Source organism: Micromys minutus (genome assembly GCF_963924665.1).
Source record: "Micromys minutus genome assembly, chromosome: 30".
Taxonomy (NCBI): Eukaryota; Metazoa; Chordata; class Mammalia; order Rodentia; family Muridae; genus Micromys; species Micromys minutus.
This window is the reverse complement of record NC_137965.1, coordinates 32,494,803-32,564,689: the sequence shown is the minus strand read 5'-3', so window position 1 is coordinate 32,564,689 and position 69,887 is coordinate 32,494,803. Positions and strand designations below refer to the sequence as shown.

Genomic DNA, 69,887 nt, shown 5'->3' with positions numbered 1-69,887 from the left:
ACTTCTTTGTCTGGCATGTCTACCCTCTTGTAAGTCCATGCATTAACACATCACATCATACACACCCAATGCCCAGCTAAAGCTAGCCCACTTCCTTACTTTCAACTCCTAATTCTGTTGCAGATTTTTAGTTTGGAGTGGTGGACCTTAAAATACACTCAATAGTGAAAGTGAAAAATCCAGTATGAAGTTCCACAGCTTCCATGTCTAATGGCAACTCTTAACTGTGTGGTTCACTGAGCTGTGTAAACTTGACATGATATATTTCTATTTAAGGTTTTTATAATAAAGCTAATAAGCATTTTAAAAATAACAATAACTCAAGTGTTTTAGTCTGGGTTACTATTGCTGTGATAAAACACCATGACAATGAGGGAACTCAGGACAGGAACCCAAATAGGGTGGGAACCTGGAGGCAGGAGATGACGGGAGGGACCGTGGTGGTGGGAAGGAGGAATGCTGCCTCCTGGCTTGATCCCCATGGCTGCTGCTTTCTTATAGAACCACATCCTAGGGATGGAACCACCAGCATCCTTCAGCATGAGAAAATACCTACTGCCCCATCTTCTGAAGGCATTTTTTCTTTCATTTTCTTCTCTCTCTCTCTCTCTCTCTCTCTCTCTCTCTCTCTCTCTCTCTCTCTCTCTCTGTCTTTCCTTCCTTCTTTCTTTCTTTTCTTTCTTTCATTCTACTTTTTGTTATTTTTAATTTTTTTTACTCACTTTGCATCTGGATCACAGCCCTCCTTCTAATTCTCCTCCCAGTCCTTTACAAATTCTTTCTCCCATTGGCCCCTCCCCTTTCTCTTCAGAGAAGGGAAAACCCACCTCACCCTGGGGCATCTAGTCGCAGAGTGCATCCTCTGAGGCCCAGCCTTGCAGTCTAGGTAGGCAGAAGGGGATCCAATGGCAGAAACAAAGACCGAGAGAGCTGCAACTCCACTTGTTAGGAGACCCACATGAAGACCAAGCTGTACATTTGCTACAAATATGTAGGGGTCTAGGTCCAGCTCCTGCATGCTCCCTGGTTGGTGGCCCAATCTCTGTGAGCCACCATGGTCCCAGGTTGGTCGATTCTATGGGTCTTGTTGTGGTGTCCTTGACCCCCTCTGACTTCCTGAATTCTGTCCCCCACTCTTCCACAAGACTCACCAAGCTCCACCTGCTGTTTGGCTGTGGGTCTCTATCTGTCTTCACCCATGGCTGGATGGAGGAAGCCTTTCAGGCGTCACACCTACAAACCTGACAGTTCTCTGTTCCGGTCTGCATGTACAGCTGAGTATCATGAATTGTGTCAGGGACTGGTTCTTTCACATTAGATTTGCCTCAAATTAGAATGGCCATTGGTTGGCTGCTCTTTCAGTCACTGCTCCCTCCTTATCCTTGTGCATCTTGTAGTTGAGACAAATTTTGGGTTGAAAAATTTAATGGCTCCTCCCTCCTCTGAAAGTCCTGCCCGGCTTCAGGAAGTGTCTACCTCAGTTTCTATATCCCCCTCTGGCAGGAATCTGAGGCATTTAACTTAATTGAAGTTCCCTCCTCTCAGATAACTTTTGCTCATGGCTAGAGAACATAAAACCAGCCAGCTACGAAGTGAATCCATGTCCCATGATGCTTTTTTTCTTCCCGGTTTTCTTCTTTTACTCCCCTTTCTTTTCGACTTAGTCTCATGTAGCCCAGATTGGCCTTGAACTGACTATATATCTAAGAATGACCTTGGATTTCTGCTCCCCCTGCCTCTACCCCCATGTGCTAGCATTACTGTGTTCAGCAACACGTCTGATTTATACAGTAGTAGGTGTTGAACCCAAGGCCTAGCACTCTGCCCACTGGACTTCCTCCCAGCCATGTAAGTGTGGGGGTTTTGTACGTGAGTGTTGATGTGGGTATGTAACTGCCTTGCCCTGAATGGTCAGAAAGGGACTTCGGTTCTTTGAGCCTGGAGTTACAGATGGCTGCAAGTCACCATGTGGTGCTGGGAATTGAACCCAAATCCTGTGTAGGAGCAGAAAGAAAGAAAAAGAAAGAAAGAAAGGAAGGAAGGAAGGAAGGAAGAAAGGAAGGAAGGAAGGAAGGGAAAGAAAAGAAGGAAGGAAGAGAAAAAAAGAAAAAGCTTTAAACCATTGAGCCAATTCTCCTGCTTTGTATAATTTTTATTAAGATATAATTATGTCACTTTCCCCTTGCTTTCTTTGCTCCATCTAAGGCCATTCTCTCCAACTGAGAGATTTTTAGTTTTATTCCCTCCCTCTGTGTATGCTGGTGCCCTGAAGGTCAGAAGTGTTGGATCCCTGGGAGCTGGAGTTAAAGGCAAGTGTAAAACACTCGATATGGGTGCTGGAAACGGAACTCGGGTCTACTAGAGGAAGCAGCCGGCCTTTTCAACTGCTGGGCTATCTCTCTAGGTCCTATTTAGTTTGACATTAACTTTCTATGTATACATGGGTATGAACATGCCATGGCATGCATGTATAAGTCAGAAGATGTGGGAGCCTGTTCTCACCTTAAACCTTTCGGGTCCTGAGGACAGAACTCAGACCCTCAGGCATGGCAGAAAGCACCATCTCACTGATCCTTAATCTCTTTTGACAAGAACTCCAGTTGTGTTAGAGCCCACAATTGTGACCTCATTTTTCGCCAGTCAGACCCCAACTACATCTGAGATACTGGGGTCTGCCGCTTCAGTGGGAATTTCACATGGTAAAGACACATCAGCTAAAACACATTTTACTTGATGTGAATTATCTCTGAGCTCTGATAGCTTGATGTGAATTCTCCCAGTGCTTGGATAAATTACTCAATGTGATTGGACCCAGAGTCACTTAGCTGTTAGCCTCTGTCTTAGGGCATCTATTCCTGCATAAGCATCATGACCAAGAAGTAAGTTAGGGAGGAGAGGGTTTATTCAGCTTACACTTCCACATTGTTTTTCATCACCAATGGAAGTCAGAACTGGAACTCAAGCGGGTCAGGAAGCAGGAGCTGATGCAGAGGCCATGGAGGGATGTCACTCACTGGCTTGCTTCCCCTGGCTTACTCAGCCTGCTTTCTTATAGAACCCAGGTCTACCAGCCCAGGGATGGCACCACCCACAATGGGCTGGGCCCTCCCCCCTTGATCACTAGTTGAGAAAATGCCTTACAGCTGGATCTCATGGAGGCATTTCTTCAAGGGAGGCTCCTTTCTCTGTGATAACTCCAGCTTGTGTCAAATTGACATAAAACCAGCCAGTACAGCCTCCAAACTAAAATAGTCTTTCTGTAGGGAGGTAGGAAGCTCATGAAATGTACAAGAAACTTACAAGAAAGACCCAAACCCACCCTCACCCCAGAGGTTCTAGTAGAAACAAACCATTGATGGGGTTGAGGAAGCTGGTCAGTGGAACTGTCTGCAAAATATCATGGATCTCTGACATTGCAGGATTTATGGGACATTCATGCTGGAATCAGCTTGCACGGACACAGCTGCCCAAGTCTCAGTGCTCCAGTGAGTGCCCCCTTAGCCACACTCCTGTAAGTAGCTCCGGCACATGTATTACTTCAGCACGTGTATGTGGATGGAACCTTTCCTCCCCTGTGTCAGTGCTCTCTATCCTGGATGACCAGAAAGACTCCTGTGTGAAGGCTGAGCTGCCTGCCTGCTAATCTTTGTGAGCTGGAGGTGAGCAGGGATGTCAGAGAAAGAAAGGACATGAGCCGCAGCTCTGTTAAAGATTCTACAAAGCTAAAGGACTGAACTTGGAGAGTATAGATTAAAATGCTTCAAACCGGGGCTGGAGAGATGGCTCAGCGGTTAAGATCACTGACTGTTCTTCCAGAAGGTCCTGAGTTCAATTCCCAGCAACCACATGGGGGCTCACAACCATCTGTAATGGGATCTGATGCCCTCTTCTGGTGTGTTTGAAGACAGCTATAGTGTACTCATATACAATAAATAAATAAATCTTTTTTAAAAAAATGCTTCAAACCAGAACCCTGGAGCCCGATTATCTCAGGCTATTTTTGTTCCCTTTGAAAGCAATCCACTGGCCACCCCTGTGTCTGACCTAACATCCTGTGACTACTAAAACCTTCAAATGTTTTCGTCAGAAATGAAGTATCTGACATCCAGCTGGTGTCAGAACTAGGATCCGAGGCGGAGGAAATACATTATTAAGGGTTTCATGAAGCAATATGGGAAACAAGAGCTGCTTATTAAAAGATTCTAGGAAAGAAACACTCTTAGAATGCATTCTCAGTGCACCACCAACTTCCACCAACCTAAAAGCTAAGAATGGCCCCAGATAGCAATAGAAAATCTGCAGCAGAGTCTTCTTGCAAGGATAAGTATTGGCTCAGGACCCCCAAGTTCTCAGCACAAGGGAGACTGGTTTACTTGCCTCAGAGGGACTGGTCGGGGAGAAGAAGAGACAAAGACAGGAGATAGAGATTGAGGGAGAAGAGAGGAAATAAAGCAGAGGGTACAGGAGTATTTCTCCTGAAGTGAGACAAAGAACTGCCTCTGGATAGAGAGAAGACAGACAGGGCACATGGGAAAATGTCATTTTATAAAGGTACAAGGGGAAACCACATGTTAAGATGCAGTGTTTAATTTTAATTGGGCATGCTAATTAGGTGAGCCAAAGGGGACTTTTGATTACTAGACTTCAATACTTTATTAGCTGAACCTTGGTAGTCAGCCTCAGGAGGAGGAAGTGGCCACATAAGAGAATAGGGGGCTAGCTTTAGGAATGAGTGTAATTGTTGTTAAAATATGGCATCCCAGGTTTCGGCACCAGTGTTAGAAAAAAGATGAAGAAAGTGGATGGAATATGGCCCATAGAGGTGCAGTGAGGCCTGGGAGCAAGGGAGATGCCTCTGGGGGGCCCATTTTGGGTATCCCTTCCCCCGAGGGACCAGCCACATGATGCGATGCAGTATAGTATAGAATAGTTTGTTTAGGTCATGGGGGGAGTTAAGAGGGTAGTAGAGGCAGAGAGAGGGGGGGGGGAATAAAAAAAATAGAGGAGCAGAGGCCAGCCATGAGTACGTGGAGAGAGAGTGGGGAAGGGAGGGGGGAGAGGAGAGGTAAGGGTGAGAAGGCAAGGGGGAGAAGAGTGAGAGAGGAAGAAAGAGGGAGGGAGGGGAGGGGCAAGCAGCCCCTTTTATAGTGTCAGGTAACTGAGGAGTGGGGTTTACAGAATCCCAACAGTAATGACTTTGAGCAAGGCAGAGGGAATGGGGGAAGGGTACAGCCTATGAGAGCCATGCTCCCACACTCAAGTTAGCCAGAGTCCCTTCATTTCCCCCATTTTGCCATAATCCACTTAATTTTGGCCCACAGCAATGTGTTTGGCAAATATTTTATTTATAACTGTTTTTCTCTAAGTAATAAAATCTAATGGAACTATTTCCACAGTAGAGCCTGGCTTTGAGGGCACTGAATCTGTGTTTCTAGACCATGCCTATCTGATGTATTTTATAAAATCAAGAATATGTTTTATAGAATGCTGTATGGTGTGGTGGGAGGAGGCACTTCAGTGGGCCTATGCTGAGGCACCCCCCATCTCCACCCCCCCAACTCCCCAACCCATGCCACTGAGGTACCAGCCTTATGATGGGTCTATAGTTTATTTGGGAGCATGGGAAGGGGAGTTGAGAGGGAGTATAGGCAGAGAAAGAGAGGGGACAGAAAAGGACAGAGAGAGAGAAAGAGAGGGAGGAGGGAGGGAAGGAGAGAGGAGGAGGAGGAAAAAGGGGCCAGCCAGCAATACGTGGAGAGGGGGGAGGGGAGAGAGGAAGAAAGGGGTGAAAGAGAGAAAGATAGAGGAAGAAGGGCAGAGAGGCCAAACAGTCCCTTTTATAGCAAGCCAGGCCTACCTGGCTATTGCTAGGTAACTGCTGGGCGGGGCATAGAAGGAAAGCCAACACTATTCATTTTGGGTTCCATAATGACCTGTCATTTATTCCCTCTGGGGAAAGGAGTGTGTTTGGAGGCAAGGGTTCTGGCTTTGCCTTGCTGTCAACAGTAGCTGGCACTAAGAACAGCACCCATTCTCGAAAGACGATCAAAAGCGAAGATGGCTTTCCAAGTGTTCCACCAGACAAAGATTCCAGCTGCTTTCCTGGCAAGATGTGGGGGAGAACAGCCAAAGTGAGCCAGCACCCCATCTTCCTTGTCTTGATGTCAGAAATTGGAGCAGTGGAGAAAGGGAGAGGATAAGGGGCAGAACAGGACAGTCTGTGCTCTGCCCCCCTCCTTTGTCCTGTGAGGGTCTCATTCAGCCTTCCACTGGGTTAAGAGATGCAACTCTGAGCTAATTCATAGTTAGCCATTTTCATAATAAGTTAGGCTTGATGTTAAGGACCCTGAAATTCCAACCATCGGACAACCCCAAAATAATAAAATACAGAAGGCATTCCTCAAATTTTGGCCCAGGGGTGTAAGGGGGGAGGAGAAAGAAGAGGCAGAGGAGAGAGAGGGGGAGGAGGAGAAGGAGAAAGGAAGGAAGGAAGGATAAAAATGGGCCTCAGCTGAGCAGAAAGCCACATACATTTAACTATAGCACTTGGGAGCCAGAGGCAAATAGATCTCTGTGAGTTTGAGAATAGCCTGGTCTACATAGCAAGGTCCGAGCTAGCCAGGACTACAGAAGGAGACCCTGTCTCAAAAACATGTGTGTGGTGGGGGATGGAGAAGTAGCTCAACATTTAAAAGCACTGGCTGCTCTTCCAGAGGCCCTGGGTTCAGCTCCCAGCACACACACAGTGTTTAACAACCGTCTGTACCTCCAGTTCCAGGGGTTCTCGTCTGGCTTCTGAGGGCACTGTGCACATATGTGATACACAGACATACAGAAAGCCAAAACAATCATACACATTTAAAATAAATAAAACCAAAGGATGGCTCAGACACAGAGAGAGAGCATGGGGGTAGAGAAAGGTAAGGCAGTGCTTGCTTACACAGGGAGCCCCCAACTTCATTTTGAAGATGTTTGCAACATTTATTTATTTATTTATTTATTTATTTATTTATTTATTTATCTCGTAATTAGTATTTATGTGGGGGGGGCAATTAAAGTCAGCTTTCTCCTTCCACCATGTGGGTGCCAGGAATCAAAGGCAGGTCATGAGAGTTGGTAGCAATCACCTTTTTTTTTTTAATTCTTTGTATAGTTTTTAAAATTAATATTAATCATTCCATTCCATCTCAAATGATATCCCCTTTCCCAGTTACCCCTTCACAACCTCCATCCCACATCTGCCCTCTCCCCACTCCCCTTTGCCTCTATGAGGGTGCTCCCCTACCCACCCTCTCCCACCCCACCGCACCAGCTTCCCCTACATTGGCAATCACCTTATTAGCTGAGCCCTTACACTAGTGCAAGACCTCAGATTGAAAACTCTTCTACTGTGTTTGTTTTTTAATTTAGGCTGTTTTTTAAAGATTATTGTAATTTTAGATTAATATCAGATTATTGACATTACTATTAGCATCATTCAGATGCTGAGGCAAGTTATCAACTGCAGAGTTCCTAAAGTCTTTCCCGGATTCTCTGTTATCATCTCACGCTCCTAAGATACCTGATCACGGCTAATGGGCAACAAGGTCACATTGTCCTTGACTGTATTCAGTATACTCAGATTCCCTTGGCTTTGACTTGATGTCACTTCTGTCCCAAGATCCTGTTACATTTGTCACTCCTATCTCCTTAGTCTCCTCTTGGCCTTGGCAGTTTCACAGGCCTTCATTGTTTTGGTAACCTTGACAACTTTGAGAGCACTGGGGAAGGATTTTGTAAAATGTTCCTCATTTGGGGTGCACTCTAGTGTGTGTGTGTGTGTGTGTGTGTGTGTGTGTGTGTGGTGCCTGTGTGTACACATGCATGCATGAATGTATGTATGCATGTTTGTATATGTGAGAATTCCTGTGCATCAAGGTGCACATACATGTAGAGGTCAGAGGTTGGTAACAATTGTCTTCCTATACCTCTCTTCTGTTTTTTCACCTAGGTAGAGTATCTCGGTAAATGCAGGGCTTAAAAAGTTTGCTAGCCACCTAGTGGCAGGAATTCCCCTGTCTCTGCCTCCCAAGACCTGAAATTAAAGATCAGCCACCTAGCTTCTGCAGCTCACACAGATTGTTTCATCTGAGCTAAGTGTCCCTCAACAGTGCCACCCAGCTGGGAGCCAAGTATTCCAAAGTCCATGATCACGGGAGACATTTATCATTCAGCTAACCACAGACACGGAGTCATCATCCTAATAACTGGTGACACTGGCCTTGGTCACTGGCTGAGAACGCATTCAAGTTTCTCAACTTTGAAGTGATTTCTTTATCTTTCCTTTCCAGGAATGTTTATTTTGGAAGGGAGTCGAAGTGTTCAGCCCGTTCTCTGGGACCAGCTTCCCACCATGCTTCGCTGCCCAGCTGGTTTGGGGTGGAGGCTTATTACCGTGTTTGCTCAGCTTGCCAGGGGTCACATCATTTTTCCAGAAGGGACTCTCTCCTAGCAGGTATAAAATGCCGATAGCTCAATTAGTGGGCATTATGTGCTAACCTTTTCTCTTCTATGCTGATACGTTAGCTGGAGCTTGAGCGAGTTTTGTTCATAATGTCACATCTCCATAAATTCATAAGTTTATGTCTGAAAACTGTTTACTTAAAGTTTTCCACCACTTCTGGCTCTTACCATGTCTGCCTCTTCTGAGCAGATCCCTGAGCCTCAGAGGGACAGGTGTCATATGAACATCCAGTTTAGGGCTGAGAACTGCAGAGTATTTTGTTCTCTGTACAGTGGCCGGTTGAGGGTTTCTATGTTAAATACTATCTCCTGGGAGGAGAAGCTTCTCTAATTAGAGCTGAGAGATTATCTGATCTATGGGTACAGTGTTTTATATTATGTTCATTGGCAGAATATTACTGGTCCTCCCCTGAGGCCTATGACAGATTCTTGGCCCTTTAGTAGTTCTAGGAATGGATTCTCTGCCATCCTCTGTGGATAGACATTCAGACTGTTTCTAGCCCTAGATCATTACAGCCGCTATGGACGTTCTTTCGTAGGTTTTATTGTGGATGAATGTCTTCTTTTTTCTTGAATAAATAAGTAGCTAAGAGTAGACTTGCCAGATTACAGTAGGAGTTCTGCAGAGAAACAGCACAAATGGAAGGATGGAAGGATGGGTGGACAGACGGACAGTCAGACAGACAGATAGACTGGGGCTAGAGAAATGGCTCAGTGGTTAAGAGCACTGCTTGCTCTTCCAGAGGTCCTGGGTTCAAATCCCAGCAACCACATGGTGGCTCACAACCATCTGTAATGGGATCTGACGCCCTCTTCTGGTGTGTCTGAAGACAGCTACAGTGCACTTATATATAATAAATACATACATCTAAAAAAAAAAAAGATAGACTGACCCTACTACTGGTACCAAGTTCTCTATTGGTTAACTTTTTATTTGAGCTTACTGTTGGAATTATCATCTCAACTCTTGCATCTGCTTGCATGCCTAGACCCTGGGAGAGATACACGCCCCCTTTGTTATGCTATTTGGCCCAGTCACTAGCCACTCCACACCTGGCCTTCCTGTTCCCAGTGGCTAAAAGATAATTACAGACTTCCACCCTAGGGGGTGACTCTTACACCCAGCAGCTGGGGAATTTACACACCTCCCCTGTAACTACCTGAGGGTGTAATACTGAGACCCTGTCTATGTGAGGGTGATTGCTGGCTGTTCTGAGAGACGGCAGTTCAAGATGGAGTAAACTTTCTGCTAACACGAATAATGGACTTGTCTTTCTTTCAAACCCTTAGGCCTTGGCCCGGGTCAGAGTAGCTGTTAGTGGTACAGGCACCACAAATGGAGGCCCACATCACCTCCCACAGCTTATGATTCTAAAAGGAGAAGCTGTAATGGGGGGGGGGTGTTATGGCAGCAGGAGACTGGGGCTGAAAGCTGAGATTACATTTCAATTGCAAGCATGACACAGAAAACAACCTGAAACTGTCACGAGGCTAAAATTCTCTACTTACTTCTCAGACAAGGCACCTCCTTCTCAAGGTTCCATAGCCTCTGCTACTAAACTTGGGATCAAATGTTCAAGTCCATGAGACTGGGGTAAAGGGAGCATTCAATGCACCACAGGCAGACAGACAGACAGACAGACACATATATGCATGCATGCATACACCATATATACATACACATAGATGGACACATAGATACAAATACAGATTGAATTAAATTTATGATGGGAATTGGCTCAAACAATTGTGGAAACTAAAAAGGCCCAGATAAGCAAGAGGTCGGCTTGAGTCTGAAGGCCAGAGTCAGTGTTCAAGTATCCTATACCAGAAGAAGAGAGTATTACAGGTATGGAATGGAGTGTGAACTTACCCTTTTCTTGCCCTCAGTAGATGGGAAGGGGCAAGAATCTTGTATCTGTGAGATGAATTGAAATCTAATCTCTAACAACTGCTCTAAGACATACTCAATGTGAATAAAGAAATAAGGTTGTACCAATAATCCATGTATCCCCCAACCCAGTCACATTAGCAACTCTGCCATCTGGACTCACAGTGGGGAACTCGGCTGTGATGTCTAAGCCGGATGTCAGGCACTTGAGTATATGCTTGAAGGTCATACACACTCACGAAGAGCCATTTTCCAAGTGTCTGCTGTATCCAGAAGCAATCATTTCTTCTCAGTACATACTCAAATAGAATGCTTATTTTAATTGTTATTAGTATTTATTCATTGCACACTGTACTCTGCCTCATAATATTATATATATGTATATATATATGTATATGTATGATCTAGCTCCACATATGACAGAAAACATGCATTATTTGCCCCTATAAATCTGGCTTATTTTATACTTAACATGAGGATCTCCAGTTCCATCTAATTTCTTGCAAATAATAATTCATTCTTCTCTACTGCTGCACACAATTCTATTGTGTGTATACATAACACCTTTTTAATCCCTTCATCTGCTGATGGATAACCTCACTGATTCTGTAACTTGACAATTGTGCATAGTGCGCAGTAAATACAGATATGTGAGCATCTCAGGGATAGCTTCACTTAAATATTTCCCTTTTCCTAAAGCCATGCACTTTATTTCTTCTTTGCCTTACTAACTATGTGAACATGGGTAGCATAAGAGGCTGTGTTGCTTACTTTTAGGATACAAAGAAAGTACCTGGAACAGAACAGAGACCTGTATTGTGTATGAGGCATATAGGACAATGAATCATAGCTGATTCCATTTAATGAAGACCCACTGTGTGCTAGGAATAGGAAGCAGAACATGGTGATATTTCCAGGAACCTCCACCTATCCAGCTAACCAACAGGGATCCTATGGTCTAAGTAGAGTCTCTTAGCTGCGACCTGCTCCCACCTTCTGTCAGGAAGAGCTGGGTTGGAGGGCTGCCTAGAGAAGGTACATCACTACTTCCTGAGCTTCTCTCACATCTCTCTGGCTCAGCATCACCATGCCCCACCCACTTCTTCTGCTTGCCCCTTGCACGCCAGTGAGGCAGTGGATAGACCAGAGCTTGCAGACCAGCCAACTCCAACCCACGGGCAGGTTTTATTTGGCCCACACAGTCATTTTTTTTATTTGAATTCATTTTAACATTTAAAAGCTGAGGGATTTTGCTTTAAAAATATCCAGATTTCAGTCTTCGTTTGAAAATTTGGAACATCTGGTAAGGCTGGGTTCCTCTTCCCATATGGCAACATTGGCTGGCACTAAATGGCACCAACCATGTGTCCAGAACCAGCCTCTCTACACCCTGCTTGAATTAATGCCTGTGGGACCTGAGGTTATTTGAGAATAGTGTCCCCAGCCGGGGACTGTGGAAACAAACAAGGACCATATCTCCATTTCCAGATGAAAGAAAAAGGACCTAACGCCAGATGCAGGTCAAACCAACAGAACTGTATCAGACAGTACCTCACAGTCCTGATGCAATAGGACAGGCTTCTTGAGTTTAATCAATACAGACTGAAGCAGTTCCTCAAAGAGGCTGCCTCCTGGGACCAAACCACACATGCAAGAGGCAGAGAGATGGAGACAAATGGAGTGAAGGGGCAGAGAGGCAGTCAATTCAAATTCTCCCTCCCTCCCTCCCTTCCTCCCTCCTTCCCTCCCCCCTCTGTGTGTGCGTGTGTGTGTGAATCTGTAACAGACTACGATTTCTCATTGCAGCTTTGATCCCATGCGTTGAGATGCCACCACTACACATAAAACATTTACCCTCTCAGTACAGATAGGAAAATAACCATCACCACCACCATCACCATTAGTATCGTCATCATCACAATTCTGCCATCCCCATGACTACCATCAGTACCACCAGGACCATCACAGTCATCACCAACACAACACCATTACTTCTCTTGCTAGCTAGCCCTTTTCTACCATCCTTGACCAAAATGCAGGGATTGGAGAGGGTGGTCAACTTTACTCCTTTCCATCCAATGCCCTTCCCCAGCTAGCCAGAAACACGACTGGGCATTCCAGGGGCAAAGATTAGCCTGCCTCCACACCAAAAGGGACACCGGTCACACAGTGAAGGTTTGAGTAATGATTTCATGGTGGCCAAGTTCCCTCCAGGGTCTGGATACCGGTTTCCCATCATCTGTCTGTGTGACTTCAGCAGCTTCCATGAGACCCAACACAAGTATTTCGGCTAGAAGATAGATTGTAAACTACAGTGAGTGGCCAGAGGTGGGGGTCATTATATAGACTGAAGCAGTTCGGAGGCGGTCTCAAACATGTGGGATGCCACCATACACAGATGGATGGCTTTCTATGTAGATAACTAGGGTCCTATTCAAAGTGGACCTTATATGAACAATCCTCACAGCGTGTGTAGGTCTTTCTGGAAGGGTCTGCCTAAACAGAAAGTCTAGAAACTGTGTCCATATACAGGTTACGACAAAATGTGTCACAGGGGAGAAGACTTTTACCTAAGCAGAGGCTGTCTTTACAACAGAAAAGTGAAGTATTTTTCACTGGCGCGCCTAGCTAAATGCTCAAATACTAATGACCTTTACAGCAAGGTGAAGGTTTTACATAAGGATAAAGAGCTTGTGTGCCTCAAAAAGAAATCCCAGTGGCCTACGGACAGGGACAAGGCAGGCTAGTCCATTTTGTTCTCAGCAAGCACAGCCCCTGGATACCCCTGACTTGAGCAAAGACCCTGTACCTGCTCAGGCAGCAGGTGGGAGCCCAGGAGAGGGCGGAGCAACGGGGCCCACCACTCACGCCGCATTGCCTCCGGTGGCCGCCAGAGGCAGCACTGAGGCGCTGCCTCGCCTCCCCCTCCCCAATCTCCACCCCCCGCCCTCCGGGCTCCTGCTCCCGGGAGCCCCGCAAACCCCGCTCCGCCCGCGCCCCGCACAGCACCGAGGCTCCCAGCCCGGTCCGCCCCGCTGCCCCTCCTCGGGGCCATGGGGGCACCCCCGGGCTACCGACCCTCTGCCTGGGTGCATCTCCTCCATCAGCTGCCCCGCGCCGACTTCCAGCTCCGCCCGGTGCCCAGCGGCTTTGCTCCCCGAGACCAAGAGTACCAGCAGGTGGGATGGCAAACCTGGGCCAGGTCCCCTGGGAACAGGAGGCTGGGTCAGAGTTCCGGCGTCTTAGGGAATGGGGACTCGGCCTGCATTTGTGAGTACAAGTCCAAGATTAGAGGTAGAGAGCTCATACCTTGAGGTTCCCCTAGGACGTGCGCTGGGGGTGCAGACCCTTCTCTTCCGAGATAAGGATATCTGGGATCCTAGACTTCCAAGAGTCCTGAATGGGAGGAGATGGGGCCCCAGCATTTGAGTTTCAAAGACTTGCCTAGAAAGCCAGTCTCTAAGGTCATCTAAGGAAAGGTCTGATCTTGAGGTCCCAGGTGAAAAGGACCCCACCCCCACAGGATCTCAACTTGTAAATATGTCCCGGATTTTAAGGGGGGGGGGGCGGCTGAGAGAGGGAAGGCAGGGGAGGCAGCTGAGGTCTGAGACGGATTGGTATCCTCAAATAGAGAATAGAGACCAGGGCTGGGGAAATCAGATGAGGTGAGATGAGGATTCAAGGTGCCTTCAGCCTGTCCCAGGAGGGAAGGGGTTGTTAGGGTACCAGAGAGGATTAGGATAGAGACGTGGTTAGGTTCCAGGCTAAGGAAGACAACAGGCCTGGGTCCCAGGAGGGTAAGGCTGGTGGTGGACCCTCACAGACTCTGGGGTCCCTTGGGAAAGACGCCCAGCTGCAGCTCGTGGGGGGGGGGGGACGGAGGTGCTGTCCCCTGACCCAGTTTAATTCAAGTCCTTGACTTTGAGATTAATGAGGAGGAAAGCTTGGCTGAGCTGGGGGCCTGGTGCGGGGCTGGGAGTTGGCCTTCCCCTCCCCTCAAATCTGAACCTCTGAAGCTGACCAGGGTGGCTTCTGGGAAAGGGGCACAGGGTTGGGAGAGGTTCGAGAGAGGAGTGATGTTCCCAGAAAAGCAGCAAGGGGGCTCGTGTGCTGGTGTGCTTGCTATTTGGGTCACGGCTGGCACAGTCTGAGCCGCTCCTCCCTGCCTACTCCACCCGCCCCCTCTCCCCTCCAAAGAGGACCATCCCCTCGCCCACAGCCACTTACACAATCATAGCCTCCAGCCGGCCGTCTACCCACTCCCAGCCAGAATCACGGGGCCTATGGCTCTGGAGAGTTCCTCAGCCACGAGGGATCTCCCCTGGGCCCCCAGTACCACCACAGTTGCTCGGAACCGTTCACTCAGCCTGATACTTATCAATTAGAGTCACAGCTGACGCACACAGAGTAGCATCCCTGGGACATTATTCTTCATGGAAATGGCCACTGTGAGCACAGAAAGACACACTATGAGCGACTCTGGGATAGGACCTGCAGAAGTGTAATGATTAGTCACATATATACAACACACATATATATACCATCACACACACACATGGGCATTATGCACACCTACCCCACCTCAGACAAGTACAAGCACTCTCTCTCTCCCTCTCTCTCTCTCTCTCCCTCTCTCTCTCTCTCTCTCTCTCTCCCCCCCCTCTCTCTCTCCCTCTCTCTCTCTCTCTCTCCCTCTCTCTCTCTCCCTCTCTCTCCCCCCCCTCTCTCTCCCTCTCTCTCTCTCTCTCCCTCTCTCTCTCCCTCTCTCTCTCCCCCTCTCTCTCTCCCCCCGTCTCTCCCTCCCCCCCTCACACACGCACACACACACACACACACACACACACAGTCTACATAACACAACTCACTGAGTTCAGCTGTGTAGAGAAGACATTAGTGCCCATCAGTGTTCTGTTGTGCATGTAGCATGATCTACACAGCTCCTTGCACTTGCTCTCCGAGTGTCCTCACCTGGAGGAGGGCACACTCACACACAGCCGATGTGGAGGACAGGCAGCCCTGCCATGGTTTAGTCCGTGGGACTGCTCACCACCACTACCCTGCTATGTAACTCTAGAGAAACCGTGTGTAGTCCTGGGCCTTTGGAAAGGCATGAGACACAGGTCTCTTGAAAGACCCTACCATATGCAGTCCACTCCTATATGGTACATGGCCTCATTCTCTAATTCAGGCCGGCTGGAGTTTATGTGTTGGTCTAGCCTGAACTTGTGGTCTCAGCTGCCAGAACGCTGGACTCCAGGCACACACTAGCACACCTGGATCGGAGTCACCCTGCTCTGCAGGGTGTTTCCAGCTACCAACATCCTTTCTGCTTTCCTTTCCTTTCCCCCATCCTTTGGGTCTCACTACACACTCTGATCTGTCTGGTTTATATAGTTCTTTATATGCCCTCTCTTTGTCTCTTCATCTCTGTCTGTCTGTCTGTCTGACTTAATCCTGTTGTTTGTGTGTCTTATCTGTACAGCTCTCTCTTCTTTCCTTGGCTGCCTCTTTCTGTCTGCATCTTTGCTCCTTCAGACTTCCCTATCACCGTTCCTGAGCACCCCCCACACACAGCTGTCACAGCACCCCTGTTTCCATTCCCAGCCCTGGAGTGACAGACTCAGTTGCAGTGGGTGTGTGAGCTCAGCAGGAGGAGGGAGAGACGGTAAAAGGAGGTTACCTCACCTGTTCTCCTAAAGTACAAAAATGGGAGCCTTCCTGCCCCTTATTCCCATGTAATTCAGAGAAAACATCAGCAAGGCCCTGGAATCTGTTTCATTTCAATTACCTGGCTGCAGTGAGAAGGGAACACAGACTCAGAGAAAGGGGAGACCCTTTTGAGGGCATACAGTACTGAGTAGGGCTAGGACCCACAGTTTGGTTTCTGCCTCCAGCAACTTAGCCCCAAGATATGACGTGGCCTCAGCTGTTAGTTAATATGAGAGGAAATAGGTATCTCATCTTTCTCCTCAACCTGAGTACCATCAGAGGCTGGGTGTGGCCCCCATGCGCTGAGGAGGAACTTCTGGTCTGGGATGTGAAAGTGTCCTCTGAGGCTTCTCAACACCTTTTCCTCAGGCCCTGCTGCTGGTGGCAGCCTTGGCTGGGCTGGGTTTGGGCCTGAGCCTCATCTTCATCGCTGTCTACCTCATCCGCTTCTGCTGCTGCAGGCCTCCAGAACCCCCTGGGGCCAAGAGTCCCCCACCCGGAGGAGGCTGCGTGACCTGGGGCTGCATCGCTGCCCTTCTCGTGGGCTGGTAATGGGGCCCCAGGGGGGGGTAGGGGTGGGGACAGAGTTTCCTATACTTGCTGTAAGTCTTCTTAAAGATACCTTGTGGGTACGAGCCCAGAGTTAGGATGCCTGCCAGCCCTGTGAGTGGAGGGATAGAGAGGCCTAAGGAGGATGAAGCAGCCTGCTGGGAGTAGAACTGAGAGTGCTTTTCTCATTGGCCAGCGCTGCTACCTGGGGAGAGAGATACTCTCCATCTGTAACCCATACCCTAGTTACACTGAGAAAGAGTGCACAGTGTGTGGGTCCTGGATGTCCCCTCTGAGTGTTATTACTAAATCACACTCATCAACTCATTAATTCAAGAACTGAGCTGAGTCTGTACCAGGCACTTTGTGATTCCAGAGTTCCAGTTAGGAAAACACCTCACAGGATCACCACCAGGAGCTGGGTCTGAGTCCCTGTGGTGAGAGCCACATCTGAATGAGGGAGCCTCGGGGAGAACTCGACTTTCATGCCGATATGGTTTCAGGGCAAGTGGAAAGTCAGACTCATGGTATAAGCCTCCAGGATTCTCCATAGGAAATCCCCAGAACCTTCACTGAAGCAAGATTGCTGGCTCTGAGTCCAGCCCCTACCAGTCACGGTTAGGGGGACCTCATAGATAGCCAGTGGGAGTCCTTTAGGAATATGGTGTCCCCTGCTGGGGATATGGCCTGGAGTACTCACCCCACTCTGGGCTCTGGGCCACTATTCCTCATTGTAGGAAGAAGAGGGTGTGTGTTTGGGAGTATATGGGGGTTGGGCGCCCTATATCCAAGATTTTTCTCATCAGGCTCTCCAGAATAGGGGTGGATGGGGGATGCTGACAAAGGCCCAGTGGGGGAGAGACACAGCCCCAGCCCCCTCACCGCCTGGGAACAAGAGGAGCTTTGTAGGGTTCTGAACAATGGGGCTGGGGCAGTAGGCTCCCATCCAAGGGATGGGGTGGGGCCTGTGTGGCTTGCCTCCCTCCAATGTGAAGTGCAGACTAAGGGAGGAAAGTGGGTCCCCATATTCAGGCACTACAATGGAAGTCTGTGTTGGCTGGGCAGAGACAGGGGCCCAGCTCTTGGCCTGGCCTCCAGCCCTCCCTCCCACGTTCTCTCACTCAAGTCTCTTCCAGCTGGCCAGATGCCTAGATCCCTGGGCATCATAGGGGAAGGCTTAGTGCTCTGGGAACAATGTCTTTTACAAAAGAATAGCGTCTAGGGCATTGAGGAGAAATGAGCAAGGAACACCTGGGCTGAGGAGACAGCTGTTGGCCTAATGATTCCTAAGACAGGGCTGTAAATGCTGAACGTCTTTGCAAGGGATGTGGGAGTTGGCTGTGAGCTGATCATATTTAGGAACTGATCACCTTTACTCCAGGGCTAGCTGGCAAAAACTAGGGCTCCACTCTGGGAAGGTGTGAGTTAAATCTGGGAGCTCCTTCTTTTCCATCACTCCACCCACCATTAGCATCACAACAGCGTCTCTCCAGCAGGGGAAGGGAGGTCTGCAGGTTACCTTGGCAACTGGTGGAGGCCAACCCTGAGCTGTTCTTTTTCCCACGGAGGATGAACCAATAGGGTGTATAGAGATCGGATAGGCAAATGAAGAAGCAGGGAGGACAGGAAGTGCGTGGAGGCATGGTGCCACCCTCCTGGGTCTAAGACTGGTTGGTATTTCTTCCTTTTTCCTTCAGTGCAGGCATTGGCATTGGTTTCTATGGTAACAGCGAGACCAGCGATGGGGTATCCCAGCTCAGCTCAGCTCTGCTGCACGCCAACCACACACTCAGCACCATTGACGACTTGGTGAGGGATCCTGCTGACCAGACTGCAGACTCATGCCCCAGTTGGTCTTCACATGGGGATGTGGTCCCCCACTGCAGGACAAAAGCAGCCAAATCAAAGCACATTTCAGACCAAAAACTTAATCCCCAGATGCAGAGCTGCAAACTCAGACCTGCAGTTATATGTCCTGCCCCAACCCTGCAAACTGGAGCTGGATCTAGAAGATTCAGAGTGAGCCTGAAGACTCACATCCAGCCCCAGGCCTGCACTTCAATTTAGAGTCCAAGCACTAAGGAAGCCAGCCCCTGCCTCAGGCTAGATCCAAAGCCACAGACCCTATCTTTGGCCCAAATTCAAGTTCAGGGACTCCCTTAAGTTCAGTACCTACTAATCAGATTTCAGTCCCCAATCTCAAAAAGGCAGATGCAGGCTTCAGACCTAAGATTCCCCCAAACCTAATTTCAGTTGACCTAATTTCAATGCTGGGGTTAGAGTCTTTACCTTGGACTCAAGCACCCTACCCAAATAGAGTTCCTGACAAGTCTTGGGATCCTCACCTTGACTCACCTTCTCCTCAGTCTCCAGACCTCAGGCACCTGACACTTCTCAATCCTGCTCCTCTGCCCCCAACCCCCCTTCCTGCACCCCCCCCCCCACCTTATTCCTTCATCCACAACCCTAGGCTTTGGGAAACTATGATGACTATGTCATTCCCCCAGGTGCTGGAAACGGTAGAGAGGCTGGGCGAGGCTGTGAAGACAGAGCTGACCACCCTGGAGGAAGTGCTGTCCGAACGTGTGGAGCTAGTGGCTGCCACCCGGGGAGCCCGAAGGCAGGCTGAGGCTGCAGCTCAGTACCTGCAAGGCCTGGCCTTCTGGCAAGGAGTGTCCCTGAGCCCAGTCCAGGTGGCTGAAGATGTGACTTTTGTGGAGGAGTACAGGTAGGAAAAGGATTTTCCTGTTTAAACTCCATCCTGGGGAATGTGGAATAATGTCTGAAGACTGATGGAAAGAGAAGCTACTGGCTCCTGGTGGAGGAGACAGGATGCTGGTCATCATCCTGTAAGCAGCCCCAGCCCCACTGTGGAGAATTAGCCAGTTGTGAATGTAAAACAAGGCTGATATACTCAGCTGTGACAACACGTGCCAAGTGACTGAGGGCCCACCCTCATAGTTACATACCATAAATGGCCGACCACCTCTCTCATCCATTCACTCACTCAGCCATTCCATGAACGATCCATTCAGCAGGTACATCACCATTCCACACAGTTGCTCCTGAACTAGCCCTAGTAGCAATCCTACATCCTAGATTATTCCCGAGGCAACTGTGTTCATCATGCAAGTGCTTAATTTAACATCTGGTGGCTGGGGACATCAGCTTCAGGAGGCCACTCTGAATTTGTAGGTCCTTAAACCTTGTCTTCCCATCCCTGGCTCTCGTTTCCCCACCTTAAAGTGAGTTCTGCTGTGCATGGCGCAGAAATGGATTGTGGGGAATTAGTTAACGTTGAGTGTCTGAAACAAAGCGCACACAGTGAGACAGGAGATAGTGCCAGTAAAACACAGATAAACCAAGCAGTGGGGATAGCACAGGGAATCCACAAAGGAGGGCTCTTCTCAGCTAGGAGAACAACTTAAAACAGGCCTGTAATTTTAACTGCTCCGGAGACTCAGTCAAAGTATTGAAAACTCAAGGCCCATTTGGGCTACAGAGTTCAAGGCCAGTATGAATAATATTGTCTCTAAATAAAAAGTAAAAAGGCTGAGGATGTGATAATAGAAGAATATTTGCCAAGAATCTGCTAATAAGGGATTGAGAGTATGATTTAGTGGTAAGACATTTGCCTAGAATCCCCCAGTGAAGGGTTGGGGGTGTGGCTCAGTTGTAGAGCCCCTGCCTAGAATCCCCCAGTGGGGGTTGGGGGTATGGCTTACTTACCTAGAATCCACTACAGAAGAGCTGGGAATTTGACTCAGGCACAGAGTTGCCCACCTAGCCTGTCTGAGGCTCTTTGTTCATAGTATCATCAAAAGAGGTGAGGGAGGGCTGGCTGGAGAGATGGTTCAGTGGTTAAGAGCACTTACTGTGCTTTGCTTGTAGAGAACCTAGGTTTAGTTCCCAGCACTCATAGGGTGGCTCACAACTATCTGTAACTCCAGTTCCATGAGATCCAAGATTTTCTTCTCACCTCTGCAGACACCAGGCATACATGTAGTAAAACACTTGTACATATAAAATAAAAATATTTAAAAAAACAAACACATTTTCTGTAAGGTGGATAATGAGTGCTTTGGAGCAAATTAAATAGTAAAGGCTTGTCTGGAGACAGGCAGGCAGTATGTGTCAGCGCGTCTAGAAGGGACACACTAAAGGGTAGTATTTGAGGGCACAGAACAAGCTGTGCAGCCTCTGAGTCAGTCATCAATCTCAGCAGCCAATGTAACCAGGCTTCACCTATTCACAGGTATTTCATTCCTGCTTGCTTTGAGCTGATAGCCCTGACTCTCCTCTTCCCAAGCAGGAGGCCATGCTTCTTGGTCCAAGCACAGTGGGGAATGAAACAATCCCGGCTGAGGATACATGGTGGGGCATCAAGTCAGTGGGAGGCAGGCAGATTTTGTGTGATGGTTACTAGGATGCTAGGAACTTAGGGAGGTAGTGGCGGCTGTGAGCATGATCATAGGAAGATGCTCTGTAAAAGTGTCTGACATTAAACAGGTCCTCAACGGTCACGAAGGTGAGTCTGGTGGTGTGGTCAGGGACAAAAACTCAGGGTGCAAACCACAGTTCCATGGGAAATGCTGAGGATGACACTATTACTGAGCATTTGCAGTGTGCCAAGCGCTGAGCTGGGGCCTGCCACGCGTCCTCCACTGCAGTATGTTAGTTACTTAACTAAGTATTATGTAGCATCCAAAGCCCCCTGGATAGTGATTTGTCCAACTTTAACTGCACCCACAAGCCCATTCATTCACCTGGCAACAGATTTTGAGGTTCATCCTATTATGCCCCTTCATGGTAGGGAAACTGAGACAAGCAGGTTACATGGCTAATTGGGTAGTTGAGACCTTTGCACCATACGTCTGAAATATTGTGAGGTCGCAGATGACTGACACCCAACAGAGCTGGGTTGGGAATCCTATTCAGAGGCTGACTGCGCCCACAACCACAGAACTTGTATGTGGATTGGTCAGCGTAGGCACCAGGTGCTTCAATTTTACAGCTAAGCTGTGTATTTCACTAGGTGGCAGGGAGGTTTCAGGACCAGATTGGGTTGGGGTGAATCTGGTGTGCCAATAGCCTCCTGGGGCTCACTGTCTTGGTCCTTCTTCCTACAGGTGGCTGGCCTATGTCCTCCTGCTGCTCTTGGTGCTTCTGGTTTGTCTCTTCACCCTCCTGGGCCTGGCTAAGCAGAGCAAGTGGCTGGTGGTTGTGTGAGTGGAGTGAATTGCACAGGGGAGGGAAACAGGCCGGTTTCCAGCAAGCAACATGCTAAAGTCAGGAGAAAGACAAAGATTGCATTTGCCATAAAGGGGGCGGGGGGACTGATCTCTGACACGCCACACATGATATTATTTCTTTTGGTCACTGCAACAAACCCATGGAGGAAGGGCCACCAGGTCCCCTGTATGGCAGGTGAGGGACCTGAGGTTGTTTGCAGGCACATAGGACCTATGCTCTTACCGCACAGGTCTCTGTGTGCCAGACGCAGCCCTTAGGACTTTGTGGAACTCTCACACCAAGCCTTGCAGGGCGGTAGGCACTGTTCTCTGTGGAAGGTGGTGGACCACACAGCCAGTCCTGTGATAGGGCTTGAATTCAGCCTGCTCATCACTGGAAGGACTCATGTACCTTCTGCTTTGGTGACCACTTTGGATTCCCTTTGACAAAGATGTCTAGCTGCTGTATCACAGCCTGGAGACTGAGAAAAACACACTGTGCTGAGCGAGGACATGAACTGGTCTTTCAGGTTACAACAGCTGTGAACCTCTCCTACCACCCTGTGACCCAGAATTATTCCACCTGTCACAGCCCTGGATTTCAGAAATTAACTCTGGAGCAATCCCCACACTTTACAGCTTGGACATGGAGAGTGGAGAAGACTAGCTAAATAAAATGGGCTGTGGATGGGCCTGGAAGCTGCCTCAGAACCTACTAGACCCTGTGCAGTTAAATTCCACGAAACTCAGCCCAAGGGTGGACAGCTGCTTCCTAGGGTCCAGGAAGAGCTGGGATAGTGGCTACTGACCTGGCAGCCAAGACCTTCCCTTTTCCTTTTCCAACTGAACAGATGTTGTATTTGACGTCAGTCACGGGTCTCACCCCACCCTTTACTCCTGCCTCTGACTCTAATCCTTTAGGCTGCAGAGATTGGTGGGTACTGGGGCGGGCTGTGATTGGATATAGAAAGAGGCAATGCTAATTGAATTCAACCACCTCCCCCTCTAGGATGACCGCCATGAGTCTCCTGGTGCTTGTCCTGAGCTGGGGTTCTATGGGCTTAGAGGCTGCCACAGCTGTGGTGAGTATGGGGCTCTGGATTTAGGGGTTCTGATCCTGGGGTGGTTGTGACCTGATTAATGCCATAAATCCTAAGGTGTAGGGGATCGTGGTCACGGTTCTGAGGTCTCAGCCTTACTTGCTAGATCCTGAGAGAACAGAAGCTGGTGCCTAGACTCCTCAGTCTGAGCAAAGCTGAAGTCTGGACCTCTGGGTCTCGGGGGAGGAGGGTTGGGTCTGGTCCTCTGAGTTCTGTGGGCATATGAAATTGGACATTCTGATCTCTTCCTGCTTCCTTCATCAGGGCCTCAGTGACTTCTGCTCCAACCCAGACACCTATGTGCTGAACCTGACCCAGGAGGAGACTGGGCTGAGCTCAGGTGATTCCCATAAATCCCTGCCGTCTTCAGCTCTCCCTCCTATTTCTCAGGGCCCAGTCCACTGTAAGGGAGAGAGCAGCAGCAACTACCAATCCTGGCAGGATGGAGAAAGGGTGGGATCAAATGCCTGTGGGTATGACTAGAGAAGGGGAAGTGGGCCCTGGGCCTCAGTGATAGGACGGTGGACTGTGGGGCAACAGGCAGCATAATTAGGTCGGTTGAATATGCTTCCAGATATGGCTGAAGCAGAAGGGATGAGCTTATGGGGTGTGATATTGCTCACCCACGATTCCAGCAATTAGGAGGTTGCATTGTGAGTTCAAGGGCAGCCTGGCTTATCTAGACCTAGTCACACCTTGTTCTGAAACAAAAACGAAAAATAGATCTGAGGATGTCCCTCCATTGGTAAGGTGCTTGTCAAAGCTGTAAGTTTGATCCCCAGCAACACATAAAGCTTGCCTTGTGCCCAGCACCTAGGAAGTAGAGGAAGAAAGATCAGAAGCATCGAGGGTCATCTGTAGCTACAAAGAGAGTTCAAAGCAAACCTGGGCTACATGGACTGTCTCAAAACAACATGAGCAAACTGACTGAACCAGGAGAGGAGGAGGGGTGGAAAAGAAAAGGGAGTGCGTAAGGGAAGAAAGGAGGGGAAAGCAAAGGGGAGGGAGGGAAAGAGGAGGGGAGAAAGAAGAAGGGGAAAGGGAGGGATGGAGGAGAGGAAGAAAGGGGAGAGAGAAGGGAAGGAGGGGAAGAGAGGGAGGAAAAGGAAAGAATGGGCAAGTGGTTAGCAGGTCTCTGAGGCTCCAAGAAAGTTCCAAACTGGGTGTGGAATGTCCCCTGGGCTTTGGCCCTCCAGATTTGGCCAGGAAGAGCCTGGGCCCAGGCTTATAGCCTGCTCCTTTCTCTCCCTCCACTTCAGACATCCTCAACTATTACTTCCTGTGCAGCCAGGCGGTCTCCAATCCCTTCCAACAGGTTAGGACTGGGGGCAAAGACATGGGTGTTGAGCAATGGCTCGTGCAGCCTCAGGGGCATGTGTTGGGATGATAGCAGCTTCCATGGGAGGTGGAGGGTGCTGAGGCCCAGAGTTGTGTAGTCTAGTGGACATGCATGGTGGACACCTTGACCTGAGTTATCCTTTCCTTTCTCTCTGCAGAGGCTGACTCTGTCCCAGCGTGCTCTAGCCAGCATCCACTCTCAACTGCAGGGCCTGGAGCGGGAAGCGATCCCTCAGTTTCCTGCTGCACAGGTTAGCTCAATGGATTGCACCACCTGGAGAGGAGAAGACTGGGTCAGATAGACTTGTGGAGTTGCCCTTCTCCAAGTAGGCGGGACTTCATGTTGTGTGCAAACCTATGGAAAGAGGGGAGGTAATAGAGCTGAGCTGGTCTCTGGGACACAGCATACAAGAAGGGGTTGCAGCAAGAAAAATTCACAAAAATGGAGGTGAGAGGCTGAACCTATATAAAGAGGAAGAGGCTGGTCCCTTTGGGAGGTAGGGTCCTTGGGTTGAGAACTGGGCTTTCTTTGCTGGGTAGCATAAAGAGGGTAATCGTGTCTCCTCCCTCCCACTGCAGAAGCCCTTGTTATCCTTGGAGGAGACGCTGAATGTGACAGAAAGAAGCTTCCACCAGTTGGTGGCGCTGCTACACTGCCGCAGTCTGCACAAGGTATGCTCTGGGTGCTAGCTAATCTCTCCCCTTAGCTTTCTCCCCTCCCTCCCTCCCTCTGGCTCCTTCCCCTCCTCTCCTCCTCCTCTTTCTTACTCTCTTTCCCCCTCCCTCACTCCCACCCCCACCCCGCGTTGCTCTGAGTTCTTCATCTTCCACCCTCTCCCCTCCTCCTTGACCGCTGTTCAGCCTCTGAAGCCCTGGAGTGGGAGCCCAGGCCCTGGCTTCCTGGATTGAACACCAGGCCAGATATCTCTTGATGTGAAAGGGGAAAGAAAAGGCAGCGGCAGAGACCGGGCAGCCTGTGAGCCTACCATGGTCTCAGGAGCAAGGCAGCATCTCTGACTGTTGTGAAGGAACTGCGGAGTGCTGTAACATCAGGACTCACCTGATTACTTTCCGTGGTTACAGTCTCCCATGGTTCTGTCTGTGAACACAGGCTCTGCCATGATCCTGGCTCTACAAGATTCACTGGTCACTGATCCTTCCATAACAAGATCAGTTTTTCTTCCATAATTCTGGGGGATTATACTCAGATTCCCCTGTCTATTATATTTATACCATTGATATATACCAGTGGGGTGGGGAGGGGGAGACCTCATGTAGCCCAGGCTTGTTTCAAATGAGCTGCATAGCAGAGGATAACTCTCAGTTATGATCTCTTTTTGCCCATACCTCCCTCCTGGGTGCTGAAATTACAGGTATGTGGCAATTTATGAGGTGCTGAAGATGGAACCAAATGCTTCCTGCATCTCAGACAAGCATTCTACTAACCGAGTGCTACATTTCCGGCACCCAGACTCTATAAAAAGTGCATTTAATCTTGAGCTAGAGTTGCATTAAGTGGCCCAGGTAGGCCTTGGACTCTTTATCAGATGAGGGTCTCAGCCTCCCTATTAGCTGGAATGACAACCATTTCCAGACCCAGCAGAAAATATTACATTGTTTTGCAAACCCAGAGGCAGGGAGAAGGTAGCTGAGTGGTTTGCCCAGAAGGTGAGGACCTCATGGAAAGGCACTGAGCTGCTTCTGAAACAGTTTTACTCATCTACCACCAAGGGCTCACTGTAGCTCATATCTGAAGGACACAGGCTTCTTCACTACCTTCTGGGCAGCTGGTCTGCCTTAGAATTAGGGTACAGACTCAGCAAACAGACTTCCCCACAACAGGATCCAAGCAACACCTAGGAGATCCTTGTCCCAAACCACTATTTGCTAGGTATCCAAAGTCTGAAATTAATGAGGCATCCTACCCCAGATGGATCAGTGTATAACACAGTACCAAGGAGGAAACCAAGGAGCAGGGAATGGGGGGTCCTTTTCTATTGTACCCCCTGTCCTGCTTTATGACATACAGATGCTGGTCTCCAATTCTGTTTCCAAAGAGTCTGCACCCAACATTGATAAACCACATGACCTTGGGCATTGTTCCCATGTAGGCCTTACTTTCCTCACATGTTAAACTTAGGGACAGGAAAAACAACAACAAAATTAGGGACAGAACAGAGGATGTTGCTCCATCAATTAAATACTTGACGCACAATCATGAGGGCCTGAGTTCAGTCCCCAAGAAACCATGTAAAAAGCAGAGGATGGTGCTGGTCTACAATCCTAGCACTGAGGAGACAAGGGACAGGTGGCTATCTGGGGTCTGCTGGCCTGCCAGCCTATCCCAGTTAGTGAGTACCAAGTCCCAGCGAGAAATCCTGTTTTAAAACCAAACAAAATCTTGCTGGCTGTGGTGGTATGTAGCTTTAAGCACTTGGCAGGCAGCAGCAGACATATGTCCAAGTTTGAGGCTAGCCTTTTCTGTAGAGCAAATTCTATGCCAATCAGTGCTACAAAGAGAAACTCTTGTAACAAAACAAAACAGAACTGTGTTTGACCTTTGACTTTCCCCTACAGGACATGAAAGGCATAAAAACACCTCTTCCTCAAAAGCATACAAACATACACACAGATAAAATGGGGACAAGAGACCCTAGGCTAAGGAAGGATGAGCTGGGTATGGTAGGGTCTCATCACAGCCCTTCCAGAGGCTTGTGCAGAAGCAGGTAGATCTCTGTGACTTTGAGGCCAGCCTGTCATCTAAGGATGCAGTCTGTCTAAAACGAAGGTGAGGGGAGGTGTCCCTGGAACCTAAGGGACTTGGCAATCACCTACTCTGGGCTTTAGCTTCTCCCCACCACGGCCCAAAGCAGCATCACATGGGGTTGCAAGGATGTGAGGGCACAGTATGTGGGCCTGATGCAAACATAACCAGTTATTGTCCTGGTGGGCTTTTCACTCCTCCTGACTTAATAGTAGGAACTCCTTCATTTATCCCATTGCTTGAACCAGGAAGTCAGGACTGAGGCTAGGGACCTTCTAGCTCCCCATCTTCACTCCCCACTGCATCTGCTGCTCATAGAGACAACACTGCATCAGGCCGTCCTCACCTCGTGCATGCCCATCTTGCTCATTCCATCAGTCCAGAACAGCTGGTGATCCTTTCAAACACAATCGGATCAGAGTCTTCATCTAAAAACCTCTCATGAGTGCCCCTCCCATGGATTAAAGCCAGCGCTCGTGGCACTGACCTAGTAGTGGCCTGTGTACACAGCATCAGCCTTGGTGTTTCTACCACGTGTCTCTGACAAGCCCTGACCATCTATCTGCCTGTCTCCTACTGTCCTTCTAGCATGGCTTCTCTGCTGGGCAATGTCTTCCTGTCCTATCAGTTTACTCACCTCCAAAGTGACTGAAGGTTGGCAGTGCTGATCCTTGAAGGATGTTGGCATTTAGGTTACAGAGGCTCTACTGGCCTCCATGATGGTGGTCACAGTAGCTGGTCCTTTCTGCACGTCTACCATATGGGTGTCCAAACCTAAGTGCTATGTAAGCCAGCAATCTGTGGGACCCAGGGGTCATCTAATGATGTGTGGGGATGTGACTGTCACAAGTGCAGGAACAGATGCTGCTGGCATCCTCATCTGTCAATAGCACGTGGGTAGAGCAAGGATAGGCAGGGTTGCTGCTGGTGGGAATGACAGTGTAGAGGCTTGCCCACCCAAGATACTGGGAGAGCAGTTCTCTAGGTGCTGAGTGGGAATGCTAGGCCACTTTGCATGTGGGAGGGGGGAACTGATTAAAATGGGAGTGGGTTGTAGGGCTGCAGCTCAGCAAAGGCACAAGCTGAATATCTAGATGAATTTCCATGTTCAGACAGCTCTCTGACAAAGGACTACACTTGGGCAGAGAGTCTGGGTGACAGTGAGGTAAACGGGCGGTTGGACCTGTGTATGAACTGCACGTGTTCACACATACGTGTACACACGTGTGCCTCCTCACCCTGTCTCAGGACTATGGCTCAGCACTCCGAGGCCTATGCGAAGACGCCCTGGAGGGCCTGCTGTTCCTGATGCTCTTTTCTCTCCTGTCTGCGGGGGCCCTGGCCACCACTCTTTGCAGCCTGCCCCGTGCCTGGGTTCTCTTCCCACCCAGGTCAGCAGGGGAGAAAGGGCACCCAGGGAGGGGACAGGAGGCAGTGCCCAGGGCCACGGGTGGGGATGAGGCAGCCTCCTGATTGGTTTCTATCTGCTTCTCTGCCACTCCCCACATCACCCTTCAGTGATGACTATGATGACACAGATGATGACGACCCTTTCAACCCTCAGGTACAGACCCTGGTCTGAAGGGAAAAGGACTGGGGCCAGGGGTCCTGGGTCTAAGGGATGGGAAATGAGTGTTGTATTCCTAGGTCTGAGAAGAGGAAAAATGAAACCAGACCTCTGGGTCTGAGGGAGGGACAGGACCTGAGATCCTGTGGGAAGAGGGATGAGTCTTGGACATGAGGGAGGTAGTCTGAGGTCTGGGATCCTGGGCCTGAGGGAAGAAGGGCGGGCCCCACAGTACACAACAGATTCTGTGTGTCTTTTCCACCCATTATCCTGCCAGGAATCCAAGCGCTTTGTTCAGTGGCAGTCTTCCATCTGAGCTGCCCTTCCACTCTGGAGCCTGCCTCCCTTCTCTGGTAAGCTTCAATACTTTCATGTGCAGTTGGGCCTTGGCTCTCCTTATAGTGGGAATAGCTCTCTTAGCTGGGTGGGTGTCCATGGGAGTGTCTCCTGCCAATGTTAGCTCTTCATCTCTCCCTCTCTCTAGCCCCTTTCCTGGCTGCTGGAGAAGGCCCCACTAACCTGACTGACTGGGTTCTGAGCACTAACACTGCTGGCTATGGACACCTCTCACAGAATGGCATCCTGCTTTGCCCTAACATTCCCACATCCCTATGTCTCCTTAGCACAGGGGGCTGCTAAGGTGGTACAACAGGGACCAGGGCTGGCTGGGAAGGGGCTGACCCACCTCTGGAGGGACAAAGCTGGGAGGCAGGTGCAGGCATGTCCATGTCCTGCCGTATCCTAGCGATCTCATCTTATGACACTAACTTGGAAGAAGGCTGATTTGAAATAAAAGGGAAGACTTTATTTTACAAGTAGCTAGGTCCTTCTTATCACCCTTGTCCCCACTCCTGGGAGAAGGAAATCCTGACTGGGCCAGGGAGACTTCTCTGGTCCAGGCTCAGCACTGCTTTACTTCTCAATGTCACATGTGAATCCTGACAAGGGGGAAGAAGCAGATTCCAGAAGAGAAGAAGCCTAGCACTAAATTTAAACATTCGTTCATCCACAGGAACAAAGTCAACCTTCCAGTTACGTGGAATGTCCAAAGCCGGATGGGTTTAGGAACTTGCTTCCTAGAAGCTCACACCCAGAACAAGACGTCAGAAAACCAACGCTTGTATCAGGATAGGGACAGAAGGCTTCAGAGGGAAAGTAGAATATTTGCTCTCAGTGCCACCGGCGTGATGGAAAGGGGGAGGGTTTAAGGGAAGATATTCTAATCCAGACAAGAAAAGATGAGGTAGTCATCAAGCTATCAAGTAAAAACAAACATGGCAGAGTCAAAAGGGAAATTTATTGTCAAAAAGAAAATTAGCATACATGGCAAAGAAAAGCCATTGTTAATAGATAAGCATAATTCAAAAAGCTTCTATTATCTAACAAAAAAAAGCAACTCAATTTAATAAGTAACTGAGATGAACATCCAAGGAAACAAAAAACCCAAGACAAATGGATAAAGCTGTTTTTTTTTTTTTTTTTTTGAGACAGGGTTTCTTTGTGTAACAGCACTGGCTGTCCTGGAACTCTTTGTAGACAAGGCTGACTTTGAACTCACAGAGAACAGCCAGTCTCTGCCTCCCTAGTGCTGAGATTAAAGGCACGTATCACCCACCCTGCAAAGTTGTTCAAATTCTAATGGCTAGCAAACACTATCTGCTCCTTTCCACTTTCTAGTACCTACTTGCTGTGGACTTTTAAGTGGGTGCTGGCTGGTGCTGGTCTGGAGGACCAGGGGAGAGATTCTTTCAAAATGCTGTTCAGAGGCTGTGAATCTCCAGCTATGTGAAAATAATTATAATAATAGTGAAAACCTGCTCACATGTGAGAGGATAAAAACCACATCTCTCAACCTGGCAATCCTTAAGGAGGATTACCTTAAGGCACAAGCTTCCAGAAAAAGATGAACAGGCAACCTTGGCTCAGTTACACCCTGGAGACAAAAGTCCACAACAGGAAGAGCAGTAATCTACATAGAACTCTCAGAGAGAGCAGCAGCTCTGTAGAGGAAGGTGGTATAACAGGACCCCCAAGCTGGCAGTGCCTAGTACAGAAGCACCAGGGGGAATCCCTGGCTCTCTTGCCCAGTGCTGGGTTGGATGCCTGAGTCTTAGACCTGGCACCACTGCGTTAACGTAGGCAAGTTATCTGACTCGTTGAACCTGTTGTGTGGTGTAGCAAATGGTATCATAAATCCAGAAATGTTCTGGGTTGCACTCTGGCGCACATTAGTGAGAAAAGTGCCCACTTCTAAAGTCTGTGGTTTACTTGAGTATTAAAGCAACTGTCAATTTCTTACTTTTAACAAATAAACCATGGTGAATACGAGGTGTGGAATCTAGCAATAGGGGAAACTGGGCATAATGTGTCCAATTCCTGTATTACCTTTGTAATTTTTATTTCTGTAAAATTAAATTTTATTCTAAAATAAAAGTTCGTTATAAAAAGAGATGGGAAGAAACCTACCAAGCGAATACTAGCAAATGATACAAACTTATCCAAGTGCTATTTAATTACCAAAAGTTGCTAGTACAAGGTGAGACCCGAAACTGGACAATTCAATCCCTCTTACAGTAAACAGTGAGTTTTAAGTGGCATCTCACACCTTAAATCTCATAGGAGGGAGGCGGATTTCTGAGTTCCAGGCTATCCCGATCTTAACAGATAGCTATGCTCGCTGCCTCTCCTGTACATCTTACCAACCCAAAACCCTACAGGATACCTTTCCAGCGTCACAATCCAGTGGCTACTCCCATTCCTCAAGCGACGCGTTTCCCGCTTCCTTTGATTCGCACTCGCTATATCCCACGCCAGGCGCGCCATTCCAATTTCATTCGCTAAACAAGCCTTCCAAGGGAGGGTCTATCTATCCCACTTCCCTCCACCCAATTTTTTTATCGTCATAGCGCAGTGCGCAGCCTCACAATTCTGTCCCTATGCTTTACATTTGAGGACCTATTGACTACTGTAGACCGAGTCAAAACTAGGTTGCTGTGTACACCCACAAGAGTGTACACAGCAAGAGTATAGGAAGGCTCGCGGCGCTTGTCCCCAAGGGGCCACCGTCTAAAACCAGCTTCCGGCTTGACGACAACGCCCGCACGCGATTGCGTACATAGGACGTGTGGAGGACGGTCCAAACCCTGCAGTGATATCCATTGGCTGCGCGCGACACGGGGCGGGGACAGACGTCGGGGAACGTCATCACGCTGCAGTCAAGACGTTCAAGCCCGAGCTAGAGCCAGCCAGTGACTGAGCGCTGTCTTGGTGGTATTTTTATCTGCCTTAGGCCGCCGGTAACGAATCCCGGGAGCGAACGGTCTTAGTGAGTGTGGGTAGTGGCGGGAGGCCTGGCGGGTGGGCACAGGGACTCTTTCGGGCCCTGCGTTCCGCGAGTCCCGGCCTGTTTGGTGAAGCCAACCGACGCCGCGCCCTGCGTCTGTAAAGGGTGTGGCCGCCGGAGCGGCGCTGCGCATGCGCGCTGGGTGAGTGGGAGGGGGAGGGGCGGAGGGGGACGCTTCACTGCGCGTGCGCTTTCGCTCTGCCAGACCCTGGGAACGCTACGGACCCTAGTGCCCTAGACGCTCCCCTGCGGCCCCTTTGACTCGCCGTTACGCTGGCCTCCCTGTTGCCTGGGGCAACCTAGAGAGGCCACTCTCGCCGCCTGGTGCGCAGGCGCCGCCGGCCGGTGGCTGGCCGCGGGGCACAAGGGAGGTCGCTTGGGTTCTGGGCGCCCTCAGCCTCCACCTAGCGTCGTGGACCCCATGCCTGCGGGACAGTCAGGTGCTCCTGAGCTTACTTACAGTCCATGTTATCCTCGTCCCCCTAGGCCTCACTCCTAATACCAATTAGTAACCCGAGGCTGGCTCTCCTATTTGCTTCCCTCGTTAGGACCCCTTGACTCCACCCAACGATTTGTTGTTTTGTTTTTTTAAGGCCTTTGAGACCTGTCAGTGCCCCTTAGGCTTTCTGTAAGATTTCAGGTTGTCCAATAGGTTTCTTTGCTGTAAATCCTACTGTTGTTTGGATTGCTCTAGCCTTGTTTCCAAAGTGATCATGTTTCTTAGGTACTGTACACCTAACCTCTAATAGTTCCTTAAGAATGTTGTGGGCCTCATACGGCACCGTCAAAGCTTTATCTGCAGGCACATTACTTAAGTAATTGCCACCTGTTTTCTTCCTAACCAACTTCTCGTAGGAACACCCCATACAAGTCTCTTCTCTGTTCTCTGGAGACTGTAATTGATTGAGTCTGGTAGGTGCTGACAGCCAGTGACTTCACATAGGGGGGAGTTTCCTGCACCTTCTGCTGCTGCTCAGTGGGACATCCATAGATTACCTTTTTCTTTGAAAAAGTCGCTCTCACAGCCTCAGTTTCCTTACTCCTCAGTATGTCTCCAGAGGCTTCCTTCTTGCCAAATGTCTTTGTAGCTTGTACTTTAGTCACTGGTAGTTACTCACTGGAGAGCCTTCCTCTTGCTGTATCAATATACTTGGGGATTCTCTTTCCTGTCCAGGACTGAGATCTCTGCATCCACCACTTGAGCCAAGTTTCCCTCACATCCACACTCGCTCGTCCATGGTGCAAGTTTCCCTCACATCCACACTCGCTCGTCCATGGTGCAAGTTTTAGCTTCTTTGTTTTTATTTTCGTATCCTATAGTTTAGTCTTGGAGCCCTCTGAGGGAGGTGTTTCTTTTTATTCCACACTAGCAACTTATTTTCTCTGATTCTTTTGGCTGTTGGTTTTTGAGACAGGATTTCAACATATAGCCCAGATGAGTGTTGAACTCCCAGAGGATTCTGAGATTGCAGTCATGAGTCACCACACTTGGGTTCTTTTCCATTTTTTACCAGTGTTCCCTTCTATGAGGTACCCTCCCTTTCTGGCCAAGCTTCTTTTGGGTCTTCCTAACTCACCTCTTTTCTTACAGACAGTGAAAAAGCAGTCTGGCTCCCGAGGTCTACACCCTACACCCCAAGGTCCAGATGGCGGCCAATGTGGGTGATCAGCGCACTGCTGACTGGTTAGTAGGGCTAGGGGAAAACAGCACATTGTGGAAGGCAAGAGGAGCAAGACACAATGGAACCTTGCACAGCTTGGGGGAGGAAATGCGCATTCTGTGGGGCTAGGGTGGAGGGGCACTCTTCCCCCTTAAGCTTTCCTTTTCTGTGGGTGTGAGTATGTGCCACCCATGCTCATCAAAGTCAGGAGAGACTTCAGATTCCTTGGAGCTGGAGTTATAGGTGGCTGTGGGCCATCTGACATGGCTGCTGGGAACATCTGCAAGACTACTCAATGCTCTTAACCACCAAGCCACCACTCCAGCCCCCTCTTACCATGTGTCTAACCATCCCTTTTTCTTTCTTATTTATTTTTTTTTTAATTTTTTCATTGCTGGTCATACTATAATTTACTGGTTTGTAGAAACCTTGAGTTCTCCTATCGGCCTAGGTCATGTGTACAGTTGTGTACACGCTGGTCAGCCTTCTGTCTGCTTGGCTGTGTGCCACCTTCAGCTTGGGCTGTGGTGAGTCGGGAGTTTAGCTCTAGGATTCACACCTCGGATTTACTTTTCCGAACTTTGTGTACAGTGGGAGAACATAACTGCTTCATTTTACAGGTCTTCTCAGTACAGCATGGTAAATGCCAGCAGAGAAAATGGCATGGAGACTCCTATGCATGAGAACCCAGAGTGGGAGAAGGCCCGCCAGGCCCTGGCCAGCATCAGCAAAGCAGGGGCTGCCAGCAGTTCCAAAGCCAGCAGCAGTGGGCCTGTGGCCAGTGCACAAGTGAGAATAGCATGCAGAATTTGGGGACTACTGTGCTGGGGTGGGGCTGTTGCAGAGAAAAGGATGGGAAGGATGCTGGGAGGATAGGGTGCCTTAGGGAATCTGTAAATGTGTTTTCCTGTTAAGTAAGTCTGATGAATTGAAAAAGTTAACTTCCCTGGACCAACCAGGGCCTGACTGATCTTAAGGAGCATCTTCCCCATCTTTAAGATGTCTAGTCTTACTGTACGGAGTCTGCTCCCTTCCTGCAGTTACTCTGCAGTGAAGGCTTGCCCTGTTGGGACTCTCGTGCCCATGGGTCCCTGTGGCTGGTACTAACAAACACTTGTGTTTCTCCAGTATGTCTCTCAGGCAGAAGCCTCGGCTTTGCAGCAGCAGCAGCAGCAGCAGTACTACCAGTGGTACCAGCAGTACAGCTATGCCTATCCCTACAGCTACTACTACCCCATGGTGAGGGTCTGGCTGCAGGGTGGGGCTGTCTGGGGGGCGAACGGTTAGTTGCAGTGAAGACAGACAGCAGGTCCTGACAAAACCACCAGATCTCTGCTCAGATGTCACAAGGTCTGGCATGTCCATTCAGGTCCATTCCACTGCTGATGCTGATATTCCCGCTGCCTCCAGCCCCCAGGACATTAGCATGGCCCGGTCCCCTATGCTTTGCTCTGCTGCAGCTCTCTGTCCTTGCTGTCCTTGAGAGAGTACCCATTGTCTTTTAAGGCATCTTCCTGCTTTTCCTTTTCTCTGCCTTGTTCTCTTTCATGGTTTTACTGCAGGACATTACCCATTCATACCTGTAGTGTGTAGACTTTATTTAAGTCTGGGTTTTTGCTTTTTTCTTTGTGAGTCAGGGTTCTCTGTAGCCCAGGTTGACTGCAGCCTTCTATTCTGCCTCAGCTGCCCAGATGTACACCACCACAACTAGCTTTTCTTGTTTACTTGGGTTTTTGTTTGTTTTCTTGTTTTGGGTTTTTGTTTTGTTTTGTTTTAAGACACTGTCTTACTGTGTAGTTCCGGTTGGGCTGGAACTCTCTTGGTAGATCAGGCTTACTAAAACTCCACCTGCTTCTGCCCTACACCCAAGTCTTGTGATTGGAGGGTGGGGGGCTTATCATTTAAGAGTGTTGGTACTTACTACTACTCACTATGTATTAACAAGAACTCTGGGTGTGAGTATAAGTGTAATGAAGAGATTTTTGGGTTTGGTTATTATTACTTTTTTTTTTTTTTTTGGAAAATACATGATTAGTGCATTTGTGTGGCAGAGAAAAATAAGGGCCTGGAGTCTATATATAACCTCTTGAATTGTAGATAGTTCCAAGGCCAGCCAAAGGCATGGTGAGTGGCCTCCACTAACTGGCTCCCCCTGTGCCTTGGCAGAGCATGTACCAGAGCTACGGCTCCCCCTCCCAGTATGGGATGGCCAGCTCCTACGGCTCAGCTACAGCCCAGCAGCCGTCGGCTCCCCAGCACCAAGGGACTCTGAACCAGGTAATGCTATGCCTAGCTGCTCCTGGTCAGCTGGGAGAGAGCCTGGGTTTTGAGAGGACATGCAACTAATGGTCTGCACAGTTTCAAAGCTGCCCTCCCCCTCCTTGTTCTTTCTTGCCAAGCAGCTCCTAATCTGAAAGCTTAGCTTTTAGCTTTTAAAAGTAGGATGGACTGGGCAAGGCGAAGGGGCTGAAGTATGGATAGTGGGAGTGGTTTGTAGTTTGGCAATCTGTCCTCTCTCTTCCTCCAGCATGTGCACTCATACCTGCATTCAGGAGCAAGTCCTCCCCCCCACCCCACACACATAGCAGATGGTACATACTCACCTGTACCACCTACCCAAAATGCTGCCTTTCCATTTGGGGCAGCCTAGAGCACGGGAAGTACATTGACTTTGTTTTGAGTCCTTGCTTTGCCTCTGCGACCTCTTGAGTCATGTGATTACCACACCCTCACCTTGGTGGCCCTTCAGAGGCAGAGGGTGCAGTCTTGTCATAGGGATTGGCAGTTGTGTTGTCACGTGTGTTGATGTGCTCAGATGTGCCAGCAGCGCAGGAGCGTCAGGCCCCAGTGTTGGCATTGCTGGAAGCAGTTCCTTGACAGCTGGACTGTAGAAAGTTGTTCAGTTCCTAAGGCTTAATCTCATCAGTTGTGAAATGAATTGCTAGTGAAAATAGATACCCCAGAGTCACTGAGCCCACACAGTGGCAGCCCACAAAAGATTGGAGCACTGAGTGTGAAAGAAGACTGTGAAGATTGAATACCATGCAGTTCAGCACCAGGATGATGCCTGCTGCTTTCAGCCTCTGCTTCTTCCTGCAGCCTCCTGTCCCTGGCATGGAAGAGAGTATGGCCTACCAGGCTTCCCCTCAGCAGCTACCTGCAGCCCAGCCCCCTCAGCCCTCAAACCCACAACATGGGACACATAGTCTAAGCAACGGCCCTCAGCCTGGAACAGCCCCAACTACTCAGCACAGTCAGGCAGGGGCTCCTACAGGGCAGGCCTATGGGCCACACAGCTACAGCGAGCCTGCCAAACCCAAGAAGGGTCAGCAGTTGTGGACCCGCATGAAACGTAAGTTAGTAGATCTGTGGGGGAGTAGGAGGATTGGAACTTGGCTGTGAGCCACATAGGGTGGCTGGTCCTTTGTCAGTTTTGTTTGATGGGCCCTAGCCAAGGGGAAGACTTCTAGAATGGGTATGCTCATGTTAGGAACTTGTTCCACAGCTTCGCCTTTTTGAATGTCTGGGGAAGGGCCTAACTCCTGTCTCTGCTATTCTCCCACAGCAGCCCCTGGGACTGGAGGTCTAAAATTTAACATCCAGAAGCGGCCCTTTGCAGTCACCAATCAGAGCTTCAACTCCAATTCAGAGGGTCAACACAGCAGCTTTGGCCCCCAGCCCAATTCTGAGAAAGCTCAGAACCATAGGTGATTGTTATCTTTGACCCTCTTTAGGGGATGTAAAAATAAAAATGTACAGGACTGCCTTCTTAGATCAGGAAAAGTTTGTTGATATGTGGCTCCTCCCACCTGAGTGCCCTCATCTGTCCCTCTTCCCACAGTGGGCCTTCTGGCCGGGGAAACCTGTCTGGGAAGCCGGATGATTGGCCTCAGGATATGAAGGAATATGTGGAGCGGTGCTTTACTGCCTGCGAGTCAGAAGAGGACAAGGACCGAACAGAGAAACTGCTCAAGGAGGTGCTACAGGCCCGGCTCCAAGATGGCTCTGCCTACACCATTGACTGGAGCCGAGAGCCTCTGCCTGGGTCAGTCTGGGTGACACTCTGAAACGGTATGGGCTGGGGACATGAATATCAAAACTAGCAGCTTCAGAGACAAATGATTCCGAAAGCTGACGCCTATATCTCATGTCCTCATGGGGTATGTAGGAGGTCTAGGAGTGATTTTAGGATGTGGGAAGGGATTGCTAGGGAGGTATGGGTGGCTTGGTGGCTAAGAGCATCCCCTGGACACAGACAATCTTGGGCTTGGTCCCTTTCCTGCACCACAGTGGCTGAGTTGCCCGGGTAAGTGGCTCTTCTTTCTGAGGTTTTGTGGCCCTGGGCCATGGGGTGGGGTCTGCAGAATTGCGGGTTGGTAGCTGGTTGGTAATGCCCTGCCCTGCTATATCCTCAGGCTGACCAGGGAGCCTGTGCCTGAGAGCCCCAAGAAGAAGCGGTGGGAGGCCCCTAGCAGCCTTCACCCTTCCAGGGGGGCAGGCTCGGTGACCAGGGGCGGGGGTGCCCAATCCCAGCGAGGGACACCTGGGGCTGGGGGTGCTGGCCGAGCTCGGGGTAGCAGCTTCACCAAGTTTGGCAACCGAAACGTCTTCATGAAGGATAACAGCTCTTCCTCCAGCACGGATTCGCGCTCCCGCTCCTCATCTAGGTCTCCTACCCGACACTTCCGGAGAAGGTGTGTAGGCTTAGGCTGGAAGGCAGCTGGGAGGGAGCTGTTTGGAGCCTGACCCTTGTGCTTCAGGCCTGACTTTTCCTCTTTCTTGTGCAGTGACTCCCACTCAGACTCTGACAGCTCCTACTCAGGGAATGAGTGCCACCCCGTAGGCCGCAGGAATCCTCCTCCCAAAGGTCGGGGTGGTCGAGGGGCCCACATGGATCGAGGTCGAGGCAGGGCGCAGCGTGGAAAGAGGTGAGGTGCTTTGGGTGGGATTTGTTCCTAGACGTAGATAGGTGGTATTGGGTCTCACAGGTGGTGGGGTAGATGGCCTTCGGAGTGGCTGAAGACATTGGCTTTCTTTTTTACCCTTTCTCCCAGACATGACCTAGCTCCCACCAAACGCAGCCGCAAGAAGATGGCAGCGCTGGAGTGTGAGGACCCAGAGCGTGAGCTTAAGAAGCAAAAGAGGGCAGCCCGCTTCCAACATGGGCACTCACGTCGCCTGCGCCTTGAACCTTTGGTGCTACAGATGAGTAACCTGGAAAGCAGTGGAGCTGACCCTGACTGGCAGGAGCTGCAGATTGTGGGCACCTGTCCTGACATCACAAAGCACTATCTGCGGCTCACCTGCGCCCCAGACCCATCAACTGTGAGGCCTGTCGCTGTAAGTCCCAAGCAGAATGTGTCTGTCCCAAGGGTGTATTGGCATTAGGATGGGAGCTAACATAGGGAGGGGTCCCTGGGACACATCAGGTGTAAGAGGTCCTAGCTTTCGGGCCCTTCACATCTGGGGCAGAGCCTGGCCACAGTCTGCCTTATCACCAGCAAAGTTAAAGACTTATGTGTGGGACCCTAGAGCCAGGTAGCCTTGGAAAGGTGACTGGTGTACATCAGGGTGGCACTCACATCTGATGTGTATTCGCTCGATTTTGTTTGTTTATAGCAGTGGTCAGTCACTGATGCTGACTTTGTGCAGCTCTGGTTGAGTGGGGACACAGTGGTTTTGGCCTGTCAGCTGTCTCTCCACTCAGCTTTTGATTTTATTTCCTTCAGGTTTTGAAGAAGTCTCTATGCATGGTCAAATCCCACTGGAAGGAGAAGCAGGACTATGCCTTTGCCTGTGAGCAGATGAAGTCCATTCGGCAGGACCTGACAGTAAGACAAATGCTGAGAGAATTCTGATTTCAGCCATCTTGCCCTGTTCTGCTCTGCCTGATGCTGTTCTTCTCTTCTCTACTGCTCAGGTGCAAGGCATCCGGACCGAGTTCACTGTGGAGGTGTATGAGACCCATGCCCGCATTGCCTTGGAAAAGGTAGGGAGCTTGGTAGCTTCTCCCCATCTTTTCTTGAAATCACTTGTACTTGCCTATACCTCATACCCCTCCCTCCGTGCCCAACCATTAGGGTGACCATGAAGAATTCAACCAGTGCCAGACACAGCTTAAGTCACTGTATGCGGAGAATTTAGCAGGCAACGTAGGTGAATTTACTGCATACCGAATCCTCTACTACATCTTTACCAAGAACTCTGGAGGTAAGATGCCCATCCCCAAGATGGAGGGTGCCATGCCCAAGGTGGCACCCTGCCACCTGACCTCCAGTTATCTCCTGTGCAGACATCACAACGGAACTGGCATACCTCACGAGGGAGATGAAGGCAGACCCCTGCGTGTCCCACGCATTGGCACTGAGGGCAGCCTGGGCCCTGGGCAACTACCACCGCTTCTTCAGGCTCTACTGCCGCGCACCTTGCATGTCTGGCTACCTTGTGGACAAGTTTGCAGACCGGGAGCGCAAGGCCGCCCTCAAGGCCATGATCAAAACGTATGTGGCACTGCACTCTGCTGCCTTCTGTACTGTGGCTCTGCCACATCCCCTCCACATCCTGGTCAGCCTTCAGCTCCTCTGCTGGAGTCCCCTCCCAATCCCCTGTTGACACCCCTGGCCTCATTGCTTTCGTCCTTTGCCACCTTCAGTTCCAGGTTTTTTCCCACTGTTCTGACCTCACTGCTCCTGGTATCATGTCCTTTCCCTGCGCTCCTTTTCTCTTCACATCAGTTTGGAACCTGGTTTATCTTCCCCTCTCCAGAGCCTTTGCCTGCAGCTAGGTGCTGCTTTCCTGACCTTAGAAAGGGTGGCTTGGCTCCTGTGGCTAGCAGTCTCTTGAGATGAGACCTTGTGCCCATTCTATTTTTGACTATCACAAGTTTTGAACTGGGGACCTGTGGCACCAAGGGCAAGGCCCTTGGGCATCAGACTGCATGAGGCCTGCCCGAAATGAGGAAGAGATTCCCAACTTCACCACAACCACCTCCCCAGTTATTTATATGCTGTGTACGCTGCTGCCATCTAGTGGGTAGAAATGAGGGATGTTGTGCAACAAAAGTCCCCACAGCAGTGTGTGCCAGTCTTGCTAAGGTTGAAAAACCCTGGTCAGGAGTCTGAAGGGGCCTTGAATGCCAGGCTAGGCAGTGTTTTGTCATTAGTCGTTAGTTCCACTACAGTGAGATTTGCAACCTATGGTCAAGAAACTTGTTTTAGAATTTTGTAAGTCAGTCAAACTCAAGGGAGGAGGGTCTGTGACTCCAGAGTTGATTAGCTGGCAGCTTTCAAGCTCTAGCTTGTGTTGACCTCGTTCTCATAGCACCTTTCCTATGAACTTAGCACAGCAGACAAGTGCCTCAGATAGCAGACGCCTGTTCCTGCTGTAGCCTAAGGCAGGCTGGCCTGTCCCGGGGCCATATGATGCCTGGGTTCCAAATACTTGGTGAAGCGTTCTAAGTGGTTAAAGGGTTTTGGTGGTCTTCAGGGGAGGGTTCCCCAGAATTAGGACGTGTACAGTATTAGGGCACCTTAGTAGCAACCAGAAGGCACTACTGAGTGTAACACTCTGTGCAGACGAACATCCTGGGGGACGGGGATGCCACTGTCCCTACCCTCTGAGCCCATGTACCACTTACTCTGTCTGGCTCCAGCTCCTCAGTCAGCAGAGGAGCCAAGCTGGGCCCTTTCCCTCCTGCCCCCTTCTTCCTGAACAGGTAAGTGTGGGCGAGGGGGGGCACAGCTGGGCACTGGGGCTACCAACCCCATCCCTTGCCCCCCTAAGCCCCTGAAAATGGGGAGGTTGGGAGGGGCTGCAGAAGCCAGCAGGTTCCTTGCTGAGGAAAATGCAAGCCCAGATGTGGAGCACCGCTCTCTGCTCTTGGGCCCTCCTTTGTCTGTTGGCCTCATCATTTTCTCCTCTTGTCTCCATAGCTTCCGCCCTGCGCTGCCAGTCTCCTACCTGCAGGCCGAGCTGGCCTTCGAGGGCGAGGCCGCCTGCCGGGCCTTCCTAGAGCCCTTGGGCCTGTCCTACACGGGCCCGGACAACTCCAGCGTGGACTGCCGCCTCAGCCTGGCGCAGCTGCCAGCCTTCTGAGCACTCATCGAGCATGGGCGGGGGCAGGGCTGTGGCCCAGCACCGCCTTTTCAAATTTTGTTTTTGAGCCATGGACATGGGTTGTAAAAATTTGTGGGGAGTAGGCTCCAGGAAGAGCCAGCATCCCTACCCCCGTTTCCCACCGGGGACCTGTACAGAGATTTTTCTACGTTTTTATTTTTTGTCTCAGAGGGGATAATTGGGAGTATATAGTGGAGCAGGGTGGGGTGGGGGCTACAGGTTCTGTGTCCACCTCTCACCTCCACTAATGCTGTCTCAGTGTTTTCTCTCTCTCTCTCTCGAGCTCGTACTCCAGCACCTGACTCTGCGTGCTGGCCCATCCCATGCTGGGGGGCCAGCAGAAAGAAGACAGGCTGTCCAGCCCGCACCGCCTGCAGCGGGGCACCAGCCAGCCACACCCATTGCCTCGTTTGCCTCTTCATAGACTCTTGCTGCCCAGCCATTGGGGCCTCAGTGTTTGGGGTGAGGGAAGCCACTTAAAGACTATGCCCCACCTTCAGCTCCTCACCCCAGAAATGCCAGCCAGCACCACCAACACAACCAGACCAGCGCCACACCGCACTGAGGACTCCAAGGCCTTCGCGGGACCATGCCGGCCGGGCTGCCTCGTCTTACTCAAGTTGTATTAAGTTGTCTCCGTGTCCCTTCCTCCCTCTGCCCCAATGTTTCTTCTGATTTTTTTTTCTTTCCCTCCCTCCTCTTCCTCTTCCCTTCCCACTCCCTGGTTCAACACAGGTAAAATGGTTACCCTCCCTTCTTTCCTCCCCTCTGCCTTCATGGATCACCAGCTCACGTCATGTTTCCTTCTCTTTTTCTCTGTGTGTGTGTTTATTTAAGTTACTTTTCTTCCTTCTCCCCTTTTCTTTTTACCCTCCCCCTTCTGCCATGTAACTGGAGGATGTGCTATGAGGTTGCAAACAGCTGGACTGTCAGGCTGCTTTTTTTCCAGATACCTCCCTGCCTCCCCTCCCTACCTCTTCCCTCCCCTTCCTTCATTCTCCTTGAGCATTGAGTACAGTACATTTTGGAAGCTTGAAACCAAAATTAAAGAGAGAGAGCGAGAACCTGTTTCTGCTTGGCCTGTTTCTTCTGAAATATGAAACCTTGGTCACTTCAAGGGAATTTCAGCCAGGGGCAGGTAGCTCTGCCCTGCTCTGCCCACGCGGCACAGCCAGAGTTGCCCTAGGGGCTGCCTTCCTAGCTCTTGGTTCAGGATGTACTCGGGTTTAGGGAGGCAGACCTGGGTCCCATGCGGTACCTTAGCCAGGGTGAGGTGTGGTTGTAGTTGTGGCAGCTGCACCACTCTAAGCCCTTCGGCCTCTAGCCTCTGACTCAGTGTTTGGGCCATGCCTGCCAGTGTGGGGAAGGGTGTGGCACAGAGCACGTGATGGCCCAGAAGAACCAGGTCCCGGAATTGTAACTGGGAGGGTGCGTGAAGCCCTGGTTTCAGGATGGCTCTCCGAAGAGCTCTAGCTGCTGCAGTCTCCTCCCCAGGGCCTGTCAGCCTTAGCAAGGCCACTGTCAGGTGCAGGGCCTGTGGTGGTACCAGAAACTCAGCACAATAAGGGGCAATCTGGACCAGATGCTCTTGGGCCTTGACCACCTCAGCTCTAAGCCCAGGCTCAGTCACCATTAGAGCCACAAAATGTGTAGGCCGGGGCTGACGAGGGGCCCTTCTGTCATCAGGCCAAGTACCTGGATCCCACACACCTTCCATCTCTTCAGTAGAAAGCCCTGGAGTTTCTATGGCCTGCACCTGCCACTGTGGAAGCACTGTGGCTCTGGGCTCAACTGAGTTCAAAATCTCCTTTACTCCTGAGAAGCACATGCTTGGGTCTGGTGCTTCTAACTCAGTGGTCCCATTCAGGGAGGTCTCTCTGGTTGGCCCATCCACCTCGGGTGTCTCCAGGCTGGAATCAAGCCCAGTTATGGTCTCTTTGATTGCCCCACCCTCTTCGGGTGTCCTTAGGCCGGAATCGAGCCCGGTTGTCGGGTTTTCACCTCTTTCCTCAGGAGCACCCTGGGTGTCCGGATCCTCAAAACCCACCCCTGTTTTCTCTGTGTCAGGAACTTCTGGCGGGACCTCTCTCCAATGTTCGTCCTGGCCGTCCAGCGCATCGAGGATGGTGGGTCTTCGTCCAGCTACAGAACCGGAGCCAAAAATAAGGTCAGTACGCGAGGCACGGTCCCACACCAGGCGGCCGCGGAAGCGGAAGTAGCGTATGCGGTGCTGCGGCACTGCCAACACTCCGGGTCCGAGCGCGGCCAGCGGCTCGTCCCAGCAGAAAGCGCAGAATGGCTCTTCCTGCACGCCCAGGAAGCGGTCGGTGTAGCCCACCGAAAAGTCGGCGGGGTCCAGGCGCGGGTCCCAGCGGATGCGCTGGATGACGTCAGCAGCTGTACGCAGAGCCGGCTTCTTAGACCCGGCCTCGGGCTGCGCAACCTCAGGGGACGGCGTCGTGGCCCCAGGATGTGGCTGACGGCAGCGCGCACCGAAGCGACAGCGGCCCTCTAGGAAGAAGCGGCAGGCCGCGGGGGCCTCAGAAGAATCGGCTGAGGCCTCCATGGTATCCTGTGCACTAAGCAGTCTCAGCCCGCAGCGTTGATCACCTACTGTGATGCCAGGAGCCCCGCCCGCCTCAGATGGAAGGAGGCCAAAGGACTAGACCGGGGATCAGAATGTAACCCGGCACCAAACTCGCCCAGCATCCGCGTTTCCGGCTGGTAAACCGCTGGGAACACGGTCCTGCCACGCCTAAAATGATTTACATATGTCCCGCCCCTCAACCAGCCAATTTACCACAGGAACTCAAGGGAGCCATGTCCCATTCCATCCCAACTACTTTATCTGCGCTCCTCCCTTTTTCCCTTTTGGGACTTTAACGAGACAGTTTCGCAAATATTATACATGTGCCCCACCGCTGTCAGGGCCTCAAGAAAACCTAGGGGAGTAAGACTTCTCCGCATCGGATTTACACAAATTCCGCGTACTGGGTGCAGGTAGAATTTAGAAAACCCTTCCCGCCGCTTCCAAATACTTTGCATCTGCCCAGCCCCTCGAGCCCTCTAAGGAGCCTGGCAGGGCAGCATCGGATTTACTTGTACACTATCTTTCGAGGAGAGGAGGCCGCAGTCCTGGTCCCGCTTCCAACCGTCCTTAAAGTTTGTAGCCAGCTCCGTACCATTGATTAACTTACACAGCTAATATCTCATAACGAGTAAAAAGACCTGTATCTTGGTCCTGACTGTATCAAGTTACTTATAAATGTCCGCTCCTATCTTTCCTGGGAGCCTCACCTCTTTAACTTGGCCCCACCCCAGCTGTAAGTTTTACAGACGCTCCGCCCCTCGTTGGTCTTATCCTGGACTCACCAAGGTTCAAAGGTTTTATCTGTTCCTGGTCGTGGGGGGTGAGTTTTACTCCTGTCCCTAGCCTAAGGGTTGATACGACCCACCCCTTTGGAAACTTTAAAAGACCTTACTCTGCCTCTGGTCCGGTTAATTTAAATTACTCTCACCCCTCTAGGAACCAGAGACTAATTCTAGATGTTCCTCCCCTCTGGAAACCTTAGAGAATCTTGTTTCACCCTCAGTCCTGATAAAGGCTCGGGCAGCTCCGCACCCTGGGATGTTAAATACCTTGGACATCTGTGAGCCCAGGCTAAATTTTGTGCCCAGATTTGTAACGCAACAGCCACCCGCAGGGCGACACACAGTAGGTGGGACCCGAAGCCCTTCCCACAGGAACCACACCCCTCGTGGCTCCAAAAGGTCGCCAACCACTTCCCTTTGCAGCCGCTCCCTGTAAAAGGAGTGGCACCGCCCAGAGTGCATCTGGAGGGAAGTGGACGGCCAGGCGACTGTGATTCTTTAGGCCAATTATTCCCATAGCAGCTGCCACGGGTTTATCCAAGGAGGCAATGAGGACGGGTCAATATTTGAGGAATGATTAGGGCTGTGGGAGAGGTCAGGTATGAGACTCCGCCTTTGGGGAGGGGCATTACATGAATACTCCTTCTAACTCTTAAAGGAGCATCACGGAGGACAGACTTGACTTTTAATTGATGGCACCCCACCACTGTCCTGCTTCTGCACCCCTTCCCGCGTAAAGTGAATAGACAGTCCAGGGCACAAACTTCGGCCATTTATGTGTACAAAAATGGAGTGCTGGGAGGGAGGGGTTGCAGGAATCAGGACACTACAGACCGATGACGTCGTCCAGTTGGAGGTCAGCATTGGAGCAGCAGCGGGCCCTGGGGTGCGGCATTCTAGGTTGGGCATCCCCATCGGGCTTGGTGGCCGCTGTCTCGCCGCGCTCCGCGTCCATGACACCTAACACCGCGTCCAGCATTGAGGGGCCCAGATCCAGGTGGAAGGACAGTAGTGGGTCCGCAGGTGAAGGCACTCGGAGACCAGGCACAGGGTGCTGTGGGACTGCAGGTGGAGGGCTAGAGTGTGGGGCCACAACCGGTGGGGCTCCGGGTTCTGGAGGCGGACCACCCCCGTGGCGACTTAGAAATGAGGTGTCCCCGAAGGCGTCTCCACCACGTCCTACGTGCAATGTGTGCCTGAAATCTCCAAGGGGTGCAGAGATGGAGAGTGCTCCGCGCTCCAGTCGCTTCTTGGGCTGTGAAGGGCCCAGCTGCTTCAACACCGGCATCTGTGGGGACATAGGCATATCAGAACTGCCTCATCTGGGAGTCCCAACTCTGTGCCTATCCAGCACAGTCAGCCACAGAATGCTCTCATAAAGCAGGACTGTGGTGGCACTGTTACCAAATAGTGTTATTTTAACACATTAATAACACTATTACCAAACTGTGGTCGCCTCAGTTACCAAAGCAGACTGAGAGGTTCCCAAGGTTACTACTGCTGAACTCAGGGACATACTTAGGTTTTCCTGAGTCTAACATGTTTATAACTGTACCTGTTCTTTGCTTCTTTGTGGATTGTTTTCTTTTCCCTCCGCCCGTTAGTGCCCTCCCCCATCCCATTTCATCCCTAACACTAATTATTTTTCTTTTGTTCCTTCTTCTTTTCTTTGACCACGGGTACTAGCACACCCAACCAACCTCCCTAAACAACAACTACAAACCACCTCTCTCAGGGTGTAACCCCTGAAAAGTTTCCAGAATTTCATGTGTCACAAAATCGCAAAAAATATCTTCAGCTGGCAAAACCACACTTCTGCTAGAGCTGGAGGCAAACACAGGCAGCTGCTGCAGACTATCTGAAGCAGCCCCACATCCCTACGCCTGCAATTAAAATGAGTGCACATTCTTATATTTCTGTTCTTTTTAAACAAAACTTCCAAAACTCTTACTACACATGACAATTATGCTATCTGGGTCACCCCAACAAAAGAATATTGGGGCATCCCTAGAAGGTAGGTACTAAAAAAAATTACTTTTGGAGTGCTTTCCATGAAGGCTAATAAAAACATAAGCAGTTGGCATTAGGTATGAAGAATGGATGATCACTAATGCCCATTCTGGAAGACAGAGGAATCTCTGTCCACTTATTACCCCAGGCCTGTGTCTAAGGCCAATCACACACATTCAAGCGCCCCCCCCCCACCCCCCGTACACATTGTGGACCAAGAAAGTTATCTACAGAGCATGTACAAAATTCACTGACTTAGACCACATGAAGATTCTCACCTGGGAGGTTTAGAGTGGTCCAGGGACACTGTATATCTACACAGAATTTTATAGTTAAAATGATCTTCTTTGAGGGAAACTATGACCTAGTATAACATTTCATGTTTTGTAAAACACTAATAATAAACCAAATGCCTTATATGTTAAAAGTTGGCAGTAATAGGGGAAGGAAGAAAGGGCTCAAAGGTTTTAGTGTTTGCTGCTCTTCCAAGGGAGGGAATTAAAATAGACTATGACTAGACAGTACATTTCATGTTTTGTAAAAACACTAATAATAAAGCAAATGCCTTATATGTTAATATAAGGTTAATAGTGTTTGCTGCTCTTCCAGGGAAGCTCTGATCTCAGTACCCAAGCTCCACAGTTTACAACTTCCTACAACTACACCTCCAAGAAGACTGATGCTCTCCGCTTGCTTCTGCAGGTACTGTACACACACACAGACACGTGCAAATATACACATTCCCACTACCCACATGGTGGTTCACAAGTACCCATTACCATCAATTCCAGGGGATCTGATGCCTTCTTCTGACCTCCATGGGCACCAAGCTTGCATGTGGTGTGCTCGCACACACGCGCGCGCACACACACACACACACACACACACACACACATACACACACAGGGGCAGGATGGGAGAAAGAGACAAACAGGAACATGTCCAAACACACAGGGAAAACATAGATAAAAAGAACAGATTTAATGAAAAGATCAGCAAGAATATCATATGTTTGCAGCTGCCAGCTAGTGAATTGTAAGCCAGGTGCGCAGTTGTTAGATTACTGCACCACACCTGACTGGGTGGAAAATAGAAACACAGCTTTGGCCAATATCCTAAAACTTGTTCTTTTTCCATGGAAATTTTGGGAGGGACTTTTACAACCTTGCACTTTTAACACTTACCAATACCATAATGAAATCCCTTGTTTCCATTTCAATCAAAGCCCCACCCTTTTCCAGTTCAGTGAATCTCCACAAACTAATCTTTTCGTTTTCCTTATCTGCACAACAGATAGAATGGCACTTCTGGCTCCTGGCAGAGCACACAGAAACAGCAACTTAGAGAAAAGCCTACTTTTAATATTAAGTATTGCCAACTGGCAGTGCTAGTGTTGGGAGAAGAAAAGGCTGGGTCACCCAAACAATAACTGTGGAACAAAGATTAGGCTTGGTAAACCTGTATGAGAAAGGCAGAGCGGCCAACATTGTTCCTTCGTATGTGAGCACACTGTAGCTGTCTTCAGACACACCATTAGAGGGCATCAGATCCCATTACAGATGGTTGTGAGCCACCATGTGGTTGCTGGGAATTGAACTCAGGACCTCTGGAAGAACATTTAGTATTCTTAACCACTGAGCCATCTCTTAAGCCATTCCCCCATCCCCTTCTTTACCTTCATAGCTCTGTTCCCATTTGTCTGTCTTGCCTTCTTCCCCAGACCCTCACTCCCCTCTCTCCCCTAAATAAACCCCCTTTATACTAGATCAGTTACATGGCATAATTAAACAGGGATACCTTGGCATGGGGCCACTAGGAGACCCTTTGCCACATTATATATAAGAGATGTGGGAATCGAACCCAGGTCCTCTGGAAGAACAGCCAGTGCTGCTTCTGTGTGAGTCATAACTCCAACACTTTCATGTCCCTTTCCCAGAACTTTTTGATTTTCATTACAGGACAAGACCTTACTAAGTTGTCCAAGCTATCCTTGAACTTACTTTGTAGCCTAGGCCTTGAACTTTGTTGTCCTCCTGCCTCAGCATCACGGGTGGCTGAGATTACAGGCCCACCACTAGTCCTGGTGTTTACTATTGTTGGTTTTATTTTGGAGATAGCATCTGACAGGCAGCTTACAGCAGTCCTCCGGCCTCAGCCTTTCCCAGTGCTGACTTACAAATGTGCACCATCTTGTCCATCTCTCAAAGCCACTCTTGGTATAGCAGTCCCACTCTACCCTTAACCTAGGTGAGCAGACATATTTTTACTGTAACTTGGCACACAATCACCAGTCCCTTCTTCCACCATAATGTAAACAAAAGTTCTTAACAATTTAGCAGATGCTCAGATTTTTCCTTTTTTTAAAATGCTGTATTTGACTCACTAGTATATACTGAGCCACAGTTAACCATAAAAATTCTCTCTAGGAGCCACTGACACCCTTCCTCTCAGTACTGTGCAGTGAAAAGGAAAAACAGGTACAATTCAGAAAATCGGACGCTCAGATCTGGACAGCACAGCTGCTGTGTGGCTTTGGATAAGCATGTTGCCCTTCTGATCTTGTTTTCTCATTTGTCAAGTGGGATATTACTAGATTATTCCATCTTAGCAAAGCACTCAGTAGATGTTCAATAAGTAAATGCTATCTGGAATTCTACCTCCTTTTTGTTGGAGTGCTGAGAATAAAACCTAGAGCTAGCTAATGGCATTGGTGTTATGTAAGCACTCTTCCACTGAGCCATGCCCCTAGTACCTGATTGGTTAATTCCAGGCAGGCACTCTAGCACCTGGCCACATCCTTGGCCCCTTTATTGGGGAATTCTAAGCAATCACCCTGCCATTTAAGCTATACCATTAACCTTTAAAACACTAAAGTTTTAGTGGGGCGTGGTGGTACATACCTTTAATCCCAACACTTGGGAGGCAGAGGCAGGCAGAAAACTGAGTTTGAGGCTAACCTTGTCTACGCAGTAAATTCTAAATCAGCCAGGACTGCACAGAGAAACACTGTCTCAAAAAAAAAAGAAAGAAAGAAAGAAGAAAGAAAGGAAGGAAGGAAGGAAAAAAGAAAAAAACAGGAGGGGAAAGAAAAAGGAGAGTCTTTTTAAAAAAATATTTTCAGATGTGACCTCATTAGGTTGCCTAGATTGATGTTTTACTTTATATTTATAGTTACTCTATGATCCAGACTTTGAATTTGTGATCCTCCTGCCTCAGGCTCTACCCCCTAGTAGCTGGGATTATAGGCTATTTATAACCTATAGGATTATAACCCGTAGGTTCAGCTAAAATCACAATTTATAACATTACATATACTGGTGCTAAAATTTTGCCATTTTTTTTTCTTATGGGAATTCTCTTAATTTTTTGCTGAATTTATTCTCTGAAAATCAAGAGCCAGACCCCTGTATGTTAAACGATGTCAAAAAACACGTGCATGACCCACTTTGTTCCCAAGCACATTCTCATGAGTGAGCTCTGGCCGTGGCCACTTGGAAGGTGCTAAACTCATGTAACCCTCAAAACAATCCTCAGAACAGAAAGTGATAACCAGTCATGGGTCACACAGGATAAATTCTGAAGACAGGATTTAGAACAGGCTGGTGAAGACTGAAATGTAAAGTTGACAGTCACTCACAGGAGGTGGACCACATGGAGAGGAGCAAAACAGTTTTAAGTTGAGCTAAAGGCCAGAGCTCTCATGTGGTACCTTGCCTGACTTTGTTTTTCTCTTTCATTGTATATGGGGGGAGGATGTGTATTAAAAGAGCTTTTGTGGGGCTAGAGAGAAGGCTCAGCTGTTAAAGGTTAGGCTCACAACCAAAAAGCTTTTGGAGGTGGATGTGATGGCACATGCCTGTAATCTCTGTGCACAGGAGGTAGAGTAAGTGATATTTATAAGTCTAAGGTCAGCCTGGTCTACACAGAGTTTCAGGTCAGCCAGGAATACATAATGAGATTCAGTCTCTTGTGGTGGGGAAAGCTCTTGGGACTGGAAAGAGGGTTAATTGTTTAGAGGGGGGGGCAGGATACTTGCTGCACAATCATGAAAACCTGAGTTCAAATCCTCAGCGTCCATTTAAAAACCCTCTAAGCCCAACATTGTAGAGGGTAGGGGGAGGAAGACAGGTGGGGCTTATTCAACTACAGGTTGAATAAGAGACCTCCCTCATTTCAAGAATAAAGTAGAGAATACTCTAGCAGGAGACCCTAACATACTGGAATGCAATACACTACATGCGTGCTTTCACACATGCACACCAAGATGGTAATGCCCCTGCAACCCTGGCTGGCTCTGAGACCTTGAGCGAGTCACATCCCCCTGCAGCCTAGATGTTCTTTTGCACATTCAGCTCTAAGCTCGAGTATGTGTGTTGCAGGCCTGTTAAACTCAAGGCAATGTGGTCATTCTTGGAAAAAGTTCGTCATCAGCCTAGGCTCTTTCAGAGGGGCTGTTGTTAGGGACCAGTAGACTGGAAGCCAGCACACACAGGCAGCCCAGCCCGCTCTGACGGACACATGCTCAGATAAGCACATCCTCTCGGGCCTCTTCCACCCTCTTTTTCCTGCTGCGGGGGTGCGGGGTACGGCTGGCTCACCTCTGTCCTCTCTCAGCCCCAACCCCACCAGCAAGGAAATAAGAATCCGCTCCAGAGCTGGCTGGACTGGTTCTCAGGCTGGAGAAGGGTGGAGCCCAGACCTGGCCAGGGATCCCACCTGGAGACCCCTGGGATTTTAGAACTGGCAATCCTCCGGGTTGCATCGGAGTCTTCAAAGGCTCTGGATTGTTCGGTAACTAGTCTCTTTTTCTGTCTGATTGAAGACTCCTGCCCACTACAACCTCCTCACCTCGTGGTTCAACTGAATTGGGATCCGGCTTGAGCTGGGGTCCCTCCTGGCCTTGGAGGCTACCTCTCTGGCGCCTTTTTCGTTCTTTCTTCCGGCGGGATCTCACCTGGCAAATAAAATAAGTGTCACGTCCTACCTGGTAGGGGTTCCAGGACCTAAGCTTGCGCTCTGAGTGCCACCGCCTCAGGCTGGGTCCTGCACCCTTGGGTCCCAGGAGCCCCACCTCCTAGCTCTCTGGTTTCACAGGCTGGGAGTTCCCCTGCCTTCCTCTCTCACATTCCAGGGGTCCGGGGTTGTGCATGCTCTACATCGTTTACTGCCCTCTTTCTTCAGACCCAGGAGACTAGCACCCAGAGTCTAGCAAGCCCTAGCAGTGGTTCCTTCTTACCTGCACCGGGAATAAGCTTCAGCCCCTCTCGGGGGCCATGGCAGCCTCCCAACCAAGCACCGAGTCAACGCCCAGTCAGCCAAGTTGGTCTCTTGTCCCGGGTTGAGAGGGTTAAGCCATAGGCCCCTCCCAGTCTTCTTATTCCATCAAAGTTTGCTTCTAGGATTTAAAGGACTAGAAAGCCTTGGTGGTAGAAAAGCTAAGAGCCCTCTGAAGGGAATGTGTGGGCAGGAGGAGACCAGGACAGAGCGTATTGGAAGCGGAGGCAGAGCTAGGGGGTTGGACCAGCGCGCCCCCAGCCCGACCCCTCCCCCGCCCAGCCTGGAATTTCCTGAAACCAGGGAAGTCTGGCTGTTTAGAAGAGTAATTTCTTCCAGACTGCAGCTGTTGGGGGAGTGGCTTGTGTGTGTGTGTGTGTGTGTGTGTGTGTCAGAGAGACAGAGGCAGAGACAGAGGCAGAGAGAGAGAGAGAGAGACAGAGAGACAGAGAGACAGAGAGACAGAGACAGAGAGAGAGATTAAAACCAGAGTTGAGAGTTGAGAAGAAAAAGATGGGAAGAGAGGAAAGAGAGCGAGAGAGAGAGAGAGAGAGAGAGAGAGAGAGAGAGAGAGAGAGAGAGAGAGAGAGAGAGAGAGAGAGAGAGAGAGAGAGAGAGAGTGTGTGTGTGTGTGTTGAGAAATGCTGTGATATTGCCGGGGAGAATTCCCTAGGATGCTGTAGCCATCTTCCAGAGCAGGGTCTGAATGCCTGTGTTTGTAGACAACACACTGGTGTCCAAAATGCCCTTCTGAAGCTAATGGAGAATGGCCGGAGTGAGGTGTTTGAGGAGTGTGTGCTGTTCCCAAGTGTGGTGTGACTTAGGACAAAAATCTGCAGAAAGTTGGAAGGCTCAGAGGGATACACAGAGACCACATGGAACACAGACACACAAGGAAGAAGTAGAGAAGAAATGACTTTGGTGGACACTAAGAGGCCAGCTTGACAGCGGATAGGAGAAATCTAAGTCAGAAGGATGCATATCTGCCGGCCCATGTGTTTGCAGCTTCTTCACAGGAGCCAGGCTACAGGATTAGTCCAGACACCCATCAGCAGATAGATGCTTGGATAAAGAAATAATGGTGTATGTTTCCAGAGGGGTTTTTGGGCAGCCTTGAAAAAAGCATAATTATGTCATTTTTTGAGAAAATGGGTAGAAGTGAGGGTTAAATTAAACATCCCTACTGATAAAGGTAACTGTGTTCCATTTGCACACTCCCTCCCCCTCCACATGTACCCATTGCTGTGGATGATAGCAGGGATTGAACTCAGGGCCTTCTGCATGCCAGTTAAACCCTGCACCATTGCTATGAGCCACTCCCTCCTGTAGGCATAATGTTTTGTGCACAGGGTAAAGATTCTTCTCCACTTTGCTTTTCAGACCGGTCTCTCACGGAGTAACCCAGGCTGAACTTGAATTTCACTTCCTCCCACCTCAGTATCCTGGATCTGAGGTGACAGTGACTCACTGTGTAGCTGACCTGGAACCTGCCATGTCAATCAGATATTCTCAGAGTCGCCATGCCTGGCTGTTTATGGGTTTTATTAACTTTATTGAGTTACCTATTCTGGGTGTGCATGTTTTGACACCTCATCAACATTGCAACAAATATAGAGTTAAGATATATAGTGTAATTAAGACATTGGTAATATATGTGACAAATATGACATATGGGACAGGTCAAAGGGGCAATGTACACACACAACTCCTGTCCGAGTGATGAGGGAACCCACACAAGGGCTCAGAGGCTAGTGTGAGGGTGTCTTTGACAATGACCCTCAGAGATCATCCAAGAGCAGTGCTTCTCCATCTGTGGGTCGAGGCCTCTTGGGTTGAAAGACCCTCCCACAGGGTCAGGGATCAGATATTCTCTCTATCCAGTATTTACATTACGATTCCTAACAGTGGCGATTACAGTTATGAAGTAGCAACAAAAATAATTTCATGGTTAGGGTTCACCACAACACGAGCGACTGTATTAAAAGGGTGGCAGCGTTAGGAAGGCTGAGAACCTCTGATCTTAGAGGATGTTGTGGGTTGGAGCAGAGCCAGCTTCCAGAGCATGCATGTTGTGTACCTAGGGATGCATGCTCAGAAATGCCCAGAGCCTCCTGCTTCAATTCATCCTGTTAGAGAACAGGCTCCTTTACGCTTGAACTAAACCCTAGACTGTGAGGCTGGTTTCTCGGGGAAAGGAAAAAGAAGGTAAGGCCTGGAGAAAAATCTCCCTGAAGTGTAAAGTTTGTGCGATAAGAGGGAGGGAACCCTTGGGGCAAGGCCATTGCAGTAATGGGAGAAAGGGGCGGGGGCGGGGAGTGGGGGTTGGGGGTGGGTTTGAGAGGAGGCAACAAGCAAGCCAAGGCCAATAAAATAATAAAACTAATAATATCAACATGGTTGCCAGACTTAATAACAACCCAGGCTGGGGGTGTGGGTAGGAGTTCGGTGAAGAGGAGGAAAGCAAGGCTGGAATCTGGAAAGGAGAGGAAGGGAGGCTCTGAGGAGGCCAAGTCAGGCTGGGGCAGTCAGATAGGCTATCTCCAGGGAGGGTTAGGGTGGCAGGAGAGTTATCCTTTTTTGGCTTTGACAAATTCACTACTATTTTGGCCTTGTCTGGCCTCAGTAGGAGAGGAAGCACCTATCCTCAAAAAGACTTGATGTGCCAGGGTAGGGTTATACCAAGAAGGGGACACCTATTCAGAAGAGAGGGGACGGGGAGGAGGGGGACTCTGGGACGGTGTGACTGGGAGGGAGGCAGTGAACAGGATGTAAAATGAATAAGTATAAAATTGTTTTCTGTTTTTCTCCCTTTTCTCTTATTTTCTTTGGTCTTTATATTTTTCAAGACAGGGTTTCTCTATGTAGCCCAGGCTGTCCTGGAACTCAGAGATTGCCTAGCTCTGGCTCCTGAGTGCTGGGATTAAAGGCATGTAACACCACTGCCTGGTTTTGTCTCTTACTCTTTTTCAAAATAATGTTCAGTACCTCGAGGATACACAGATGCGTCATTCTTTTGTGGAGGAATCTTCAATAAGGCTGCAGTGACTGCCAATCCAGTTCCCATCTTATTACTATGTTTAATAATTTTTGAAAGTATAATATAATTACATTGTTTCTCCCCCTTCACTTTCCTCCGTAAGCCTCTTTTATGCACCACTCTTTCTCTCAAACTCATGGTTTTTTTTTTCTCTTCAGTTGTTGCTGCATACTTACATATACATATACACAGGTATATATTCCTAAATACATAAGTACAAGCTGTTCAGTCTGTGTCAGGTTACTGGTGTGCATATGATCTTAGGGCTAACCACCTGGTATTGGGTAGCCACTTGGCGGGGCGGAGGTTGGGCTGAGGGGTCTTCTCTGTGGTGTTCCTCCTGCTTCCATGCATGTCTGAAAGTTAGTTTCCAGGATACAGTTCCTGACATGGGCAGTGACTCTTAAAATTTGTCCTGAACCTTTTCACTCTCAAATATGTTTTATTTGGGGCTGAATAATTCCTTTTTCTTTTTTTTATATCCTCCCCTCTGATATATATATATATATATATATATATATATATATATATATATATATATATATATGTGTGTGTGTGCTACCTGTGTATGTTCCTGTGGAGGTCAGAGGTTGATATCTGGTATATCTGTTGGGATTCTGTAAACCCCACCCCTTAGTTACCTGGCAATAGCCAGGTATGCTCTTGCCCCAGTTACCTGACACTATGAAAGGGGCTTGCCCCTTCCTCTCTCTCTTATTTTCTCTTGCAGTCCTTGCTCCCCCCTCCTGCCCCATCCCTCCTCTTTCCATTCCTTCCCCCACCCACGTGATCATGGCTAGTCTCTACTTCTCTACTCTCTTCTCTCTCTGCCTTTACTACCCTTTTAACTCCCCCCCCCCATGAGCTGAATAAACTCTATTCTGTACTATATTGTCCCTGAGGGGGAAGGGATTCCCAACATGGGTCCCCCAGAGGCATCTCCCTTGCCCCCATGCCTTGCCACACCTCCATAGGCTATATCCCCTCACTCTCTTCATTTTTTTCCTAAAAATACCTATTGATATCTACATTATAATGGTTTGGTTATTGTTATTGTTATTTTGTTTTTTAATGGAAAGATTTACTTATCTTTTATGTATATGAGTGATTTTGTCTGCATGCATGCCCAATGCCCTTGAATGACAGAAGAAGGTATTGGATCCCCTGGAACTAGAGTTCCTAGCAGTTGTTAGCCACCATATAGATACTGGGAATTGAACTCAAGTCCCCATCTTTAGCATTTTGTCTAGGCTTCGCCTCACAGTTACCTAGCAATAGTCAGGTGTGCCCGACTCACTAGAGAAGGGCCCGCCGCCCCTCCTCTCTCTCTTGCCTTCTTGCTCCTGTTCTGTCCTCTTGCTGCCTCTCCCTCTCTCCTCATCCCCCCCCCCCCCAGGTGCTCATGGCGGGCCTCTACACCTCTACTCCCTCTCTCTGCCTTTCTCTGTCTCTACTATCCTCTCAACTACCCTCTGCATGTCCTGAATAAACTCTATTCTATACTATACCATCATGTGGCTGGTCCCTCAGGGAGAAAGGGCCCTCAGCATGGACCCCCCTGGAGGCACCCTCTTCCCCCATACCTGACTGCACATCCACCAAACACATTCCTCTCAGAACAGTAAATGCTCTTAATAGTTTAACTATCTCTCCAGATTCTGACTAAAGCCAGAGCTCACACATTTGCATAGGCTGTCTGACCAGCAGACCCCTGAGGTCCATCTGTTTCATTCCTTCATTGCTGGGTTTATGAGCACATGCTATTCTGTATGGGCTTTTGAAAAGATTTGTTTATTTATGTATGTATTTATTTATGTATTGTGGCTAGAGAGGTGGCTCAATAGTTAACTGAGTCTGCAGAGGACCCAAGTAATGTAACCATGTCAGATGGCTCACAATCACTTGTAACTCCAGCTCCAGGAAACCCAGGGTCAGGTTTTATGGCCTCTCTGGGCACCCTAACTTATGTGCTTATATACAGAGACACACGAGCATACAGATAATTAAAAATAAAAGTACACCTTAAAATTCATTTGTGTGTTTCTGGAGGAGTGGGAGGGCATGTCTACGGAGGGTTAGCCTGTACGGTTGGTTCTCTCGATCTGCATTTCTATGGGCTGGAGGTCACCCCGAGTTCTGTGGAAGCTCAGCGGTAGTCCCTAGGCTCTGACTATGAGATTCTTTCAGATATCTCCCACACGTCTCATTTGAAAAGCCAAAAGTGTTTTCAGGCTTACTCTATTTATACTTCTGTAGAGAGAACATGTGTGTATTGTGTGGATGCATCACCTGTCAATTAGAAAATCCTATGGACTATAGAAAGGGTAAAATAGAAGGTGGAGCATCCAGGAGGCAGAAAGGATTCTGGGATAGAACCAGGCACAAGGAGATTCCCCAAGAGAAGATGTAACTAGATGGACGCATAGTTTCTGGATATGGAATCTAATCCTGGAGTCATCAAGATCAGAACAGATGTGGGGCTGGGTCCTCCAAAAATGTTAGGGGCAATGGTCTCTTTCACAAGGACACAAATTCCAAGCATTTTGTCACCTACCCTCTCCATAACCTTGGGGGTGACTATTTCAGTGGGGAGAGAGGAGTTAGAGACACTCAGATCACAATGCAGACATTAGTGCCAACTATTCCTGAGTAGGAGAATCATCTTTGGGGTATTCAACACCCATGTAAATTGTGTTTAAAGAACCTGCAGTGTTCTTTAAACACCCAGAGAGCCTATGAGATGAAAACTGCATATGTGCACATTCCTAGAATCCCAGCACAAAGGTGGCAAGAGGATCAGGAGTCCAGGATCAGCCTCAAGTCATAATCCAGCTGAGAGATATGTGTCTGTGCGAGTGTGTGTTTGGGGTGGGTATGATACAATGGCTTATTATACTGCTTTCTTATATTTATTTTTTTTTACATCACTCACCATATTCGAAAAGTTTTAAAAAGAAAGAAAGCCTGAGGCTCAGTGTTACAAAAGGAATGAAAAATCAAACAAATGGCTGGGTAATGGTGGTGAACACTTTACATCCCAGCACTTGGGAGGCAGAGGCAGGCAGATCTCTGAGTTTGAGGCCAGTTCGAGCAAGTTCCAGGGCAGCCAGAGCTACACAGAAAAATTGTCTCAAAAAAAAGCCAGACAACAACAACAACAACAAAAAAAAAAAAAAAGCCAAACACAATCACAAGAGCATCTAAGAATTATCCAAGGCTCAAAACCTTCCCAAAGTATCTTCAATCCTTTCCTTATAATTATAGGAATGGAAGGAGTTGATTAGTTACTGGAAAAGTAATTGTGTGTGTGTGTATGTGTGTGTGTGTGTGTGTGTGTGTGATTGTTGATATTTGCCATTTGCCATTGGAATATCTTTTTAAATTTTTTTGACTCATTCATTCACTGTTTGTCTGCACACACCGCTATTAAGAACAAGGGCACCAGGAGTTTTGCAGGCAAATGGATGGAACTAGAAAGTATCATTCTGAGCGAGGTAACTTAGACAGCACCAAAAGGATATGCATGGTATGTACTCATAATAATTGCATATTAGCCAAAAAATGTACAGAATTCCCAGGATATAATTCACAGAATTTAAGAAGGCTAACAAGCCAAATCCCACCTGGGAGGGAGAAGAAAAAAAAAACCACTGGAGTGGAGGAGGGAGGGAGGAACCTGGGTGGGAAAGGGCAGGGAGGGGAGGAGGGGAACATGATCTGGTATTGGTGAGGGGACCAGGACTGAACCTTGAGGGCCAGCAGAAAGAATCAAAACAAGCAACCTCAGGTGGTAGGAGGTGTGGAGACCCTGGAATGTACTAGATATCTGGGAAGTAAGAGACTCTCAAAACTCAGAGGGAGGGAGCTCAGATGAAATGCCCTACAGTTGGGAGAGGGAACTTGTGGAGTCCACCTCCAGTAGAGAGACGGGGCATCAGGTGGAGGGGTGGAGTTGCCATCCCACAGTCAAAAACTCTGACCCAGAATTGTCCTGTCTGAAAGAATGGCAGGAACAAAAATGGAGGAGACCCTGAGGAAAAGGAGTTCCAGTGACAGGTCCAAACGGAGATCCAGCTCAGTGGGAGGCCCCAAGGCTTAACACTATCACTGATGCTATGGTGTGCTTATACACAAGAGCCTATCGTGACTTCCACCCCCCAAAATGCCCAACAAGCGCCGAAAGAGTCAGATGCAGATATCTGCATCCAATCAATGGACAGAAGCTGCTGACCCTGTGGCTGAATTAGGGAAAAGCTGGAGGGAGAGGAGGGCAACTCTATAGGAGGACCAGCATCTCAACTGACCTGGACCCCCGGGATCTCTCAGATTGGGCCACCAACCAGGCAGCGCACACCAGCTGACATGAGGCCCCAACACATACGGCAGAGGACCGCCTGGTCTAGGTTCAGTCAGAGAAGATGCGTCTAACCCTTGAGAGACTTGGGGTCCCAAAGTGTGGAGAGGCCTGGTAAGGTGGGGACATCCTCTTGGGATGGTGGTGGGGTGGTGGGAGGGGTATGAGGTTTGGAACAGATGACGGTGGACCAGGAGAGGGATAAAATCTGTACTGTAAAAAGGAGATTAAAGAAAAATAAGTAAAAATAAGAAAATGAGCTCTTTTCTTCCATAGTTTGGTGCATTAGCTACTATTCTGTTCTTTTGCCTTCCTTTCTGTTAGATTTTAAATCTGGGACAGATGACTGAGGTACCTATTTATCATATCAAGATGGACACTGTCCTGCAGGTTTTTCCCTTCAGTTCCCAGTCCCTATATGTTTCAGGTTCCTCCTGGCTGGAATATTCTGCCCCTACCTGAAACTTCTCCAGCCCAGGCATCTGGGATGCTCTTCTCTATATAATCCAACCGTTTTGGTTACACATCCTCTTTGTGCCTTTAGGCCTCCTGATTGCTGCACCTGGTCCCTCTCTCCCTTCCTCTTCCTCCCAGTTCCCCCACATGGCCCAGGGTCCACTCTGGCCTCTCCCCAACGTCCAAGCCTCTGGCTATGCTCTCCCGTGTATCTGCGATAAACCTTCTCCATCATACTGGGGACCAGTCATGTTTCTTTCCTTTTTTTACTTTTCTCATTCAGCTTCCTTCCTTTTCTTTCTTACACGTTCAAGACACATTGCATATTGTATGAACATTTCAAAGAAGAAAAGAAAAATACCGTTCTAGCTATAACCTTAAAGAATGAGCTTCTTTAATTTTTTTTTTAAGATTTATTTTTTTTATATGAGTACACTGTAGCTGTTTTCATACACACCAGAAGAGGACATCAGCTAGCATTACAGATGGCTGTGAGCCACCATGTGGTTGCTGGGAATTGAACTCTGGACCTCAGGAAGAGCACTCAGTGCTCCTAACTGCTGAGCCATCTCTCCAGCCCCTCTTTACATTTTAAGAAGTGTTTATTTATTTACTGTATAGGTGTTGAGCATATGTAAGTTAAAGGAGGACTTGTAGAAGTTGGTTCTGTCCTTCCCAGGGACTGAATTCAACAAGTCTTCAGGCTTGACAGTGTGTACCTGTACTTGCTCAGCCATCTTGCCAGTCCTGCCCCCCTTTCACGGGGTAACTTACTGACATACAAGATACATGGACATATCTTTCCAATTTTACGATAGTTTTACATCTTAGTACAGCTAATTGTATGAGCAAAATCTCTACGTAAGCAAGCAGATGGTCTGTACAGAGGTGTCACCTAGGAGCAATTAGGAAATAGATCAGTCTGATAGAATTTTCTGGAATGATGAGATCGACTTTTAACACTGTCTAAGATGATGGTCACCAGTGGCTAGTGGGACTGAGAAAATGGGATTTTAGATTGATCTAATTATTTTAATTCACTCAACTTGAAATGGTCACTGCTGCTTGGGGCCCATCCTACAGTAACTGGCTCAGGCCCAAGGTATTTACAGAGGGTGTGTCCAGGGACAGGGAGTGCCCTCCGGGTAAGGAGAGGGAGGAAGGAGGGTAAGGACACATTCTAAGGCATGAACTATCCAGGTTGGTCTCACTGAAGAGAAAGGAATTCTGCCTTGGCTGGGGGGAAGAAACAGAACCTGTCCCTTCCTAGCCCTGGATCACAGCAGGGCAGCATCTACTGAGCTTTTGTGGAATGAAAGGCCCTGTCCTAGATCGATGTGGTGGCCCAATTCTGTAATTCCAGTACGCTAAGCAGGAAGCAGGTGGATGGCAAGTCTGAGGCCAGCCTGGGTTATACAGCAAGACTGTGACTCAAACAAACAAGGAAATATGTTCCTTAGGTGTGTTCCACACACAGTGTGTTATCTCTTTCCATCATATCCGCCAAACTGAGTCACTTTGGCAGAGCCGGTCCATAAACCAGAGGCCGTAAGTCCGAAGTGACAGGCATCTGTCAGTCAACAGGTTCTCCAGAGCAAGAGTGAGGATTGAAAAGAAAAAAGACAATTAGACAAAACTATAACATGACTCTAGCCAGTTCTGAGGCTGAAGCAGGGGTTTTAAAATTTTCCAATCTGCTTTTAAACTACCTTAATTACACGAAGAATAATAAGATCAGTTCTGAGTCAGGGAGCAAAGCAAAAAAATCTCATAAACATCTTTCCCGGGGCTAAGCAGGATAACAGAGACAAAGGGACTGGCAGGCCCGCTTCCACTGAGCCTGCCCTGAGCTTCAACTGTAAACGTTATTAATCTGGGCCTGTCTCCCGAGTCCTGGTCCAGAGTCAGATTCCTGACTTGAGCCTATTTCTTTTGTCTTGGCCTGTCAAATTCCCTCCAAGTGTAGAAGCAAGTGGCCCCAAATAGCTCTCCACAGGCCTGGGAAGGACACTGGATGCTTTGGTAGTAAGTGGGAATCTGAGGAAGTAGGGAAGGATTCAGAGGTGATGGCTACAATCCTTGACAGAGGGTTTGTGAGGTTTCCATTCTCTCAGAGCCTTCTTGCCTGACTCGATCCGAGTGGACAGGGTTGTGGCTAGAACCCCACATGCCTGTGGCTGGGTTGTGACTCCTGACTCCACCCCACACAATAAATTGTGTTTCTCAGTTATGCAGAAAACAAACTTAAAAAAAATGCTTAAAGACAGTATTGACAATTTCAGCCACTTTTACTAACCTACCCATCTCCTCTATCCTTGATAACAGCCTCTATTTTCTGCCTCACTGATTTCTTTTTCTTCTTGAGACAACATCTCCCCACGTGGCCCAGGCTGCCACTGAACTCACTATTTACTCCAAGCCACCCTTAAACTCTTGGCTCAGCAGTCTCAGCACCTGCCATCTCTATGGTTTTAACTCATTTAAATGCTGTTTGCTTTGTTGGGGGAAAGGGGACAGAGCTGGCTTGTTTTCTCTTAGCACAATGTCCCTGAGGTTTGTGCATTGCAGTACATAACAGTATCTTCTTTTTCACTTTATTTTGTTTTTCAAGACAGCATCTCTCTGTGTAGCCCTGGCTTTCCTGGAACTTTTTTGTGTAGACCAAGCTCACAGAGCTCCACCTGCCTCTGCTTTTTCAGTGCTGGCATTAAAGGTGTGCATTAGCACTGCCCAACTCAGCATCTTCTTAAGGACTGACTAATATTCCATTACACATATACAGTCACAGTATCCTTTACCCATCCCTCCACTGGTGGGGCACTATTATCTTTTTAGCATTTGTAAACAATACTGCATTCTCTTATGAAATGACTGGATCGTATAGCAGTTTAATTTCTTTTTTTGAGAGTCTCTCTACATATCTCAAGTTGTTCTGGAACTCACTACATAGACCAGGCTGGCCTCAAATTTACAGAGATCTGTCTGTCTCTGCTTCCCTAGTTCTGGATTAAAGGCATATGTTACTACAACCAGTTTGTACAATTCTTAATTTTTGAAGATCTTTTGAATTCCCATCAGAAGAACACTGGGTTTCCAAATTATTTTTTTAAATATTTATTTATTTATTATATGTAAGTACACTGTAGCTGTCTTCAGACACACCAGAAGAGGGCATCAGATCTCATTACAGATGGTTGTGAGCCACCATGTGGTTGCTGGGATTTGAACTCATGATCGATCTATGGAAGAACAGTTAGTGCTCTTAACCACTGAGCCATCCATCCAGCACACACCCCCAAATTATTTTTTCTTCCCTCCAGCCTTTTTCTTTTCCTTTCTTTCTTTCTCTCCCCGACCCCATTTTTGGGGAGGGGCAGCAGAAACAGGGTCTTCATATGTGCCCCTGGCTGTTCTGGAATTCACTGTGTAGACTGGGCTGTTCTCAAACTCAGATATGTCTGTTACATGCCTCCCTTGTGTTGAGATTGAGACAAATACCACCAAATGCAATGTAGCATTCTGACTTTTCTCCTTACCAACTCATGTTAATGTTTTTCTTTTGGTTGCAAGTGTAGCATAGCTTCCAATTGTGGTTTTGAGTTGGAAAATAGATGTTTGAAATAATTTTAGGGGTCTCCAGCATCCCTAAGGACCAGAGAATGAAAACTGGAGGAGACTTTCTGAAGATCACACCCAATTGGCAACTAACTGGTATTAGTTGACTAACTGGTATTCTGGACAACAGTGCTGCCCCCAACTGGGCTAGAAAAGTAACACTGTTTCTACACTGTGTGGCATCTGAGACCATGCGGTTTTTACAGACATGGTGTGCACTGCCACAGTGGCTTTAGAAAGTCTTCTCACATAGGGGATCCCCTCATCCACTCTAAGGTGCTACATCTCCAACTCTAAAACTGATGTCTTACATGGATACATCTGACCTGTGGTAGTGTCAAGGCTGCCCATCAGCACCTTTCCTGAAGGGACCTTGACTTTCTGTTTTTACTTCGAGAGGTGTAGACTCAGCTGGTAACTTTCCAGACACAGACATACTCAGAAGTATTGGAGGTCAAGAGTATTGAGGAGAGGCAGGTATTCTGGTTGGTTTTATGATAACTTGACACAGCTAAAGTCACCTGGGAGGAAGACTCTTAATTGAGGAATTGTCTCCATCAGATTGGCCTGTAGGTAGTCTATAAGACATTTTCTTGATTGGTGACTAATACAGGAGGGGTCAAGCCATTGTGGGTGGTGCTACCACAGGCAAGTGGTATCAGACAGTGGGCTGAGCAAGGAATAAGGAGGAAGCCAGTAAACAACACTCTCTGCTATGGCCTCCGCATGAATTTTTGCCTCTAGACTCTCTTGACCTTCCTTGTAGATGAACTACAATCCTTAAGATAAAGTAAACTGTCCTTCCCAACTTGCTCTTGGCTAATGTCTTAGTAACTGTTCTGTTGCTGTGAAGGAACAGAATAGTTAAAGAAAATCTTTAAAGAAATTATTTAGTTAGGGGCTTGTCTAGAGTTTCAGAGGGGTTAGTTCATGGTCCAAATGGCAGGGAGAGTGGCAGCAGGCAAGCAAGGTGCTGGAGAAGTACCCAAGTGTTAACATTTGATCTATAAACTGAAGGGATGTGGGCAGGGATAGAGAAAGGGCTTTTGAAACCTCAAAGCCCACTCTCATGAAAACACCTCTTCCAACAAGGCCACACCTTCTCCAACAAGGCTACACCTTCTCCAACAAGGTCACACCTTCTCCAACAAGGTCATTTTCCTAATTCTTTCCAAACAGCTCTACTAACTAAGGACCAAGCATTGAAATGCCTATGGGGGCCATTCTCACTCAAACCACCACAGTCACGGTGTTTATTACATCAATAATAAGAAAAAAGTATAACAGTGATTCCAGATATGTTGGGATTCATTCTTGTGTAACTGTTCTTCCTCTACTGAATTCTATTCTGTCCATTCCAAAACCTTTTTGTACCTTGAAGAATTTTATGCAGGACCCTCTTTCTTACCACATCCACAATGGAAGGTAATATTCATTATCTTAAGTCTCTTCTGTTTCTTGGATTTTACACTCTACAAACAGGTTTAGCATAACTTCCTATAGAATTGACTACTTTTCCTTTTTTTTCATTTAAACTTTTAAAATTAATCATTCCATTTGTTTACATACCAAATGTTATCCCACTTCCCAGTTACCCCCTCCACCAGCCCCCAACCCACATTTTCCCATCCCCTTTGCCTGTATGAGAGTACTCCCCCACCCACCCAAACTCTCCAGCCCCACCCCTCCAATATCCCCCTACACTGGGGCATCAACCCTCCCTGGGACCAAAGGCCTCCCCTCCCATTGCTATCAGGCAAGGCCATCCTCTGCTACATATGTGTCTGGAGACATGGTCCCTCCAAGTACCCTTTGGTTGGTGGTCTAGACCCTGGGAGAACTGGGTGGTCAGGCCAGCCTATGTTCTTCCAATGAAGTTGCAAAACCCCCTCCCCTCCTTCAGATATTCCACAAGCTCCCAGCCAGATTCCCTGAGTTATCTGATGGTCTTCTCCAAGGATCCCTATCTGCATTGCTCAGTTACTGACTGGACTTCCTCAGGAACTACCACATTAGATTCCTGTCGGCAAGGACCTCTTGACCAGGGCAACAATGTTGGGTTTGGTGTCTGCAGCTGAAAGATTCCTGCAGAGGGAAGACCCTCACTCAAGTCTCCGGATAACACGACTTCCTAAGAACTCACGAGAGATTGTCCTCGCTGCAATTACACAAGGTTTATTGATGAACCAGTGCACTGGGGTTGAGACTCATATCCCACACAGGGGTAGAGGAGTTTGACCCCGAGTGACTGGGAGACGGATTTTTAAAGGAAAAATCCACAACCAAGGTGGGGGGGGAGGGAGTAAGTTATTGAAAAATGCCAAAAATACCAGTGAAGAATCGTAAGGGAAACACCTGGTTTCTCAAGAATGTTTATAAGGTGTTATTTTAACTTTTATGATTTTTATGGTCGGTCAGCTCCTGAAACAGAGTCACTGAACCAGCTATCCTACATTTTTGGTCTCTACATAATCTATCTCCCCCTTCTCTGCACATTTCGACTAAAGTCATCCCTGTTGGGTCCTGGGAGCATCACGTTTCCCTGGTGCCCAGGACATTCCAGTGGCTATCCCCATTTCCTCATTCCCCTGCTACATACTTTTGTTCTATTTCCTGACCTTCTCTACTTCCCTCACATCTCCAGATCCTGATGCTGCCACACTTATTCCTCCCTGTCCTTTCTCCCTCCCCAGTCTGTCCCCCTTTCCTTTTACCCACCACAATCATCCTGTTCACCATTCAGTGCAAGACTAAAGCATTCGCACCCTTCCTTCTTTCTATGCTTTATATGTTCTGTGGGTTGTATAATAGGCATTGTGAACTTTGGGTCTAATATTCACTTATTAGTGAGTGCATACTACATGTGTTCCTTTGTGTCTGGATTTCTTTACTTAAAATGATATTTTCCAGTTTCATCCATTTGCCTTCAATATTTTTTAAGTCATTGTTTTTAATCACTGCATAGTATTCCATTGTGTATTGTAGGTTATCCGGAAGCTGTTAGTATTTTAATTTTAATCCACTTCCCCCAAGAAGGGCTGGCCAGTCACGTGACTCCAACTGAACCTTCCCATTTTAATTAGTAAAATAAAGGAAAACCAGTGACTGGGTGGGGTGAGGGAAATGGAGAGGGCTGAGGAGGTCAGAGGAGAGAAGGAGGGAGTGGAAGATAATGGCTACATGGAGATTTCCAAGGAACAGCTAGACCCAGGTGATATTTATTGGTGTTAAAAGCTGTGAACAATAAGGATTATGGCATCTTATATGAAAGGCAGTTTGTATCTTTGTCTATTTGATGCAATATTGTTGTGTAGAGGGTTGAACATATAAACCTGTATGAAAAGCTATCGGGCTGTAGAATTGTGATTGTGCGGGATTTTGGGGTACAGAAATACCCCGGGACAGAGGCAGAAAACAGGCGGTAAAAAACCGCCAAGGGAAGGGAGTTTCAGGGATAAGTTGGGCCCTGTTGGCAGCTCGGACCGGGTGCCAGAGGAGCTTGTGACTCCGAACAAGAATCAGGGCCAGTAAAGAGTTAAACCCGATGTATTTTTTAATATTTACTGCAACAGTGTATATATACCACATTTTATGTTTCCATTCATCTGTTGAGGTACATCTGGGTTGTTTCCAGCTTCTGGTTATTAAAATTAGGCTACTATGAACACAGTGGAGCATGTGTCCTTGTTATATGTTGGAGTATCACTTGGATATATGCCCAGGAGTGGTATAGCTGGGTTCTCAGGTAGAACAATTTCCAGTTTTCTCTGGAACCATTAGACTGACTTCCAAAGTGGTTTTACCAACTTGCAGTCCCACCAGCAGTGGAGGAGTGTTCTTCTTTCTCCACATCCTCACTAATATCTGCTGTCACCTGCATTTTTGATGTTAGTCATTCTGACAAGATGAGGTGGAATCTCAAGGCTCAGTTTAATTTGCATTTCCCTGATGACTAGGGATGTTGAGCATTTCTTTAAGTGCTTCTGAGCCATTCAAGATTCCTCAGTTGAGAATTCTTTATTTAGCTCTGTACTCCACTTTTTAATAGGATTATTTGTTTCTCTGGAGTCTACCTTCTTGAGTTCTTTGTATATTTTGGATATTAGTTCTCTATCAGATGTTGGGTTGGTAAGTATCTTTTCCCAAACTGCGGGTTGCCGTTTTGACAGTGTCCTTTGTTTTACAGAAGCTTTGCAATTTTTTGAGGTCCCATTTGTTGATTGTTGCTCTTAAAGCATAAGCATAATTTCAGGAAGATTTTCCCTGTGTCCAAGTGTTCCAGGCTCTTTCTCACATTCTCCTCTATTAGCTTCAGTGTAGTTTTATGTGCAGGTCCTTGATCCATTTGGACTTGAGCTTTGTACAAGGAGATAAGAAAGGATCAATTTGCATTCTTCTGCACAGTGACCACCAGGTGAACCAGCACCATTTGTTGAAAATGCTGTCTCTTTTCCACTGAATGACTTTAGGTCCATTGTCAATGATCAAGTGACCAAAGATGTGTGGCTTCATTTCAGGGTCTTCAAGTCTATTCCATTGATCTACTTGCCTGTCTCTTTACCAATACCATGCCATGTTTATCACTGTTGTTCTATAGTATAGCTTTAGGTCAGGAATAGTGATTCCCCCAGAAGTTCTTTTATTGTTAACAATAGATTTATTGTCCTAGGATTTTTGTTATTCCAAATGAATTTGAGAGTTGCTTTTTCTATCTCTATGAAGAATTGAATTGGAATTTTGATGGGGATTGAATTGAATTTGTAGATTGCTTTTGGTAAGATGGCCATTTTTACTAGATTAATAGTTCCAATCTATGAGCACGGGATATCTTTCCATCTCCTGAGGTTTTCTTTGATTTCTTTCTTCAGGGATTTCAAGTTCTTGTCATATTGATCTTTCACTTGCTTGGTTAGAGTCACACCAAGATATTTTATATTATGTGTGACTATTGTGAAGGGTGTTGTTTCCCTAATTTCTTTCTCAGGTTTATCCTTTGAGTAGAGGAAGGCTACTGATTTGTTTGAGTTAATTATATGCCCAGCCACTTTGCTGAAGTTATCAGCTGTAGGAGCTTTCTAGTAGAATTTTTGTGGTCACTATCATATAATCTGCAAATAGTGATATTTTGACTTATTTCTTTTTAATTTGTATCTATTTGACCTCCTTTTGTTGTCTAATTGCTCTAGGTAGGCCTCAACTACTATATTAATAGGTAGGGAGAGAGTGGGCAGCCTTGTCTAATACATGATTTCAGTGGGATTGCTTCAAGTTTCTCTCCATTTAGTTTGATGTTGACTACTAGTTTGCTGAATATTGCTTTTATTATGTTAAGGTATGGGCCTTGAATTCCTGATCTCTCCAAGACGTTTACCATGAAAGGATGTTGAATTTGTCAAATTCTTTCTTAGTATCTAATGAGACAATCTAGTTTTGTTCTTTTAATTTTGAGTTGGTTTGGTAGATTGTGTTGATGAATTTCTGTATGTTGAACCATCATACATATATTCCTGGGATGAAGCCTCCTTGATAATGATGCATGATTGTTTTGATGTGTTGTTGGATTTGGTTTGCAAGAATTTTTTTTGAGTATGTTTTGCATAGATATTTAGAAGGGAGATTGGTCTGAAGTTCTCTTTCTTTGTAGGGTCTTTGTGTAGTTTAGGAATGAGTGTGATTGTGGCTTCATAGAACAAACTGGGTAGTTTCTAGCCTGTTTCTATTTCATGGAATAGTTTGAGGAGTATTCATAGTAGATCTTCTTTTAAGGTCTGATAGAATTCTGAACCAAAACCAACTGGTCCTGGACTTTTTCTTTTTTTCTTTCTTTCTTTCCTTCCTTTCTTCCTTTCTTCCTTCCTTCCTTCCTTCCTTCCTTCTTTCTTTCTTTCTTTCTTTCTTTCTTTTTTGGCTAAGAGACTTTTAATGATTGCTTCTATTTTGTTAGGGGTGTGGGACTGCTTAGATGGTTTATAAGATCCTGATTTAACTTTGGTACCTGG

At 48.3% G+C, this 69,887-nt stretch overlaps 4 protein-coding genes across 10 annotated transcripts; 2 read left to right on the top strand and 2 right to left on the bottom strand.

The window, feature by feature from the left end:
- Positions 1-13,446: 13,446 nt before the first annotated feature.
- TTYH1 (tweety family member 1) lies at positions 13,447-29,174 on the top strand (the record flags this gene model as incomplete). 2 transcript variants are annotated; one of them, XM_080941658.1, is made up of 13 exons in its annotated part: positions 13,447-13,572; positions 16,472-16,650; positions 18,349-18,460; positions 19,159-19,379; positions 21,781-21,876; positions 22,892-22,964; positions 23,247-23,322; positions 24,242-24,297; positions 24,479-24,571; positions 24,900-24,992; positions 28,333-28,475; positions 28,929-29,004; positions 29,136-29,174. In XM_080941658.1, the coding sequence occupies 13 exons, from the start codon at positions 13,447-13,449 to the stop codon at positions 29,172-29,174; spliced, it is 1,383 nt and encodes a 460-aa protein (XP_080797784.1). The 2 variants fall into 2 exon arrangements, with proteins under 2 accessions (XP_080797784.1, XP_080797785.1); XM_080941659.1 differs by lacking the exon at positions 29,136-29,174 and adding an exon at positions 28,603-28,648 and having other exon boundaries at positions 28,929-28,967.
- Positions 29,175-31,853: 2,679 nt separating this feature from the next.
- Positions 31,854-42,840, top strand: LENG8 (leukocyte receptor cluster member 8). Of its 6 annotated transcripts, none has more exons than XM_080941541.1 (17): positions 31,854-31,976; positions 33,586-33,678; positions 34,276-34,444; positions 34,784-34,894; positions 35,822-35,932; positions 36,755-37,007; positions 37,221-37,362; positions 37,497-37,700; positions 37,911-37,961; positions 38,071-38,349; positions 38,443-38,583; positions 38,710-38,995; positions 39,385-39,486; positions 39,576-39,644; positions 39,736-39,865; positions 39,948-40,155; positions 41,587-42,840. In XM_080941541.1, the coding sequence occupies exons 2-17, from the start codon at positions 33,641-33,643 to the stop codon at positions 41,747-41,749; spliced, it is 2,457 nt and encodes an 818-aa protein (XP_080797667.1). In that variant the 5' UTR covers positions 31,854-31,976; positions 33,586-33,640; the 3' UTR covers positions 41,750-42,840. The 6 variants fall into 6 exon arrangements, with proteins under 6 accessions (XP_080797667.1, XP_080797671.1, XP_080797669.1 ...); XM_080941542.1 differs by having other exon boundaries at positions 31,891-31,947; XM_080941545.1 differs by lacking the exon at positions 35,822-35,932.
- Positions 42,841-42,842: 2 nt separating this feature from the next.
- LENG9 (leukocyte receptor cluster member 9) lies at positions 42,843-44,390 on the bottom strand. The gene has a single exon (XM_080941548.1). It carries the CDS (start codon positions 44,334-44,336, stop codon positions 42,879-42,881), a length of 1,458 nt encoding a protein of 485 aa, XP_080797674.1. The 5' UTR covers positions 44,337-44,390; the 3' UTR covers positions 42,843-42,878.
- Positions 44,391-45,939: 1,549 nt separating this feature from the next.
- CDC42EP5 (CDC42 effector protein 5) lies at positions 45,940-52,485 on the bottom strand. The gene is made up of 3 exons (XM_080941496.1): positions 52,389-52,485; positions 52,001-52,106; positions 45,940-46,430 (listed from the first exon to the last, which is right to left on the bottom strand). Exon 3 carries the CDS (start codon positions 46,428-46,430, stop codon positions 45,969-45,971), a length of 462 nt encoding a protein of 153 aa, XP_080797622.1. The 5' UTR covers positions 52,001-52,106; positions 52,389-52,485; the 3' UTR covers positions 45,940-45,968.
- Positions 52,486-69,887: the final 17,402 nt, after the last annotated feature.

What these genes read in the sequence shown, in the direction of transcription:
- LENG8 (XM_080941541.1), top strand. Translation starts at nt 33,641, where the DNA reads ATGGCGGCCAATGTGGGTGATCAGCGCACTGCTGACTG. An exon ending in AGGGCGCAGCGTGGAAAGAG is followed by an intron (nt 38,584 to 38,709) that starts GTGAGGTGCTTT and finishes CCTTTCTCCCAG; the next exon opens with ACATGACCTAGCTCCCACCA. An exon ending in CAACTGTGAGGCCTGTCGCT is followed by an intron (nt 38,996 to 39,384) that starts GTAAGTCCCAAG and finishes TATTTCCTTCAG; the next exon opens with GTTTTGAAGAAGTCTCTATG.
- LENG9 (XM_080941548.1), bottom strand. Translation starts at nt 44,336, where the DNA reads ATGGAGGCCTCAGCCGATTCTTCTGAGGCCCCCGCGGCCTGCCGCTTC.
- CDC42EP5 (XM_080941496.1), bottom strand. Translation starts at nt 46,430, where the DNA reads ATGCCGGTGTTGAAGCAGCTGGGCCCTTCACAGCCCAAGAAGCGACTG.